The sequence below is a fragment of the Gorilla gorilla genome, chromosome 4 (genome assembly GCF_029281585.2).
Source record: "Gorilla gorilla gorilla isolate KB3781 chromosome 4, NHGRI_mGorGor1-v2.1_pri, whole genome shotgun sequence".
Lineage (NCBI taxonomy): Eukaryota > Metazoa > Chordata > Mammalia > Primates > Hominidae > Gorilla > Gorilla gorilla.
In genome coordinates, this window is record NC_073228.2 from 49127546 (window position 1) to 49196426 (window position 68881).

The 68881-nt window shown below is 56.3% G+C and overlaps 12 non-coding genes across 12 annotated transcripts; all 12 read right to left on the reverse strand.

Annotated features, from left to right (window-relative positions):
* Window positions 1–1501: 1501 nt before the first annotated feature.
* LOC129533996 (U2 spliceosomal RNA) lies at window positions 1502–1692 on the reverse strand. The gene has a single exon (XR_008680409.1). It is a non-coding gene; the product is annotated as a U2 spliceosomal RNA (small nuclear RNA).
* Window positions 1693–7585: 5893 nt separating this feature from the next.
* Window positions 7586–7776, reverse strand: LOC134758622 (U2 spliceosomal RNA). Its single transcript, XR_010134030.1, has one exon. It is a non-coding gene; the product is annotated as a U2 spliceosomal RNA (small nuclear RNA).
* Window positions 7777–13666: 5890 nt separating this feature from the next.
* LOC134758623 (U2 spliceosomal RNA) lies at window positions 13667–13857 on the reverse strand. The gene has a single exon (XR_010134031.1). It is a non-coding gene; the product is annotated as a U2 spliceosomal RNA (small nuclear RNA).
* A 5891-nt stretch (window positions 13858–19748) lies between these two features.
* LOC134758624 (U2 spliceosomal RNA) lies at window positions 19749–19939 on the reverse strand. Its single transcript, XR_010134032.1, has one exon. It is a non-coding gene; the product is annotated as a U2 spliceosomal RNA (small nuclear RNA).
* Window positions 19940–25827: 5888 nt separating this feature from the next.
* LOC134758625 (U2 spliceosomal RNA) lies at window positions 25828–26018 on the reverse strand. Its single transcript, XR_010134033.1, has one exon. It is a non-coding gene; the product is annotated as a U2 spliceosomal RNA (small nuclear RNA).
* Window positions 26019–31906: 5888 nt separating this feature from the next.
* LOC134758626 (U2 spliceosomal RNA) lies at window positions 31907–32097 on the reverse strand. The gene has a single exon (XR_010134034.1). It is a non-coding gene; the product is annotated as a U2 spliceosomal RNA (small nuclear RNA).
* A 5888-nt stretch (window positions 32098–37985) lies between these two features.
* Window positions 37986–38176, reverse strand: LOC134758627 (U2 spliceosomal RNA). The gene has a single exon (XR_010134035.1). It is a non-coding gene; the product is annotated as a U2 spliceosomal RNA (small nuclear RNA).
* Window positions 38177–44096: 5920 nt separating this feature from the next.
* Window positions 44097–44287, reverse strand: LOC134758628 (U2 spliceosomal RNA). The gene has a single exon (XR_010134036.1). It is a non-coding gene; the product is annotated as a U2 spliceosomal RNA (small nuclear RNA).
* A 5888-nt stretch (window positions 44288–50175) lies between these two features.
* LOC134758629 (U2 spliceosomal RNA) lies at window positions 50176–50366 on the reverse strand. The gene has a single exon (XR_010134037.1). It is a non-coding gene; the product is annotated as a U2 spliceosomal RNA (small nuclear RNA).
* Window positions 50367–56259: 5893 nt separating this feature from the next.
* Window positions 56260–56450, reverse strand: LOC134758630 (U2 spliceosomal RNA). The gene has a single exon (XR_010134038.1). It is a non-coding gene; the product is annotated as a U2 spliceosomal RNA (small nuclear RNA).
* Window positions 56451–62340: 5890 nt separating this feature from the next.
* On the reverse strand, window positions 62341–62531 carry LOC134758631 (U2 spliceosomal RNA). The gene has a single exon (XR_010134039.1). It is a non-coding gene; the product is annotated as a U2 spliceosomal RNA (small nuclear RNA).
* A 5890-nt stretch (window positions 62532–68421) lies between these two features.
* On the reverse strand, window positions 68422–68612 carry LOC134758632 (U2 spliceosomal RNA). Its single transcript, XR_010134040.1, has one exon. It is a non-coding gene; the product is annotated as a U2 spliceosomal RNA (small nuclear RNA).
* Between the last annotated feature and the right edge of the window lie 269 nt (window positions 68613–68881).

Here is a 68881-nt window from a genome sequence, read left to right on the forward strand (position 1 = left end):
TTGTCTGTGTTGGTTGGTTGGTTGGTTTTTGTTTGTTTGTTTCGAGACGGGGCTCCGGCTCTGCCGCCGGGGCTGCAGGGCAATGGCGCGATCTCACCTCACTGCGGCCTTCTGGGCTCAAGCGATCCTCCCACTGTGCCCGGCCTGAAGACAGCCTTTAGAGAAAGAAGCAGGGGGAGTTCTTCCGAGGACAGACAAGATTTCTGGAGTTTGGAAAGGGTGAGAGACTGGGTCAGCGAAAGGAACATTCCGATCTTTATGTTGGGATGCAACGTATAGATACAGGGATGAGACCCAAAAGAGCCGGCAGAGATTTGTCATCGTGGTCGCAAGGCAACTGCCGGTGGCTGATCCCGTAAAGGATACACATACCTAGAGCGGAGCCTAAAGATGCATCAAGCATGACGGGTGGAGCCACGATGCTTGGACTCGAGCTCTGCTCCTGTGCGTTCCGTGATAAATGGCTTATACTACCTGCACCTCAGTTTTTCCCGGGCAAAAAAGGAAGCTTGCTGCCGGTGCGTTGGCACCTGCCTTGAAGTGCCAGCTACTCAGCGGGCTGAAGAGGAAGAAGTGCCTACTAGGAAGACACGTGGACACGTATGTTTACTGCAGCACTATTTACAATAGCAAAGACTTGGAACCAACTCGAATGCCCATGAATGATAGGCTGGATAAAGAAAGTGTGGCACGTATACACCATGGAATTACTAGGCAGCCATAAAAAAGGATGAGTTCATGTCCTCTGCGGGAACGTGGATGAAGCTGGAAGGCCTCATTCTCAGCAAACTCACACAGAAAGCGAAAACCAAACACCGCATGTTCTCGCTCCTAAGTGGGAGTTGAACAGTGAGAACACATGGGACACAGGGAGGGGAACATCACACGCCGGGCCCTGACGGGGCGTGGGGGGCAAGGGGAGAGAGAGCATTAGGCCAAATAGCCAACGCACGCGGGGCTTCAAACCTAGACGACTGGTGGCTAGGTGCAGCAAAGCACCGTGGCACACGTGTACCTATGTTCCAAACCTGCACGTCCTGCACATGTACCCCAGAACTTGGGAGGGGGTGGGGGAAACCAAAAGAGCCGGGGAGAGGCGGGGCGGGAGAGAGAGAGAGAGAGAGACAGAGAGACAGAGAGACAGAGAGATAGACAGACAGAGACAGACAGATAGAGAGATAGAGAGAGGAGAAGGAAGTTCAATTCCGGGTGGATCCCATTCCTTTTAAAGGTCGCCACCCACTCGACTGCCAAGCCGAGATCCTAAGGACCTCCCCAAAGGAGTAGGTCGTGGCCTTCCCGAAGCGCAGTAGTCACGGTGGAAACGGAAGCGTGCCGCATAAGCCTACCGTCTACCGCCCGCAGATCAGGAACCTCGCGGTACTTCAGGGAAACAGTTAAGTCGAGCCGGCGCGTCACAGGCACTCGGCGTGCAAGCCGCCCCGCAGGTGCTACCGTCTCTTACCTCCCTCTACTTTTAGGAGACGCGTTGTATCCCCGGAGGGGGTGCACCGTTCCTGGAGGTACTGCAATACCAGGTCGATGCGTGGAGTGGACGGAGCAAGCTCCTATTCCATCTCCCTGCTCCAAAAATCCATTTAATATATTGTCCTCGGATAGAGGACGTATCAGATATTAAACTGATAAGAACAGATACTACACTTGATCTTAGCCAAAAGGCCGAGAAGCGATGCGGTCGCCTTCGCGCCCGCCGTCACCATCCCACTCTCATCCACATTCAAGTCGCGGTGAGAGCCCCAGCCTCGCTCCTTGCCCCATTCCCTCTGTCTCGTCCACAGCGCTATTGACGCCCTTACACTCTCGGGCTGATTTCTCATTCTCCGCCTTTGAAAAGGGAAATCTTACACCCGTGCTTCTTCCGGCGTTCCCGGGCTTTCATTTCGAATTTGCATGCCCCGCCCTTTCACAGAGGGCGTGGCCTCCGCCGTTGACTCCGCCCCCGGGGCCGCCTCTGCCTGGGGGAGCCGGGGCTCCGCTGGGGGCGACTTCCTTGTTCGTACGGAGCCAGCGGAAAGACAGAACCGGAAGGGACTGGGGGCGAAGGCGACGGGGGTCTGTGGAAGAGACCTGTCGGCGGAGAGCGGTCCACGTTTTCCTGGAGAAAGACGAGGCCCCAGGGCAGGAGCGCGGGCTGCGCTGGGCCTTTACTTCGCCGCCCGCGGGCGGGGAGACCGGCCCCGTACCCGAGGGGACGAGGGGCCCATGCCCAGTCAGGGAAGCCGAAGGCCTGGAGGGGCTTCCGGGAGCAGGGGCTGGAGTTCCTCTGCCAGGCAGGAGGCTGGCACCAGACACCCGGCAGAGGGAGGCGGCGAGGGCCCAGCAAGGATTCTCCCCAGCCCCTGTGCCTGCGTCTCCTGCGGCTTCTGTGCGCGGACCGTGTCCTGTGCTGTGTAGGGAAAGCTGCCTCTCTGCTCGGGACGTGGATTCCTTTCCCCTCCTCCTCGCCTGGCTACCTCTGACGCAGGTCGTCAGGACTCCGCTTGGGTGTCACCCGTCCAGGAAGCCTCCCTTAGTCAAGGGCCCTCGGCACCCGCCCCGTATGTGACTAGCAGCCCTCCTGTGTATTTCATCGCGCCCCCGTTGTTTATATCAGCTATTCCACTCACCACCCTTCTGGGCAACCCTTTATCTCCCGCTCTGAGATCCCATCGCTGAGGGCTGGGACCCCTCCTCAGTGCTTATCCCTGTTTCCCCGCGCGAGTCTGGCGCCTGGCGTGTGGAAGGCGCTCAGTAAACGTTTGTGGAGCGAAGAAACGACGCAAAGGTGATGAGCACGACAGACCGTGATGAGCACGACGCAGTTAGGAGGCTGTTGGCCCGGCGCGGGGGAAAAGGGGGAAGGTCGGGCTCGGGGTGGCAGGACCCCAGAGGGCAGGGGTGACTGCCGGGGTGCTCTTGGGGCAAGGTGGGCGTCAAGGCCCCCAGCAAGGTTGGGATAAAGTTTCTCTCCGAGGCACAGACTGCCGCCTGCGGGCTCAGCATTTACCTCTCCCTTCCTCCTTCCTAACGCAACGTCAGCGGAGGGCTGAGGGCTTTACTGCGCATTACCTGGAAAACTTATTTCACTCCACGGCCCTAAGAGGTGGGCCTTATTATTAGCCACGGCCAGGGTTAGGGTGAGGCCACCGCTCCAGGGCAGAATTTCAGGGGGAGCCCACCCCCCGCCCGCCCTAAATCATTCAGCAATCAACATAAATTATAGTTCAACGCAATATATCTTATCTTGTGGGCCGCAAGCCACCCAGGTGCCCAGGCAAGAGCCTGAAGGCACAAGCTGTTCCAGTATAGTAAAGAAAATAATTAGAATAAGAAAAGTTTTACTAGAGATAGGAAACGGATAGGATTATATCTGACTATTATTAATCATTAGTTTGTAGCATTACTCTTTGTTCTATTACCATAATAATCTCTGTTCTATTATGATTACCTTGGGGGAAACCAGGCCACACAGAGTTAGGAGCTGAAGGGCCACAGTGAGAGGTGACCAGAAGACAAGAGCGTGAGCCCTCATTCACGCCCAGAGAAGGGCCGCTGGAGGGCTCCTTGGCCTAGCGGTAATGCCAGTGCCTGGGAAGGCCCTGGTTACTTAGCAGGCCTTGGTCTAGCGGTGGCCCCAGTGCCTGGGAAGGCACCCGTTACTTAGCAGACCGAGAAAGGGAATCTCCCTCTCTCCAGGGGAGACAGAGAACGCTCTGCTCCACCACCTCTTGTGGGAGGTCTGACATTAGCCAGGCCGGCCCGCAGTCATCCGGAGGCTTCAACGTCTCCCTGTGATGCTGTGCTTCAGTGGTCACGCTCCTTGTTCACTTTCATGTTCCGCCTGTACCCCTGGCTCCCCCTTTTAAGTCCTTAGAAGACAGCAGTAGCAGAATTAGTAGAAGTACCACAGTCTTCGATCTTTCTGATAAGTGCATGGAAGAAACGCTGACGTTTGCTGTCCTCCCTCTCCACCTCGGCTACCACAAAGGGAAAGGCCCCCTGTCCAGTGGACACGTGACTCGCGTGACCTATCGATCATTGGAGATGACTGGCACTCCTTACCCTGCCCCCTTGCCTTGACTACAATAAATAGCAGCGCCTCCAGGCATTCGGGGCCACTACCTGTCTGCCTCCACGCTTTGGTGGCAGTGGTCCCCCGGGCCCAGCTGTCTTTCTTCCTATCTCTTTGTCTTCTGTCTTTATCTCTACGATCTCTCGTCTCCGCGCACACACACGAAGAGAAAACCCACAGACCCGGTAGGGGTGGACCCTACATTATCTCAGCTACAAGGTAATCAAGATATTCATGTGGACTACTGAGTCTTTCGGTGCCCCCTTGCTGTTTTATTTTTGTCCTGCGGCCGAGTGTTTCCCTCACTTCACGCCAACCCAATCTCCGCCGCCCTGTCTTGTCATCCCCATTCTACAGCCCAGCACGGTGTAGTATGGCAGCCGCTAGCCACAGGTATCTAGGGAGCCCTGGAAATGTGGTCAGTTCTAATGGAGCTGTGCTATACACATGAGATTTTGATGGCAGTGGGAGTAAAATTCTCCCAATTTTTTTCTTTTTTTTTTTTTTTTTTCAGACGGAGGTTCCGCTCTTGTTACCCAGCCTGGAGTCCAATGGCGCGATCTAGGCTCTCTGCAACCTCCGCCTCCCGGGTTCAAGCGATTCCCCTGCCTCAGCCTCCCGAGCAGCTGGGACTACGGGCATGTGCCACCACGCCCGGCTAAGTTTGTATTTTTAGTACAGACGGGGTTTCTCCATGTTGGTCAGGCTGGTCTCCAACTCCCGACCTCCGGTGATCTGCCCAGCTGCCGCCTCCCAAAGTGTTGCTTGCGATTACAGGCTTGAGCCACCGCTCACCCAGGCTTTTTTTCTTTTTTCTTTTTTTTTTTTTTTGAGAGACAAACTCTTGCTCTGTCGCCCAGGCTGGAGTGCAGTGGCGCGATGTCGGCTCACTGCAGCCTCTACCTCCCGGGTTCCAGCGATTCTCCTGCCTCGGCCTCCTGGGTAGCTGGGATTACAGGCGTAGGCCACCACGCCCGGCTAATTTTTGTATTTTTAGGGGGTTTCGCCATGTCGGCCAGGCTGGTCTGGAGCTCCTGACCTCAGGCGATCCGCCCGCCTCGGCCTCCCAAAGCGCTGCGATTACAGGCGTAAGCCACCGCGCCGGGCTCTTTCATCCTGTCTTTATTTTCTGAGATAGAGTCTCGCTCGGACGCTCAGGTTGGACTGCAATGGCGTGATCTCGGCTCGCTGAAACTTCCGCCTCCCGGGTTCAAGCGATTCTCCTGTCTCAGCCTCCCGAGTAGCTGGGATTATTGACGCGCAGCACCACGCCCGGCTAATTTTTGTGGTTTTTGTATCTTCTGTCTTCTGCTCTTTAGTACCGCATAGAGCCGCAGAAGACTAGTGAGTCGAACAAACAGCCCCTCTTGCAGCAGTTGTTGATCACGGGGCTGCCCCCGGTACTCATCCTGTGTCTCTCGTCCAAATCCCCGCTCCTCCTCAGCTATCACCTCTGCCGATGCTGGTGGTTTCCCTGGGTACCGGGAACCAAACTCTCATTCCCCAGGGGCCTAAGCCCCCCGTGGCCAGGCCCTTCTCAAGTCAGGGTTCCTGCACATTCACAGTTACGGGTGGCCCTGGGAGTAACACCTGGCACCCAAACAGATCACCAGAGTCCACACATAGTCCACCTGCCCTCCCTGCGTAAGATCAGCTCTCCCTCCTCCCGACGATAGATCAGGGTCAATGATCCCTGCCAAGATGGCGACTGCTCCAGCCTGCTGGTCCAACCTGTCCAGCCACAGCTGTTGCTCGAAGGCTTCAAGTTCAATGGGACCCTCTCCCGCTTTCTACAAACTGGTTCCTTTATTTTTATGTTTATTTATTTGGGACGGGGTCTGGCTCTGTCACCCAGGCTGGAGTGCAGTGGTGCAATCACTGCTCACTGCAGCATCCACCTCCCAGCGTCCACCCATCCTCCTGGCCTCAGCCTCTGGAACAGCTGGGGTACAGATACGCCCCAGCCCGAACAGGTTTTCACTAGGTTGCCTGGGCTCTTTCTTTCTTTGTCTGTGTTGGTTGGTTGGTTGGTTTTTGTTTGTTTGTTTCGAGACGGGGCTCCGGCTCTGCCGCCGGGGCTGCAGGGCAATGGCGCGATCTCACCTCACTGCGGCCTTCTGGGCTCAAGCGATCCTCCCACTGTGCCCGGCCTGAAGACAGCCTTTAGAGAAAGAAGCAGGGGGAGTTCTTCCGAGGACAGACAAGATTTCTGGAGTTTGGAAAGGGTGAGAGACTGGGTCAGCGAAAGGAACATTCCGATCTTTATGTTGGGATGCAACGTATAGATACAGGGATGAGACCCAAAAGAGCCGGCAGAGATTTGTCATCGTGGTCGCAAGGCAACTGCCGGTGGCTGATCCCGTAAAGGATACACATACCTAGAGCGGAGCCTAAAGATGCATCAAGCATGACGGGTGGAGCCACGATGCTTGGACTCGAGCTCTGCTCCTGTGCGTTCCGTGATAAATGGCTTATACTACCTGCACCTCAGTTTTTCCCGGGCAAAAAAGGAAGCTTGCTGCCGGTGCGTTGGCACCTGCCTTGAAGTGCCAGCTACTCAGCGGGCTGAAGAGGAAGAAGTGCCTACTAGGAAGACACGTGGACACGTATGTTTACTGCAGCACTATTTACAATAGCAAAGACTTGGAACCAACTCGAATGCCCATGAATGATAGGCTGGATAAAGAAAGTGTGGCACGTATACACCATGGAATTACTAGGCAGCCATAAAAAAGGATGAGTTCATGTCCTCTGCGGGAACGTGGATGAAGCTGGAAGGCCTCATTCTCAGCAAACTCACACAGAAAGCGAAAACCAAACACCGCATGTTCTCGCTCCTAAGTGGGAGTTGAACAGTGAGAACACATGGGACACAGGGAGGGGAACATCACACGCCGGGCCCTGACGGGGCGTGGGGGGCAAGGGGAGAGAGAGCATTAGGCCAAATAGCCAACGCACGCGGGGCTTCAAACCTAGACGACTGGTGGCTAGGTGCAGCAAAGCACCGTGGCACACGTGTACCTATGTTCCAAACCTGCACGTCCTGCACATGTACCCCAGAACTTGGGAGGGGATGGGGGAAACCAAAAGAGCCGGGGAGAGGCGGGGCGGGAGAGAGAGAGACAGAGAGACAGAGAGAGAGAGAGAGAGAGAGAGATAGACAGACAGACAGAGACAGACAGATAGAGAGATAGAGAGAGGAGAAGGAAGTTCAATTCCGGGTGGATCCCATTCCTTTTAAAGGTCGCCACCCACTCGACTGCCAAGCCGAGATCCTAAGGACCTCCCCAAAGGAGTAGGTCGTGGCCTTCCCGAAGCGCAGTAGTCACGGTGGAAACGGAAGCGTGCCGCATAAGCCTACCGTCTACCGCCCGCAGATCAGGAACCTCGCGGTACTTCAGGGAAACAGTTAAGTCGAGCCGGCGCGTCACAGGCACTCGGCGTGCAAGCCGCCCCGCAGGTGCTACCGTCTCTTACCTCCCTCTACTTTTAGGAGACGCGTTGTATCCCCGGAGGGGGTGCACCGTTCCTGGAGGTACTGCAATACCAGGTCGATGCGTGGAGTGGACGGAGCAAGCTCCTATTCCATCTCCCTGCTCCAAAAATCCATTTAATATATTGTCCTCGGATAGAGGACGTATCAGATATTAAACTGATAAGAACAGATACTACACTTGATCTTAGCCAAAAGGCCGAGAAGCGATGCGGTCGCCTTCGCGCCCGCCGTCACCATCCCACTCTCATCCACATTCAAGTCGCGGTGAGAGCCCCAGCCTCGCTCCTTGCCCCATTCCCTCTGTCTCGTCCACAGCGCTATTGACGCCCTTACACTCTCGGGCTGATTTCTCATTCTCCGCCTTTGAAAAGGGAAATCTTACACCCGTGCTTCTTCCGGCGTTCCCGGGCTTTCATTTCGAATTTGCATGCCCCGCCCTTTCACAGAGGGCGTGGCCTCCGCCGTTGACTCCGCCCCCGGGGCCGCCTCTGCCTGGGGGAGCCGGGGCTCCGCTGGGGGCGACTTCCTTGTTCGTACGGAGCCAGCGGAAAGACAGAACCGGAAGGGACTGGGGGCGAAGGCGACGGGGGTCTGTGGAAGAGACCTGTCGGCGGAGAGCGGTCCACGTTTTCCTGGAGAAAGACGAGGCCCCAGGGCAGGAGCGCGGGCTGCGCTGGGCCTTTACTTCGCCGCCCGCGGGCGGGGAGACCGGCCCCGTACCCGAGGGGACGAGGGGCCCATGCCCAGTCAGGGAAGCCGAAGGCCTGGAGGGGCTTCCGGGAGCAGGGGCTGGAGTTCCTCTGCCAGGCAGGAGGCTGGCACCAGACACCCGGCAGAGGGAGGCGGCGAGGGCCCAGCAAGGATTCTCCCCAGCCCCTGTGCCTGCGTCTCCTGCGGCTTCTGTGCGCGGACCGTGTCCTGTGCTGTGTAGGGAAAGCTGCCTCTCTGCTCGGGACGTGGATTCCTTTCCCCTCCTCCTCGCCTGGCTACCTCTGACGCAGGTCGTCAGGACTCCGCTTGGGTGTCACCCGTCCAGGAAGCCTCCCTTAGTCAAGGGCCCTCGGCACCCGCCCCGTATGTGACTAGCAGCCCTCCTGTGTATTTCATCGCGCCCCCGTTGTTTATATCAGCTATTCCACTCACCACCCTTCTGGGCAACCCTTTATCTCCCGCTCTGAGATCCCATCGCTGAGGGCTGGGACCCCTCCTCAGTGCTTATCCCTGTTTCCCCGCGCGAGTCTGGCGCCTGGCGTGTGGAAGGCGCTCAGTAAACGTTTGTGGAGCGAAGAAACGACGCAAAGGTGATGAGCACGACAGACCGTGATGAGCACGACGCAGTTAGGAGGCTGTTGGCCCGGCGCGGGGGAAAAGGGGGAAGGTCGGGCTCGGGGTGGCAGGACCCCAGAGGGCAGGGGTGACTGCCGGGGTGCTCTTGGGGCAAGGTGGGCGTCAAGGCCCCCAGCAAGGTTGGGATAAAGTTTCTCTCCGAGGCACAGACTGCCGCCTGCGGGCTCAGCATTTACCTCTCCCTTCCTCCTTCCTAACGCAACGTCAGCGGAGGGCTGAGGGCTTTACTGCGCATTACCTGGAAAACTTATTTCACTCCACGGCCCTAAGAGGTGGGCCTTATTATTAGCCACGGCCAGGGTTAGGGTGAGGCCACCGCTCCAGGGCAGAATTTCAGGGGGAGCCCACCCCCCCCCGCCCTAAATCATTCAGCAATCAACATAAATTATAGTTCAACGCAATATATCTTATCTTGTGGGCCGCAAGCCACCCAGGTGCCCAGGCAAGAGCCTGAAGGCACAAGCTGTTCCAGTATAGTAAAGAAAATAATTAGAATAAGAAAAGTTTTACTAGAGATAGGAAACGGATAGGATTATATCTGACTATTATTAATCATTAGTTTGTAGCATTACTCTTTGTTCTATTACCATAATAATCTCTGTTCTATTATGATTACCTTGGGGGAAACCAGGCCACACAGAGTTAGGAGCTGAAGGGCCACAGTGAGAGGTGACCAGAAGACAAGAGCGTGAGCCCTCATTCACGCCCAGAGAAGGGCCGCTGGAGGGCTCCTTGGCCTAGCGGTAATGCCAGTGCCTGGGAAGGCCCTGGTTACTTAGCAGGCCTTGGTCTAGCGGTGGCCCCAGTGCCTGGGAAGGCACCCGTTACTTAGCAGACCGAGAAAGGGAATCTCCCTCTCTCCAGGGGAGACAGAGAACGCTCTGCTCCACCACCTCTTGTGGGAGGTCTGACATTAGCCAGGCCGGCCCGCAGTCATCCGGAGGCTTCAACGTCTCCCTGTGATGCTGTGCTTCAGTGGTCACGCTCCTTGTTCACTTTCATGTTCCGCCTGTACCCCTGGCTCCCCCTTTTAAGTCCTTAGAAGACAGCAGTAGCAGAATTAGTAGAAGTACCACAGTCTTCGATCTTTCTGATAAGTGCATGGAAGAAACGCTGACGTTTGCTGTCCTCCCTCTCCACCTCGGCTACCACAAAGGGAAAGGCCCCCTGTCCAGTGGACACGTGACTCGCGTGACCTATCGATCATTGGAGATGACTGGCACTCCTTACCCTGCCCCCTTGCCTTGACTACAATAAATAGCAGCGCCTCCAGGCATTCGGGGCCACTACCTGTCTGCCTCCACGCTTTGGTGGCAGTGGTCCCCCGGGCCCAGCTGTCTTTCTTCCTATCTCTTTGTCTTCTGTCTTTATCTCTACGATCTCTCGTCTCCGCGCACACACACGAAGAGAAAACCCACAGACCCGGTAGGGGTGGACCCTACATTATCTCAGCTACAAGGTAATCAAGATATTCATGTGGACTACTGAGTCTTTCGGTGCCCCCTTGCTGTTTTATTTTTGTCCTGCGGCCGAGTGTTTCCCTCACTTCACGCCAACCCAATCTCCGCCGCCCTGTCTTGTCATCCCCATTCTACAGCCCAGCACGGTGTAGTATGGCAGCCGCTAGCCACAGGTATCTAGGGAGCCCTGGAAATGTGGTCAGTTCTAATGGAGCTGTGCTATACACATGAGATTTTGATGGCAGTGGGAGTAAAATTCTCCCAATTTTTTTCTTTTTTTTTTTTTTTTTTCAGACGGAGGTTCCGCTCTTGTTACCCAGCCTGGAGTCCAATGGCGCGATCTAGGCTCTCTGCAACCTCCGCCTCCCGGGTTCAAGCGATTCCCCTGCCTCAGCCTCCCGAGCAGCTGGGACTACGGGCATGTGCCACCACGCCCGGCTAAGTTTGTATTTTTAGTACAGACGGGGTTTCTCCATGTTGGTCAGGCTGGTCTCCAACTCCCGACCTCCGGTGATCTGCCCAGCTGCCGCCTCCCAAAGTGTTGCTTGCGATTACAGGCTTGAGCCACCGCTCACCCAGGCTTTTTTTCTTTTTTCTTTTTTTTTTTTTTTGAGAGACAAACTCTTGCTCTGTCGCCCAGGCTGGAGTGCAGTGGCGCGATGTCGGCTCACTGCAGCCTCTACCTCCCGGGTTCCAGCGATTCTCCTGCCTCGGCCTCCTGGGTAGCTGGGATTACAGGCGTAGGCCACCACGCCCGGCTAATTTTTGTATTTTTAGGGGGTTTCGCCATGTCGGCCAGGCTGGTCTGGAGCTCCTGACCTCAGGCGATCCGCCCGCCTCGGCCTCCCAAAGCGCTGCGATTACAGGCGTAAGCCACCGCGCCGGGCTCTTTCATCCTGTCTTTATTTTCTGAGATAGAGTCTCGCTCGGACGCTCAGGTTGGACTGCAATGGCGTGATCTCGGCTCGCTGAAACTTCCGCCTCCCGGGTTCAAGCGATTCTCCTGTCTCAGCCTCCCGAGTAGCTGGGATTATTGACGCGCAGCACCACGCCCGGCTAATTTTTGTGGTTTTTGTATCTTCTGTCTTCTGCTCTTTAGTACCGCATAGAGCCGCAGAAGACTAGTGAGTCGAACAAACAGCCCCTCTTGCAGCAGTTGTTGATCACGGGGCTGCCCCCGGTACTCATCCTGTGTCTCTCGTCCAAATCCCCGCTCCTCCTCAGCTATCACCTCTGCCGATGCTGGTGGTTTCCCTGGGTACCGGGAACCAAACTCTCATTCCCCAGGGGCCTAAGCCCCCCGTGGCCAGGCCCTTCTCAAGTCAGGGTTCCTGCACATTCACAGTTACGGGTGGCCCTGGGAGTAACACCTGGCACCCAAACAGATCACCAGAGTCCACACATAGTCCACCTGCCCTCCCTGCGTAAGATCAGCTCTCCCTCCTCCCGACGATAGATCAGGGTCAATGATCCCTGCCAAGATGGCGACTGCTCCAGCCTGCTGGTCCAACCTGTCCAGCCACAGCTGTTGCTCGAAGGCTTCAAGTTCAATGGGACCCTCTCCCGCTTTCTACAAACTGGTTCCTTTATTTTTATGTTTATTTATTTGGGACGGGGTCTGGCTCTGTCACCCAGGCTGGAGTGCAGTGGTGCAATCACTGCTCACTGCAGCATCCACCTCCCAGCGTCCACCCATCCTCCTGGCCTCAGCCTCTGGAACAGCTGGGGTACAGATACGCCCCAGCCCGAACAGGTTTTCACTAGGTTGCCTGGGCTCTTTCTTTCTTTGTCTGTGTTGGTTGGTTGGTTGGTTTTTGTTTGTTTGTTTCGAGACGGGGCTCCGGCTCTGCCGCCGGGGCTGCAGGGCAATGGCGCGATCTCACCTCACTGCGGCCTTCTGGGCTCAAGCGATCCTCCCACTGTGCCCGGCCTGAAGACAGCCTTTAGAGAAAGAAGCAGGGGGAGTTCTTCCGAGGACAGACAAGATTTCTGGAGTTTGGAAAGGGTGAGAGACTGGGTCAGCGAAAGGAACATTCCGATCTTTATGTTGGGATGCAACGTATAGATACAGGGATGAGACCCAAAAGAGCCGGCAGAGATTTGTCATCGTGGTCGCAAGGCAACTGCCGGTGGCTGATCCCGTAAAGGATACACATACCTAGAGCGGAGCCTAAAGATGCATCAAGCATGACGGGTGGAGCCACGATGCTTGGACTCGAGCTCTGCTCCTGTGCGTTCCGTGATAAATGGCTTATACTACCTGCACCTCAGTTTTTCCCGGGCAAAAAAGGAAGCTTGCTGCCGGTGCGTTGGCACCTGCCTTGAAGTGCCAGCTACTCAGCGGGCTGAAGAGGAAGAAGTGCCTACTAGGAAGACACGTGGACACGTATGTTTACTGCAGCACTATTTACAATAGCAAAGACTTGGAACCAACTCGAATGCCCATGAATGATAGGCTGGATAAAGAAAGTGTGGCACGTATACACCATGGAATTACTAGGCAGCCATAAAAAAGGATGAGTTCATGTCCTCTGCGGGAACGTGGATGAAGCTGGAAGGCCTCATTCTCAGCAAACTCACACAGAAAGCGAAAACCAAACACCGCATGTTCTCGCTCCTAAGTGGGAGTTGAACAGTGAGAACACATGGGACACAGGGAGGGGAACATCACACGCCGGGCCCTGACGGGGCGTGGGGGGCAAGGGGAGAGAGAGCATTAGGCCAAATAGCCAACGCACGCGGGGCTTCAAACCTAGACGACTGGTGGCTAGGTGCAGCAAAGCACCGTGGCACACGTGTACCTATGTTCCAAACCTGCACGTCCTGCACATGTACCCCAGAACTTGGGAGGGGGTGGGGGAAACCAAAAGAGCCGGGGAGAGGCGGGGCGGGAGAGAGAGAGACAGAGAGACAGAGAGAGAGAGAGAGAGAGAGATAGACAGACAGACAGAGACAGACAGATAGAGAGATAGAGAGAGGAGAAGGAAGTTCAATTCCGGGTGGATCCCATTCCTTTTAAAGGTCGCCACCCACTCGACTGCCAAGCCGAGATCCTAAGGACCTCCCCAAAGGAGTAGGTCGTGGCCTTCCCGAAGCGCAGTAGTCACGGTGGAAACGGAAGCGTGCCGCATAAGCCTACCGTCTACCGCCCGCAGATCAGGAACCTCGCGGTACTTCAGGGAAACAGTTAAGTCGAGCCGGCGCGTCACAGGCACTCGGCGTGCAAGCCGCCCCGCAGGTGCTACCGTCTCTTACCTCCCTCTACTTTTAGGAGACGCGTTGTATCCCCGGAGGGGGTGCACCGTTCCTGGAGGTACTGCAATACCAGGTCGATGCGTGGAGTGGACGGAGCAAGCTCCTATTCCATCTCCCTGCTCCAAAAATCCATTTAATATATTGTCCTCGGATAGAGGACGTATCAGATATTAAACTGATAAGAACAGATACTACACTTGATCTTAGCCAAAAGGCCGAGAAGCGATGCGGTCGCCTTCGCGCCCGCCGTCACCATCCCACTCTCATCCACATTCAAGTCGCGGTGAGAGCCCCAGCCTCGCTCCTTGCCCCATTCCCTCTGTCTCGTCCACAGCGCTATTGACGCCCTTACACTCTCGGGCTGATTTCTCATTCTCCGCCTTTGAAAAGGGAAATCTTACACCCGTGCTTCTTCCGGCGTTCCCGGGCTTTCATTTCGAATTTGCATGCCCCGCCCTTTCACAGAGGGCGTGGCCTCCGCCGTTGACTCCGCCCCCGGGGCCGCCTCTGCCTGGGGGAGCCGGGGCTCCGCTGGGGGCGACTTCCTTGTTCGTACGGAGCCAGCGGAAAGACAGAACCGGAAGGGACTGGGGGCGAAGGCGACGGGGGTCTGTGGAAGAGACCTGTCGGCGGAGAGCGGTCCACGTTTTCCTGGAGAAAGACGAGGCCCCAGGGCAGGAGCGCGGGCTGCGCTGGGCCTTTACTTCGCCGCCCGCGGGCGGGGAGACCGGCCCCGTACCCGAGGGGACGAGGGGCCCATGCCCAGTCAGGGAAGCCGAAGGCCTGGAGGGGCTTCCGGGAGCAGGGGCTGGAGTTCCTCTGCCAGGCAGGAGGCTGGCACCAGACACCCGGCAGAGGGAGGCGGCGAGGGCCCAGCAAGGATTCTCCCCAGCCCCTGTGCCTGCGTCTCCTGCGGCTTCTGTGCGCGGACCGTGTCCTGTGCTGTGTAGGGAAAGCTGCCTCTCTGCTCGGGACGTGGATTCCTTTCCCCTCCTCCTCGCCTGGCTACCTCTGACGCAGGTCGTCAGGACTCCGCTTGGGTGTCACCCGTCCAGGAAGCCTCCCTTAGTCAAGGGCCCTCGGCACCCGCCCCGTATGTGACTAGCAGCCCTCCTGTGTATTTCATCGCGCCCCCGTTGTTTATATCAGCTATTCCACTCACCACCCTTCTGGGCAACCCTTTATCTCCCGCTCTGAGATCCCATCGCTGAGGGCTGGGACCCCTCCTCAGTGCTTATCCCTGTTTCCCCGCGCGAGTCTGGCGCCTGGCGTGTGGAAGGCGCTCAGTAAACGTTTGTGGAGCGAAGAAACGACGCAAAGGTGATGAGCACGACAGACCGTGATGAGCACGACGCAGTTAGGAGGCTGTTGGCCCGGCGCGGGGGAAAAGGGGGAAGGTCGGGCTCGGGGTGGCAGGACCCCAGAGGGCAGGGGTGACTGCCGGGGTGCTCTTGGGGCAAGGTGGGCGTCAAGGCCCCCAGCAAGGTTGGGATAAAGTTTCTCTCCGAGGCACAGACTGCCGCCTGCGGGCTCAGCATTTACCTCTCCCTTCCTCCTTCCTAACGCAACGTCAGCGGAGGGCTGAGGGCTTTACTGCGCATTACCTGGAAAACTTATTTCACTCCACGGCCCTAAGAGGTGGGCCTTATTATTAGCCACGGCCAGGGTTAGGGTGAGGCCACCGCTCCAGGGCAGAATTTCAGGGGGAGCCCACCCCCCGCCCGCCCTAAATCATTCAGCAATCAACATAAATTATAGTTCAACGCAATATATCTTATCTTGTGGGCCGCAAGCCACCCAGGTGCCCAGGCAAGAGCCTGAAGGCACAAGCTGTTCCAGTATAGTAAAGAAAATAATTAGAATAAGAAAAGTTTTACTAGAGATAGGAAACGGATAGGATTATATCTGACTATTATTAATCATTAGTTTGTAGCATTACTCTTTGTTCTATTACCATAATAATCTCTGTTCTATTATGATTACCTTGGGGGAAACCAGGCCACACAGAGTTAGGAGCTGAAGGGCCACAGTGAGAGGTGACCAGAAGACAAGAGCGTGAGCCCTCATTCACGCCCAGAGAAGGGCCGCTGGAGGGCTCCTTGGCCTAGCGGTAATGCCAGTGCCTGGGAAGGCCCTGGTTACTTAGCAGGCCTTGGTCTAGCGGTGGCCCCAGTGCCTGGGAAGGCACCCGTTACTTAGCAGACCGAGAAAGGGAATCTCCCTCTCTCCAGGGGAGACAGAGAACGCTCTGCTCCACCACCTCTTGTGGGAGGTCTGACATTAGCCAGGCCGGCCCGCAGTCATCCGGAGGCTTCAACGTCTCCCTGTGATGCTGTGCTTCAGTGGTCACGCTCCTTGTTCACTTTCATGTTCCGCCTGTACCCCTGGCTCCCCCTTTTAAGTCCTTAGAAGACAGCAGTAGCAGAATTAGTAGAAGTACCACAGTCTTCGATCTTTCTGATAAGTGCATGGAAGAAACGCTGACGTTTGCTGTCCTCCCTCTCCACCTCGGCTACCACAAAGGGAAAGGCCCCCTGTCCAGTGGACACGTGACTCGCGTGACCTATCGATCATTGGAGATGACTGGCACTCCTTACCCTGCCCCCTTGCCTTGACTACAATAAATAGCAGCGCCTCCAGGCATTCGGGGCCACTACCTGTCTGCCTCCACGCTTTGGTGGCAGTGGTCCCCCGGGCCCAGCTGTCTTTCTTCCTATCTCTTTGTCTTCTGTCTTTATCTCTACGATCTCTCGTCTCCGCGCACACACACGAAGAGAAAACCCACAGACCCGGTAGGGGTGGACCCTACATTATCTCAGCTACAAGGTAATCAAGATATTCATGTGGACTACTGAGTCTTTCGGTGCCCCCTTGCTGTTTTATTTTTGTCCTGCGGCCGAGTGTTTCCCTCACTTCACGCCAACCCAATCTCCGCCGCCCTGTCTTGTCATCCCCATTCTACAGCCCAGCACGGTGTAGTATGGCAGCCGCTAGCCACAGGTATCTAGGGAGCCCTGGAAATGTGGTCAGTTCTAATGGAGCTGTGCTATACACATGAGATTTTGATGGCAGTGGGAGTAAAATTCTCCCAATTTTTTTCTTTTTTTTTTTTTTTTTTCAGACGGAGGTTCCGCTCTTGTTACCCAGCCTGGAGTCCAATGGCGCGATCTAGGCTCTCTGCAACCTCCGCCTCCCGGGTTCAAGCGATTCCCCTGCCTCAGCCTCCCGAGCAGCTGGGACTACGGGCATGTGCCACCACGCCCGGCTAAGTTTGTATTTTTAGTACAGACGGGGTTTCTCCATGTTGGTCAGGCTGGTCTCCAACTCCCGACCTCCGGTGATCTGCCCAGCTGCCGCCTCCCAAAGTGTTGCTTGCGATTACAGGCTTGAGCCACCGCTCACCCAGGCTTTTTTTCTTTTTTCTTTTTTTTTTTTTTTGAGAGACAAACTCTTGCTCTGTCGCCCAGGCTGGAGTGCAGTGGCGCGATGTCGGCTCACTGCAGCCTCTACCTCCCGGGTTCCAGCGATTCTCCTGCCTCGGCCTCCTGGGTAGCTGGGATTACAGGCGTAGGCCACCACGCCCGGCTAATTTTTGTATTTTTAGGGGGTTTCGCCATGTCGGCCAGGCTGGTCTGGAGCTCCTGACCTCAGGCGATCCGCCCGCCTCGGCCTCCCAAAGCGCTGCGATTACAGGCGTAAGCCACCGCGCCGGGCTCTTTCATCCTGTCTTTATTTTCTGAGATAGAGTCTCGCTCGGACGCTCAGGTTGGACTGCAATGGCGTGATCTCGGCTCGCTGAAACTTCCGCCTCCCGGGTTCAAGCGATTCTCCTGTCTCAGCCTCCCGAGTAGCTGGGATTATTGACGCGCAGCACCACGCCCGGCTAATTTTTGTGGTTTTTGTATCTTCTGTCTTCTGCTCTTTAGTACCGCATAGAGCCGCAGAAGACTAGTGAGTCGAACAAACAGCCCCTCTTGCAGCAGTTGTTGATCACGGGGCTGCCCCCGGTACTCATCCTGTGTCTCTCGTCCAAATCCCCGCTCCTCCTCAGCTATCACCTCTGCCGATGCTGGTGGTTTCCCTGGGTACCGGGAACCAAACTCTCATTCCCCAGGGGCCTAAGCCCCCCGTGGCCAGGCCCTTCTCAAGTCAGGGTTCCTGCACATTCACAGTTACGGGTGGCCCTGGGAGTAACACCTGGCACCCAAACAGATCACCAGAGTCCACACATAGTCCACCTGCCCTCCCTGCGTAAGATCAGCTCTCCCTCCTCCCGACGATAGATCAGGGTCAATGATCCCTGCCAAGATGGCGACTGCTCCAGCCTGCTGGTCCAACCTGTCCAGCCACAGCTGTTGCTCGAAGGCTTCAAGTTCAATGGGACCCTCTCCCGCTTTCTACAAACTGGTTCCTTTATTTTTATGTTTATTTATTTGGGACGGGGTCTGGCTCTGTCACCCAGGCTGGAGTGCAGTGGTGCAATCACTGCTCACTGCAGCATCCACCTCCCAGCGTCCACCCATCCTCCTGGCCTCAGCCTCTGGAACAGCTGGGGTACAGATACGCCCCAGCCCGAACAGGTTTTCACTAGGTTGCCTGGGCTCTTTCTTTCTTTGTCTGTGTTGGTTGGTTGGTTGGTTTTTGTTTGTTTGTTTCGAGACGGGGCTCCGGCTCTGCCGCCGGGGCTGCAGGGCAATGGCGCGATCTCACCTCACTGCGGCCTTCTGGGCTCAAGCGATCCTCCCACTGTGCCCGGCCTGAAGACAGCCTTTAGAGAAAGAAGCAGGGGGAGTTCTTCCGAGGACAGACAAGATTTCTGGAGTTTGGAAAGGGTGAGAGACTGGGTCAGCGAAAGGAACATTCCGATCTTTATGTTGGGATGCAACGTATAGATACAGGGATGAGACCCAAAAGAGCCGGCAGAGATTTGTCATCGTGGTCGCAAGGCAACTGCCGGTGGCTGATCCCGTAAAGGATACACATACCTAGAGCGGAGCCTAAAGATGCATCAAGCATGACGGGTGGAGCCACGATGCTTGGACTCGAGCTCTGCTCCTGTGCGTTCCGTGATAAATGGCTTATACTACCTGCACCTCAGTTTTTCCCGGGCAAAAAAGGAAGCTTGCTGCCGGTGCGTTGGCACCTGCCTTGAAGTGCCAGCTACTCAGCGGGCTGAAGAGGAAGAAGTGCCTACTAGGAAGACACGTGGACACGTATGTTTACTGCAGCACTATTTACAATAGCAAAGACTTGGAACCAACTCGAATGCCCATGAATGATAGGCTGGATAAAGAAAGTGTGGCACGTATACACCATGGAATTACTAGGCAGCCATAAAAAAGGATGAGTTCATGTCCTCTGCGGGAACGTGGATGAAGCTGGAAGGCCTCATTCTCAGCAAACTCACACAGAAAGCGAAAACCAAACACCGCATGTTCTCGCTCCTAAGTGGGAGTTGAACAGTGAGAACACATGGGACACAGGGAGGGGAACATCACACGCCGGGCCCTGACGGGGCGTGGGGGGCAAGGGGAGAGAGAGCATTAGGCCAAATAGCCAACGCACGCGGGGCTTCAAACCTAGACGACTGGTGGCTAGGTGCAGCAAAGCACCGTGGCACACGTGTACCTATGTTCCAAACCTGCACGTCCTGCACATGTACCCCAGAACTTGGGAGGGGGTGGGGGAAACCAAAAGAGCCGGGGAGAGGCGGGGCGGGAGAGAGAGAGACAGAGAGACAGAGAGAGAGAGAGAGAGAGAGATAGACAGACAGACAGAGACAGACAGATAGAGAGATAGAGAGAGGAGAAGGAAGTTCAATTCCGGGTGGATCCCATTCCTTTTAAAGGTCGCCACCCACTCGACTGCCAAGCCGAGATCCTAAGGACCTCCCCAAAGGAGTAGGTCGTGGCCTTCCCGAAGCGCAGTAGTCACGGTGGAAACGGAAGCGTGCCGCATAAGCCTACCGTCTACCGCCCGCAGATCAGGAACCTCGCGGTACTTCAGGGAAACAGTTAAGTCGAGCCGGCGCGTCACAGGCACTCGGCGTGCAAGCCGCCCCGCAGGTGCTACCGTCTCTTACCTCCCTCTACTTTTAGGAGACGCGTTGTATCCCCGGAGGGGGTGCACCGTTCCTGGAGGTACTGCAATACCAGGTCGATGCGTGGAGTGGACGGAGCAAGCTCCTATTCCATCTCCCTGCTCCAAAAATCCATTTAATATATTGTCCTCGGATAGAGGACGTATCAGATATTAAACTGATAAGAACAGATACTACACTTGATCTTAGCCAAAAGGCCGAGAAGCGATGCGGTCGCCTTCGCGCCCGCCGTCACCGTCCCACTCTCATCCACATTCAAGTCGCGGTGAGAGCCCCAGCCTCGCTCCTTGCCCCATTCCCTCTGTCTCGTCCACAGCGCTATTGACGCCCTTACACTCTCGGGCTGATTTCTCATTCTCCGCCTTTGAAAAGGGAAATCTTACACCCGTGCTTCTTCCGGCGTTCCCGGGCTTTCATTTCGAATTTGCATGCCCCGCCCTTTCACAGAGGGCGTGGCCTCCGCCGTTGACTCCGCCCCCGGGGCCGCCTCTGCCTGGGGGAGCCGGGGCTCCGCTGGGGGCGACTTCCTTGTTCGTACGGAGCCAGCGGAAAGACAGAACCGGAAGGGACTGGGGGCGAAGGCGACGGGGGTCTGTGGAAGAGACCTGTCGGCGGAGAGCGGTCCACGTTTTCCTGGAGAAAGACGAGGCCCCAGGGCAGGAGCGCGGGCTGCGCTGGGCCTTTACTTCGCCGCCCGCGGGCGGGGAGACCGGCCCCGTACCCGAGGGGACGAGGGGCCCATGCCCAGTCAGGGAAGCCGAAGGCCTGGAGGGGCTTCCGGGAGCAGGGGCTGGAGTTCCTCTGCCAGGCAGGAGGCTGGCACCAGACACCCGGCAGAGGGAGGCGGCGAGGGCCCAGCAAGGATTCTCCCCAGCCCCTGTGCCTGCGTCTCCTGCGGCTTCTGTGCGCGGACCGTGTCCTGTGCTGTGTAGGGAAAGCTGCCTCTCTGCTCGGGACGTGGATTCCTTTCCCCTCCTCCTCGCCTGGCTACCTCTGACGCAGGTCGTCAGGACTCCGCTTGGGTGTCACCCGTCCAGGAAGCCTCCCTTAGTCAAGGGCCCTCGGCACCCGCCCCGTATGTGACTAGCAGCCCTCCTGTGTATTTCATCGCGCCCCCGTTGTTTATATCAGCTATTCCACTCACCACCCTTCTGGGCAACCCTTTATCTCCCGCTCTGAGATCCCATCGCTGAGGGCTGGGACCCCTCCTCAGTGCTTATCCCTGTTTCCCCGCGCGAGTCTGGCGCCTGGCGTGTGGAAGGCGCTCAGTAAACGTTTGTGGAGCGAAGAAACGACGCAAAGGTGATGAGCACGACAGACCGTGATGAGCACGACGCAGTTAGGAGGCTGTTGGCCCGGCGCGGGGGAAAAGGGGGAAGGTCGGGCTCGGGGTGGCAGGACCCCAGAGGGCAGGGGTGACTGCCGGGGTGCTCTTGGGGCAAGGTGGGCGTCAAGGCCCCCAGCAAGGTTGGGATAAAGTTTCTCTCCGAGGCACAGACTGCCGCCTGCGGGCTCAGCATTTACCTCTCCCTTCCTCCTTCCTAACGCAACGTCAGCGGAGGGCTGAGGGCTTTACTGCGCATTACCTGGAAAACTTATTTCACTCCACGGCCCTAAGAGGTGGGCCTTATTATTAGCCACGGCCAGGGTTAGGGTGAGGCCACCGCTCCAGGGCAGAATTTCAGGGGGAGCCCACCCCCCCCCGCCCTAAATCATTCAGCAATCAACATAAATTATAGTTCAACGCAATATATCTTATCTTGTGGGCCGCAAGCCACCCAGGTGCCCAGGCAAGAGCCTGAAGGCACAAGCTGTTCCAGTATAGTAAAGAAAATAATTAGAATAAGAAAAGTTTTACTAGAGATAGGAAACGGATAGGATTATATCTGACTATTATTAATCATTAGTTTGTAGCATTACTCTTTGTTCTATTACCATAATAATCTCTGTTCTATTATGATTACCTTGGGGGAAACCAGGCCACACAGAGTTAGGAGCTGAAGGGCCACAGTGAGAGGTGACCAGAAGACAAGAGCGTGAGCCCTCATTCACGCCCAGAGAAGGGCCGCTGGAGGGCTCCTTGGCCTAGCGGTAATGCCAGTGCCTGGGAAGGCCCTGGTTACTTAGCAGGCCTTGGTCTAGCGGTGGCCCCAGTGCCTGGGAAGGCACCCGTTACTTAGCAGACCGAGAAAGGGAATCTCCCTCTCTCCAGGGGAGACAGAGAACGCTCTGCTCCACCACCTCTTGTGGGAGGTCTGACATTAGCCAGGCCGGCCCGCAGTCATCCGGAGGCTTCAACGTCTCCCTGTGATGCTGTGCTTCAGTGGTCACGCTCCTTGTTCACTTTCATGTTCCGCCTGTACCCCTGGCTCCCCCTTTTAAGTCCTTAGAAGACAGCAGTAGCAGAATTAGTAGAAGTACCACAGTCTTCGATCTTTCTGATAAGTGCATGGAAGAAACGCTGACGTTTGCTGTCCTCCCTCTCCACCTCGGCTACCACAAAGGGAAAGGCCCCCTGTCCAGTGGACACGTGACTCGCGTGACCTATCGATCATTGGAGATGACTGGCACTCCTTACCCTGCCCCCTTGCCTTGACTACAATAAATAGCAGCGCCTCCAGGCATTCGGGGCCACTACCTGTCTGCCTCCACGCTTTGGTGGCAGTGGTCCCCCGGGCCCAGCTGTCTTTCTTCCTATCTCTTTGTCTTCTGTCTTTATCTCTACGATCTCTCGTCTCCGCGCACACACACGAAGAGAAAACCCACAGACCCGGTAGGGGTGGACCCTACATTATCTCAGCTACAAGGTAATCAAGATATTCATGTGGACTACTGAGTCTTTCGGTGCCCCCTTGCTGTTTTATTTTTGTCCTGCGGCCGAGTGTTTCCCTCACTTCACGCCAACCCAATCTCCGCCGCCCTGTCTTGTCATCCCCATTCTACAGCCCAGCACGGTGTAGTATGGCAGCCGCTAGCCACAGGTATCTAGGGAGCCCTGGAAATGTGGTCAGTTCTAATGGAGCTGTGCTATACACATGAGATTTTGATGGCAGTGGGAGTAAAATTCTCCCAATTTTTTTCTTTTTTTTTTTTTTTTCAGACGGAGGTTCCGCTCTTGTTACCCAGCCTGGAGTCCAATGGCGCGATCTAGGCTCTCTGCAACCTCCGCCTCCCGGGTTCAAGCGATTCCCCTGCCTCAGCCTCCCGAGCAGCTGGGACTACGGGCATGTGCCACCACGCCCGGCTAAGTTTGTATTTTTAGTACAGACGGGGTTTCTCCATGTTGGTCAGGCTGGTCTCCAACTCCCGACCTCCGGTGATCTGCCCAGCTGCCGCCTCCCAAAGTGTTGCTTGCGATTACAGGCTTGAGCCACCGCTCACCCAGGCTTTTTTTCTTTTTTCTTTTTTTTTTTTTTTGAGAGACAAACTCTTGCTCTGTCGCCCAGGCTGGAGTGCAGTGGCGCGATGTCGGCTCACTGCAGCCTCTACCTCCCGGGTTCCAGCGATTCTCCTGCCTCGGCCTCCTGGGTAGCTGGGATTACAGGCGTAGGCCACCACGCCCGGCTAATTTTTGTATTTTTAGGGGGTTTCGCCATGTCGGCCAGGCTGGTCTGGAGCTCCTGACCTCAGGCGATCCGCCCGCCTCGGCCTCCCAAAGCGCTGCGATTACAGGCGTAAGCCACCGCGCCGGGCTCTTTCATCCTGTCTTTATTTTCTGAGATAGAGTCTCGCTCGGACGCTCAGGTTGGACTGCAATGGCGTGATCTCGGCTCGCTGAAACTTCCGCCTCCCGGGTTCAAGCGATTCTCCTGTCTCAGCCTCCCGAGTAGCTGGGATTATTGACGCGCAGCACCACGCCCGGCTAATTTTTGTGGTTTTTGTATCTTCTGTCTTCTGCTCTTTAGTACCGCATAGAGCCGCAGAAGACTAGTGAGTCGAACAAACAGCCCCTCTTGCAGCAGTTGTTGATCACGGGGCTGCCCCCGGTACTCATCCTGTGTCTCTCGTCCAAATCCCCGCTCCTCCTCAGCTATCACCTCTGCCGATGCTGGTGGTTTCCCTGGGTACCGGGAACCAAACTCTCATTCCCCAGGGGCCTAAGCCCCCCGTGGCCAGGCCCTTCTCAAGTCAGGGTTCCTGCACATTCACAGTTACGGGTGGCCCTGGGAGTAACACCTGGCACCCAAACAGATCACCAGAGTCCACACATAGTCCACCTGCCCTCCCTGCGTAAGATCAGCTCTCCCTCCTCCCGACGATAGATCAGGGTCAATGATCCCTGCCAAGATGGCGACTGCTCCAGCCTGCTGGTCCAACCTGTCCAGCCACAGCTGTTGCTCGAAGGCTTCAAGTTCAATGGGACCCTCTCCCGCTTTCTACAAACTGGTTCCTTTATTTTTATGTTTATTTATTTGGGACGGGGTCTGGCTCTGTCACCCAGGCTGGAGTGCAGTGGTGCAATCACTGCTCACTGCAGCATCCACCTCCCAGCGTCCACCCATCCTCCTGGCCTCAGCCTCTGGAACAGCTGGGGTACAGATACGCCCCAGCCCGAACAGGTTTTCACTAGGTTGCCTGGGCTCTTTCTTTCTTTGTCTGTGTTGGTTGGTTGGTTGGTTTTTGTTTGTTTGTTTCGAGACGGGGCTCCGGCTCTGCCGCCGGGGCTGCAGGGCAATGGCGCGATCTCACCTCACTGCGGCCTTCTGGGCTCAAGCGATCCTCCCACTGTGCCCGGCCTGAAGACAGCCTTTAGAGAAAGAAGCAGGGGGAGTTCTTCCGAGGACAGACAAGATTTCTGGAGTTTGGAAAGGGTGAGAGACTGGGTCAGCGAAAGGAACATTCCGATCTTTATGTTGGGATGCAACGTATAGATACAGGGATGAGACCCAAAAGAGCCGGCAGAGATTTGTCATCGTGGTCGCAAGGCAACTGCCGGTGGCTGATCCCGTAAAGGATACACATACCTAGAGCGGAGCCTAAAGATGCATCAAGCATGACGGGTGGAGCCACGATGCTTGGACTCGAGCTCTGCTCCTGTGCGTTCCGTGATAAATGGCTTATACTACCTGCACCTCAGTTTTTCCCGGGCAAAAAAGGAAGCTTGCTGCCGGTGCGTTGGCACCTGCCTTGAAGTGCCAGCTACTCAGCGGGCTGAAGAGGAAGAAGTGCCTACTAGGAAGACACGTGGACACGTATGTTTACTGCAGCACTATTTACAATAGCAAAGACTTGGAACCAACTCGAATGCCCATGAATGATAGGCTGGATAAAGAAAGTGTGGCACGTATACACCATGGAATTACTAGGCAGCCATAAAAAAGGATGAGTTCATGTCCTCTGCGGGAACGTGGATGAAGCTGGAAGGCCTCATTCTCAGCAAACTCACACAGAAAGCGAAAACCAAACACCGCATGTTCTCGCTCCTAAGTGGGAGTTGAACAGTGAGAACACATGGGACACAGGGAGGGGAACATCACACGCCGGGCCCTGACGGGGCGTGGGGGGCAAGGGGAGAGAGAGCATTAGGCCAAATAGCCAACGCACGCGGGGCTTCAAACCTAGACGACTGGTGGCTAGGTGCAGCAAAGCACCGTGGCACACGTGTACCTATGTTCCAAACCTGCACGTCCTGCACATGTACCCCAGAACTTGGGAGGGGGTGGGGGAAACCAAAAGAGCCGGGGAGAGGCGGGGCGGGAGAGAGAGAGACAGAGAGACAGAGAGAGAGAGAGAGAGAGAGATAGACAGACAGACAGAGACAGACAGATAGAGAGATAGAGAGAGGAGAAGGAAGTTCAATTCCGGGTGGATCCCATTCCTTTTAAAGGTCGCCACCCACTCGACTGCCAAGCCGAGATCCTAAGGACCTCCCCAAAGGAGTAGGTCGTGGCCTTCCCGAAGCGCAGTAGTCACGGTGGAAACGGAAGCGTGCCGCATAAGCCTACCGTCTACCGCCCGCAGATCAGGAACCTCGCGGTACTTCAGGGAAACAGTTAAGTCGAGCCGGCGCGTCACAGGCACTCGGCGTGCAAGCCGCCCCGCAGGTGCTACCGTCTCTTACCTCCCTCTACTTTTAGGAGACGCGTTGTATCCCCGGAGGGGGTGCACCGTTCCTGGAGGTACTGCAATACCAGGTCGATGCGTGGAGTGGACGGAGCAAGCTCCTATTCCATCTCCCTGCTCCAAAAATCCATTTAATATATTGTCCTCGGATAGAGGACGTATCAGATATTAAACTGATAAGAACAGATACTACACTTGATCTTAGCCAAAAGGCCGAGAAGCGATGCGGTCGCCTTCGCGCCCGCCGTCACCGTCCCACTCTCATCCACATTCAAGTCGCGGTGAGAGCCCCAGCCTCGCTCCTTGCCCCATTCCCTCTGTCTCGTCCACAGCGCTATTGACGCCCTTACACTCTCGGGCTGATTTCTCATTCTCCGCCTTTGAAAAGGGAAATCTTACACCCGTGCTTCTTCCGGCGTTCCCGGGCTTTCATTTCGAATTTGCATGCCCCGCCCTTTCACAGAGGGCGTGGCCTCCGCCGTTGACTCCGCCCCCGGGGCCGCCTCTGCCTGGGGGAGCCGGGGCTCCGCTGGGGGCGACTTCCTTGTTCGTACGGAGCCAGCGGAAAGACAGAACCGGAAGGGACTGGGGGCGAAGGCGACGGGGGTCTGTGGAAGAGACCTGTCGGCGGAGAGCGGTCCACGTTTTCCTGGAGAAAGACGAGGCCCCAGGGCAGGAGCGCGGGCTGCGCTGGGCCTTTACTTCGCCGCCCGCGGGCGGGGAGACCGGCCCCGTACCCGAGGGGACGAGGGGCCCATGCCCAGTCAGGGAAGCCGAAGGCCTGGAGGGGCTTCCGGGAGCAGGGGCTGGAGTTCCTCTGCCAGGCAGGAGGCTGGCACCAGACACCCGGCAGAGGGAGGCGGCGAGGGCCCAGCAAGGATTCTCCCCAGCCCCTGTGCCTGCGTCTCCTGCGGCTTCTGTGCGCGGACCGTGTCCTGTGCTGTGTAGGGAAAGCTGCCTCTCTGCTCGGGACGTGGATTCCTTTCCCCTCCTCCTCGCCTGGCTACCTCTGACGCAGGTCGTCAGGACTCCGCTTGGGTGTCACCCGTCCAGGAAGCCTCCCTTAGTCAAGGGCCCTCGGCACCCGCCCCGTATGTGACTAGCAGCCCTCCTGTGTATTTCATCGCGCCCCCGTTGTTTATATCAGCTATTCCACTCACCACCCTTCTGGGCAACCCTTTATCTCCCGCTCTGAGATCCCATCGCTGAGGGCTGGGACCCCTCCTCAGTGCTTATCCCTGTTTCCCCGCGCGAGTCTGGCGCCTGGCGTGTGGAAGGCGCTCAGTAAACGTTTGTGGAGCGAAGAAACGACGCAAAGGTGATGAGCACGACAGACCGTGATGAGCACGACGCAGTTAGGAGGCTGTTGGCCCGGCGCGGGGGAAAAGGGGGAAGGTCGGGCTCGGGGTGGCAGGACCCCAGAGGGCAGGGGTGACTGCCGGGGTGCTCTTGGGGCAAGGTGGGCGTCAAGGCCCCCAGCAAGGTTGGGATAAAGTTTCTCTCCGAGGCACAGACTGCCGCCTGCGGGCTCAGCATTTACCTCTCCCTTCCTCCTTCCTAACGCAACGTCAGCGGAGGGCTGAGGGCTTTACTGCGCATTACCTGGAAAACTTATTTCACTCCACGGCCCTAAGAGGTGGGCCTTATTATTAGCCACGGCCAGGGTTAGGGTGAGGCCACCGCTCCAGGGCAGAATTTCAGGGGGAGCCCACCCCCCCCCGCCCTAAATCATTCAGCAATCAACATAAATTATAGTTCAACGCAATATATCTTATCTTGTGGGCCGCAAGCCACCCAGGTGCCCAGGCAAGAGCCTGAAGGCACAAGCTGTTCCAGTATAGTAAAGAAAATAATTAGAATAAGAAAAGTTTTACTAGAGATAGGAAACGGATAGGATTATATCTGACTATTATTAATCATTAGTTTGTAGCATTACTCTTTGTTCTATTACCATAATAATCTCTGTTCTATTATGATTACCTTGGGGGAAACCAGGCCACACAGAGTTAGGAGCTGAAGGGCCACAGTGAGAGGTGACCAGAAGACAAGAGCGTGAGCCCTCATTCACGCCCAGAGAAGGGCCGCTGGAGGGCTCCTTGGCCTAGCGGTAATGCCAGTGCCTGGGAAGGCCCTGGTTACTTAGCAGGCCTTGGTCTAGCGGTGGCCCCAGTGCCTGGGAAGGCACCCGTTACTTAGCAGACCGAGAAAGGGAATCTCCCTCTCTCCAGGGGAGACAGAGAACGCTCTGCTCCACCACCTCTTGTGGGAGGTCTGACATTAGCCAGGCCGGCCCGCAGTCATCCGGAGGCTTCAACGTCTCCCTGTGATGCTGTGCTTCAGTGGTCACGCTCCTTGTTCACTTTCATGTTCCGCCTGTACCCCTGGCTCCCCCTTTTAAGTCCTTAGAAGACAGCAGTAGCAGAATTAGTAGAAGTACCACAGTCTTCGATCTTTCTGATAAGTGCATGGAAGAAACGCTGACGTTTGCTGTCCTCCCTCTCCACCTCGGCTACCACAAAGGGAAAGGCCCCCTGTCCAGTGGACACGTGACTCGCGTGACCTATCGATCATTGGAGATGACTGGCACTCCTTACCCTGCCCCCTTGCCTTGACTACAATAAATAGCAGCGCCTCCAGGCATTCGGGGCCACTACCTGTCTGCCTCCACGCTTTGGTGGCAGTGGTCCCCCGGGCCCAGCTGTCTTTCTTCCTATCTCTTTGTCTTCTGTCTTTATCTCTACGATCTCTCGTCTCCGCGCACACACACGAAGAGAAAACCCACAGACCCGGTAGGGGTGGACCCTACATTATCTCAGCTACAAGGTAATCAAGATATTCATGTGGACTACTGAGTCTTTCGGTGCCCCCTTGCTGTTTTATTTTTGTCCTGCGGCCGAGTGTTTCCCTCACTTCACGCCAACCCAATCTCCGCCGCCCTGTCTTGTCATCCCCATTCTACAGCCCAGCACGGTGTAGTATGGCAGCCGCTAGCCACAGGTATCTAGGGAGCCCTGGAAATGTGGTCAGTTCTAATGGAGCTGTGCTATACACATGAGATTTTGATGGCAGTGGGAGTAAAATTCTCCCAATTTTTTTCTTTTTTTTTTTTTTTTCAGACGGAGGTTCCGCTCTTGTTACCCAGCCTGGAGTCCAATGGCGCGATCTAGGCTCTCTGCAACCTCCGCCTCCCGGGTTCAAGCGATTCCCCTGCCTCAGCCTCCCGAGCAGCTGGGACTACGGGCATGTGCCACCACGCCCGGCTAAGTTTGTATTTTTAGTACAGACGGGGTTTCTCCATGTTGGTCAGGCTGGTCTCCAACTCCCGACCTCCGGTGATCTGCCCAGCTGCCGCCTCCCAAAGTGTTGCTTGCGATTACAGGCTTGAGCCACCGCTCACCCAGGCTTTTTTTCTTTTTTCTTTTTTTTTTTTTTTGAGAGACAAACTCTTGCTCTGTCGCCCAGGCTGGAGTGCAGTGGCGCGATGTCGGCTCACTGCAGCCTCTACCTCCCGGGTTCCAGCGATTCTCCTGCCTCGGCCTCCTGGGTAGCTGGGATTACAGGCGTAGGCCACCACGCCCGGCTAATTTTTGTATTTTTAGGGGGTTTCGCCATGTCGGCCAGGCTGGTCTGGAGCTCCTGACCTCAGGCGATCCGCCCGCCTCGGCCTCCCAAAGCGCTGCGATTACAGGCGTAAGCCACCGCGCCGGGCTCTTTCATCCTGTCTTTATTTTCTGAGATAGAGTCTCGCTCGGACGCTCAGGTTGGACTGCAATGGCGTGATCTCGGCTCGCTGAAACTTCCGCCTCCCGGGTTCAAGCGATTCTCCTGTCTCAGCCTCCCGAGTAGCTGGGATTATTGACGCGCAGCACCACGCCCGGCTAATTTTTGTGGTTTTTGTATCTTCTGTCTTCTGCTCTTTAGTACCGCATAGAGCCGCAGAAGACTAGTGAGTCGAACAAACAGCCCCTCTTGCAGCAGTTGTTGATCACGGGGCTGCCCCCGGTACTCATCCTGTGTCTCTCGTCCAAATCCCCGCTCCTCCTCAGCTATCACCTCTGCCGATGCTGGTGGTTTCCCTGGGTACCGGGAACCAAACTCTCATTCCCCAGGGGCCTAAGCCCCCCGTGGCCAGGCCCTTCTCAAGTCAGGGTTCCTGCACATTCACAGTTACGGGTGGCCCTGGGAGTAACACCTGGCACCCAAACAGATCACCAGAGTCCACACATAGTCCACCTGCCCTCCCTGCGTAAGATCAGCTCTCCCTCCTCCCGACGATAGATCAGGGTCAATGATCCCTGCCAAGATGGCGACTGCTCCAGCCTGCTGGTCCAACCTGTCCAGCCACAGCTGTTGCTCGAAGGCTTCAAGTTCAATGGGACCCTCTCCCGCTTTCTACAAACTGGTTCCTTTATTTTTATGTTTATTTATTTGGGACGGGGTCTGGCTCTGTCACCCAGGCTGGAGTGCAGTGGTGCAATCACTGCTCACTGCAGCATCCACCTCCCAGCGTCCACCCATCCTCCTGGCCTCAGCCTCTGGAACAGCTGGGGTACAGATACGCCCCAGCCCGAACAGGTTTTCACTAGGTTGCCTGGGCTCTTTCTTTCTTTGTCTGTGTTGGTTGGTTGGTTGGTTTTTGTTTGTTTGTTTCGAGACGGGGCTCCGGCTCTGCCGCCGGGGCTGCAGGGCAATGGCGCGATCTCACCTCACTGCGGCCTTCTGGGCTCAAGCGATCCTCCCACTGTGCCCGGCCTGAAGACAGCCTTTAGAGAAAGAAGCAGGGGGAGTTCTTCCGAGGACAGACAAGATTTCTGGAGTTTGGAAAGGGTGAGAGACTGGGTCAGCGAAAGGAACATTCCGATCTTTATGTTGGGATGCAACGTATAGATACAGGGATGAGACCCAAAAGAGCCGGCAGAGATTTGTCATCGTGGTCGCAAGGCAACTGCCGGTGGCTGATCCCGTAAAGGATACACATACCTAGAGCGGAGCCTAAAGATGCATCAAGCATGACGGGTGGAGCCACGATGCTTGGACTCGAGCTCTGCTCCTGTGCGTTCCGTGATAAATGGCTTATACTACCTGCACCTCAGTTTTTCCCGGGCAAAAAAGGAAGCTTGCTGCCGGTGCGTTGGCACCTGCCTTGAAGTGCCAGCTACTCAGCGGGCTGAAGAGGAAGAAGTGCCTACTAGGAAGACACGTGGACACGTATGTTTACTGCAGCACTATTTACAATAGCAAAGACTTGGAACCAACTCGAATGCCCATGAATGATAGGCTGGATAAAGAAAGTGTGGCACGTATACACCATGGAATTACTAGGCAGCCATAAAAAAGGATGAGTTCATGTCCTCTGCGGGAACGTGGATGAAGCTGGAAGGCCTCATTCTCAGCAAACTCACACAGAAAGCGAAAACCAAACACCGCATGTTCTCGCTCCTAAGTGGGAGTTGAACAGTGAGAACACATGGGACACAGGGAGGGGAACATCACACGCCGGGCCCTGACGGGGCGTGGGGGGCAAGGGGAGAGAGAGCATTAGGCCAAATAGCCAACGCACGCGGGGCTTCAAACCTAGACGACTGGTGGCTAGGTGCAGCAAAGCACCGTGGCACACGTGTACCTATGTTCCAAACCTGCACGTCCTGCACATGTACCCCAGAACTTGGGAGGGGGTGGGGGAAACCAAAAGAGCCGGGGAGAGGCGGGGCGGGAGAGAGAGAGACAGAGAGACAGAGAGAGAGAGAGAGAGAGAGATAGACAGACAGACAGAGACAGACAGATAGAGAGATAGAGAGAGGAGAAGGAAGTTCAATTCCGGGTGGATCCCATTCCTTTTAAAGGTCGCCACCCACTCGACTGCCAAGCCGAGATCCTAAGGACCTCCCCAAAGGAGTAGGTCGTGGCCTTCCCGAAGCGCAGTAGTCACGGTGGAAACGGAAGCGTGCCGCATAAGCCTACCGTCTACCGCCCGCAGATCAGGAACCTCGCGGTACTTCAGGGAAACAGTTAAGTCGAGCCGGCGCGTCACAGGCACTCGGCGTGCAAGCCGCCCCGCAGGTGCTACCGTCTCTTACCTCCCTCTACTTTTAGGAGACGCGTTGTATCCCCGGAGGGGGTGCACCGTTCCTGGAGGTACTGCAATACCAGGTCGATGCGTGGAGTGGACGGAGCAAGCTCCTATTCCATCTCCCTGCTCCAAAAATCCATTTAATATATTGTCCTCGGATAGAGGACGTATCAGATATTAAACTGATAAGAACAGATACTACACTTGATCTTAGCCAAAAGGCCGAGAAGCGATGCGGTCGCCTTCGCGCCCGCCGTCACCATCCCACTCTCATCCACATTCAAGTCGCGGTGAGAGCCCCAGCCTCGCTCCTTGCCCCATTCCCTCTGTCTCGTCCACAGCGCTATTGACGCCCTTACACTCTCGGGCTGATTTCTCATTCTCCGCCTTTGAAAAGGGAAATCTTACACCCGTGCTTCTTCCGGCGTTCCCGGGCTTTCATTTCGAATTTGCATGCCCCGCCCTTTCACAGAGGGCGTGGCCTCCGCCGTTGACTCCGCCCCCGGGGCCGCCTCTGCCTGGGGGAGCCGGGGCTCCGCTGGGGGCGACTTCCTTGTTCGTACGGAGCCAGCGGAAAGACAGAACCGGAAGGGACTGGGGGCGAAGGCGACGGGGGTCTGTGGAAGAGACCTGTCGGCGGAGAGCGGTCCACGTTTTCCTGGAGAAAGACGAGGCCCCAGGGCAGGAGCGCGGGCTGCGCTGGGCCTTTACTTCGCCGCCCGCGGGCGGGGAGACCGGCCCCGTACCCGAGGGGACGAGGGGCCCATGCCCAGTCAGGGAAGCCGAAGGCCTGGAGGGGCTTCCGGGAGCAGGGGCTGGAGTTCCTCTGCCAGGCAGGAGGCTGGCACCAGACACCCGGCAGAGGGAGGCGGCGAGGGCCCAGCAAGGATTCTCCCCAGCCCCTGTGCCTGCGTCTCCTGCGGCTTCTGTGCGCGGACCGTGTCCTGTGCTGTGTAGGGAAAGCTGCCTCTCTGCTCGGGACGTGGATTCCTTTCCCCTCCTCCTCGCCTGGCTACCTCTGACGCAGGTCGTCAGGACTCCGCTTGGGTGTCACCCGTCCAGGAAGCCTCCCTTAGTCAAGGGCCCTCGGCACCCGCCCCGTATGTGACTAGCAGCCCTCCTGTGTATTTCATCGCGCCCCCGTTGTTTATATCAGCTATTCCACTCACCACCCTTCTGGGCAACCCTTTATCTCCCGCTCTGAGATCCCATCGCTGAGGGCTGGGACCCCTCCTCAGTGCTTATCCCTGTTTCCCCGCGCGAGTCTGGCGCCTGGCGTGTGGAAGGCGCTCAGTAAACGTTTGTGGAGCGAAGAAACGACGCAAAGGTGATGAGCACGACAGACCGTGATGAGCACGACGCAGTTAGGAGGCTGTTGGCCCGGCGCGGGGGAAAAGGGGGAAGGTCGGGCTCGGGGTGGCAGGACCCCAGAGGGCAGGGGTGACTGCCGGGGTGCTCTTGGGGCAAGGTGGGCGTCAAGGCCCCCAGCAAGGTTGGGATAAAGTTTCTCTCCGAGGCACAGACTGCCGCCTGCGGGCTCAGCATTTACCTCTCCCTTCCTCCTTCCTAACGCAACGTCAGCGGAGGGCTGAGGGCTTTACTGCGCATTACCTGGAAAACTTATTTCACTCCACGGCCCTAAGAGGTGGGCCTTATTATTAGCCACGGCCAGGGTTAGGGTGAGGCCACCGCTCCAGGGCAGAATTTCAGGGGGAGCCCACCCCCCCCCGCCCTAAATCATTCAGCAATCAACATAAATTATAGTTCAACGCAATATATCTTATCTTGTGGGCCGCAAGCCACCCAGGTGCCCAGGCAAGAGCCTGAAGGCACAAGCTGTTCCAGTATAGTAAAGAAAATAATTAGAATAAGAAAAGTTTTACTAGAGATAGGAAACGGATAGGATTATATCTGACTATTATTAATCATTAGTTTGTAGCATTACTCTTTGTTCTATTACCATAATAATCTCTGTTCTATTATGATTACCTTGGGGGAAACCAGGCCACACAGAGTTAGGAGCTGAAGGGCCACAGTGAGAGGTGACCAGAAGACAAGAGCGTGAGCCCTCATTCACGCCCAGAGAAGGGCCGCTGGAGGGCTCCTTGGCCTAGCGGTAATGCCAGTGCCTGGGAAGGCCCTGGTTACTTAGCAGGCCTTGGTCTAGCGGTGGCCCCAGTGCCTGGGAAGGCACCCGTTACTTAGCAGACCGAGAAAGGGAATCTCCCTCTCTCCAGGGGAGACAGAGAACGCTCTGCTCCACCACCTCTTGTGGGAGGTCTGACATTAGCCAGGCCGGCCCGCAGTCATCCGGAGGCTTCAACGTCTCCCTGTGATGCTGTGCTTCAGTGGTCACGCTCCTTGTTCACTTTCATGTTCCGCCTGTACCCCTGGCTCCCCCTTTTAAGTCCTTAGAAGACAGCAGTAGCAGAATTAGTAGAAGTACCACAGTCTTCGATCTTTCTGATAAGTGCATGGAAGAAACGCTGACGTTTGCTGTCCTCCCTCTCCACCTCGGCTACCACAAAGGGAAAGGCCCCCTGTCCAGTGGACACGTGACTCGCGTGACCTATCGATCATTGGAGATGACTGGCACTCCTTACCCTGCCCCCTTGCCTTGACTACAATAAATAGCAGCGCCTCCAGGCATTCGGGGCCACTACCTGTCTGCCTCCACGCTTTGGTGGCAGTGGTCCCCCGGGCCCAGCTGTCTTTCTTCCTATCTCTTTGTCTTCTGTCTTTATCTCTACGATCTCTCGTCTCCGCGCACACACACGAAGAGAAAACCCACAGACCCGGTAGGGGTGGACCCTACATTATCTCAGCTACAAGGTAATCAAGATATTCATGTGGACTACTGAGTCTTTCGGTGCCCCCTTGCTGTTTTATTTTTGTCCTGCGGCCGAGTGTTTCCCTCACTTCACGCCAACCCAATCTCCGCCGCCCTGTCTTGTCATCCCCATTCTACAGCCCAGCACGGTGTAGTATGGCAGCCGCTAGCCACAGGTATCTAGGGAGCCCTGGAAATGTGGTCAGTTCTAATGGAGCTGTGCTATACACATGAGATTTTGATGGCAGTGGGAGTAAAATTCTCCCAATTTTTTTCTTTTTTTTTTTTTTTTCAGACGGAGGTTCCGCTCTTGTTACCCAGCCTGGAGTCCAATGGCGCGATCTAGGCTCTCTGCAACCTCCGCCTCCCGGGTTCAAGCGATTCCCCTGCCTCAGCCTCCCGAGCAGCTGGGACTACGGGCATGTGCCACCACGCCCGGCTAAGTTTGTATTTTTAGTACAGACGGGGTTTCTCCATGTTGGTCAGGCTGGTCTCCAACTCCCGACCTCCGGTGATCTGCCCAGCTGCCGCCTCCCAAAGTGTTGCTTGCGATTACAGGCTTGAGCCACCGCTCACCCAGGCTTTTTTTCTTTTTTCTTTTTTTTTTTTTTTGAGAGACAAACTCTTGCTCTGTCGCCCAGGCTGGAGTGCAGTGGCACGATGTCGGCTCACTGCAGCCTCTACCTCCCGGGTTCCAGCGATTCTCCTGCCTCGGCCTCCTGGGTAGCTGGGATTACAGGCGTAGGCCACCACGCCCGGCTAATTTTTGTATTTTTAGGGGGTTTCGCCATGTCGGCCAGGCTGGTCTGGAGCTCCTGACCTCAGGCGATCCGCCCGCCTCGGCCTCCCAAAGCGCTGCGATTACAGGCGTAAGCCACCGCGCCGGGCTCTTTCATCCTGTCTTTATTTTCTGAGATAGAGTCTCGCTCGGACGCTCAGGTTGGACTGCAATGGCGTGATCTCGGCTCGCTGAAACTTCCGCCTCCCGGGTTCAAGCGATTCTCCTGTCTCAGCCTCCCGAGTAGCTGGGATTATTGACGCGCAGCACCACGCCCGGCTAATTTTTGTGGTTTTTGTATCTTCTGTCTTCTGCTCTTTAGTACCGCATAGAGCCGCAGAAGACTAGTGAGTCGAACAAACAGCCCCTCTTGCAGCAGTTGTTGATCACGGGGCTGCCCCCGGTACTCATCCTGTGTCTCTCGTCCAAATCCCCGCTCCTCCTCAGCTATCACCTCTGCCGATGCTGGTGGTTTCCCTGGGTACCGGGAACCAAACTCTCATTCCCCAGGGGCCTAAGCCCCCCGTGGCCAGGCCCTTCTCAAGTCAGGGTTCCTGCACATTCACAGTTACGGGTGGCCCTGGGAGTAACACCTGGCACCCAAACAGATCACCAGAGTCCACACATAGTCCACCTGCCCTCCCTGCGTAAGATCAGCTCTCCCTCCTCCCGACGATAGATCAGGGTCAATGATCCCTGCCAAGATGGCGACTGCTCCAGCCTGCTGGTCCAACCTGTCCAGCCACAGCTGTTGCTCGAAGGCTTCAAGTTCAATGGGACCCTCTCCCGCTTTCTACAAACTGGTTCCTTTATTTTTATGTTTATTTATTTGGGACGGGGTCTGGCTCTGTCACCCAGGCTGGAGTGCAGTGGTGCAATCACTGCTCACTGCAGCATCCACCTCCCAGCGTCCACCCATCCTCCTGGCCTCAGCCTCTGGAACAGCTGGGGTACAGATACGCCCCAGCCCGAACAGGTTTTCACTAGGTTGCCTGGGCTCTTTCTTTCTTTGTCTGTGTTGGTTGGTTGGTTGGTTTTTGTTTGTTTGTTTCGAGACGGGGCTCCGGCTCTGCCGCCGGGGCTGCAGGGCAATGGCGCGATCTCACCTCACTGCGGCCTTCTGGGCTCAAGCGATCCTCCCACTGTGCCCGGCCTGAAGACAGCCTTTAGAGAAAGAAGCAGGGGGAGTTCTTCCGAGGACAGACAAGATTTCTGGAGTTTGGAAAGGGTGAGAGACTGGGTCAGCGAAAGGAACATTCCGATCTTTATGTTGGGATGCAACGTATAGATACAGGGATGAGACCCAAAAGAGCCGGCAGAGATTTGTCATCGTGGTCGCAAGGCAACTGCCGGTGGCTGATCCCGTAAAGGATACACATACCTAGAGCGGAGCCTAAAGATGCATCAAGCATGACGGGTGGAGCCACGATGCTTGGACTCGAGCTCTGCTCCTGTGCGTTCCGTGATAAATGGCTTATACTACCTGCACCTCAGTTTTTCCCGGGCAAAAAAGGAAGCTTGCTGCCGGTGCGTTGGCACCTGCCTTGAAGTGCCAGCTACTCAGCGGGCTGAAGAGGAAGAAGTGCCTACTAGGAAGACACGTGGACACGTATGTTTACTGCAGCACTATTTACAATAGCAAAGACTTGGAACCAACTCGAATGCCCATGAATGATAGGCTGGATAAAGAAAGTGTGGCACGTATACACCATGGAATTACTAGGCAGCCATAAAAAAGGATGAGTTCATGTCCTCTGCGGGAACGTGGATGAAGCTGGAAGGCCTCATTCTCAGCAAACTCACACAGAAAGCGAAAACCAAACACCGCATGTTCTCGCTCCTAAGTGGGAGTTGAACAGTGAGAACACATGGGACACAGGGAGGGGAACATCACACGCCGGGCCCTGACGGGGCGTGGGGGGCAAGGGGAGAGAGAGCATTAGGCCAAATAGCCAACGCACGCGGGGCTTCAAACCTAGACGACTGGTGGCTAGGTGCAGCAAAGCACCGTGGCACACGTGTACCTATGTTCCAAACCTGCACGTCCTGCACATGTACCCCAGAACTTGGGAGGGGGTGGGGGAAACCAAAAGAGCCGGGGAGAGGCGGGGCGGGAGAGAGAGAGACAGAGAGACAGAGAGAGAGAGAGAGAGAGAGATAGACAGACAGACAGAGACAGACAGATAGAGAGATAGAGAGAGGAGAAGGAAGTTCAATTCCGGGTGGATCCCATTCCTTTTAAAGGTCGCCACCCACTCGACTGCCAAGCCGAGATCCTAAGGACCTCCCCAAAGGAGTAGGTCGTGGCCTTCCCGAAGCGCAGTAGTCACGGTGGAAACGGAAGCGTGCCGCATAAGCCTACCGTCTACCGCCCGCAGATCAGGAACCTCGCGGTACTTCAGGGAAACAGTTAAGTCGAGCCGGCGCGTCACAGGCACTCGGCGTGCAAGCCGCCCCGCAGGTGCTACCGTCTCTTACCTCCCTCTACTTTTAGGAGACGCGTTGTATCCCCGGAGGGGGTGCACCGTTCCTGGAGGTACTGCAATACCAGGTCGATGCGTGGAGTGGACGGAGCAAGCTCCTATTCCATCTCCCTGCTCCAAAAATCCATTTAATATATTGTCCTCGGATAGAGGACGTATCAGATATTAAACTGATAAGAACAGATACTACACTTGATCTTAGCCAAAAGGCCGAGAAGCGATGCGGTCGCCTTCGCGCCCGCCGTCACCGTCCCACTCTCATCCACATTCAAGTCGCGGTGAGAGCCCCAGCCTCGCTCCTTGCCCCATTCCCTCTGTCTCGTCCACAGCGCTATTGACGCCCTTACACTCTCGGGCTGATTTCTCATTCTCCGCCTTTGAAAAGGGAAATCTTACACCCGTGCTTCTTCCGGCGTTCCCGGGCTTTCATTTCGAATTTGCATGCCCCGCCCTTTCACAGAGGGCGTGGCCTCCGCCGTTGACTCCGCCCCCGGGGCCGCCTCTGCCTGGGGGAGCCGGGGCTCCGCTGGGGGCGACTTCCTTGTTCGTACGGAGCCAGCGGAAAGACAGAACCGGAAGGGACTGGGGGCGAAGGCGACGGGGGTCTGTGGAAGAGACCTGTCGGCGGAGAGCGGTCCACGTTTTCCTGGAGAAAGACGAGGCCCCAGGGCAGGAGCGCGGGCTGCGCTGGGCCTTTACTTCGCCGCCCGCGGGCGGGGAGACCGGCCCCGTACCCGAGGGGACGAGGGGCCCATGCCCAGTCAGGGAAGCCGAAGGCCTGGAGGGGCTTCCGGGAGCAGGGGCTGGAGTTCCTCTGCCAGGCAGGAGGCTGGCACCAGACACCCGGCAGAGGGAGGCGGCGAGGGCCCAGCAAGGATTCTCCCCAGCCCCTGTGCCTGCGTCTCCTGCGGCTTCTGTGCGCGGACCGTGTCCTGTGCTGTGTAGGGAAAGCTGCCTCTCTGCTCGGGACGTGGATTCCTTTCCCCTCCTCCTCGCCTGGCTACCTCTGACGCAGGTCGTCAGGACTCCGCTTGGGTGTCACCCGTCCAGGAAGCCTCCCTTAGTCAAGGGCCCTCGGCACCCGCCCCGTATGTGACTAGCAGCCCTCCTGTGTATTTCATCGCGCCCCCGTTGTTTATATCAGCTATTCCACTCACCACCCTTCTGGGCAACCCTTTATCTCCCGCTCTGAGATCCCATCGCTGAGGGCTGGGACCCCTCCTCAGTGCTTATCCCTGTTTCCCCGCGCGAGTCTGGCGCCTGGCGTGTGGAAGGCGCTCAGTAAACGTTTGTGGAGCGAAGAAACGACGCAAAGGTGATGAGCACGACAGACCGTGATGAGCACGACGCAGTTAGGAGGCTGTTGGCCCGGCGCGGGGGAAAAGGGGGAAGGTCGGGCTCGGGGTGGCAGGACCCCAGAGGGCAGGGGTGACTGCCGGGGTGCTCTTGGGGCAAGGTGGGCGTCAAGGCCCCCAGCAAGGTTGGGATAAAGTTTCTCTCCGAGGCACAGACTGCCGCCTGCGGGCTCAGCATTTACCTCTCCCTTCCTCCTTCCTAACGCAACGTCAGCGGAGGGCTGAGGGCTTTACTGCGCATTACCTGGAAAACTTATTTCACTCCACGGCCCTAAGAGGTGGGCCTTATTATTAGCCACGGCCAGGGTTAGGGTGAGGCCACCGCTCCAGGGCAGAATTTCAGGGGGCGCCCACCCCCCCCCCCGCCCTAAATCATTCAGCAATCAACATAAATTATAGTTCAACGCAATACATCTTATCTTGTGGGCCGCAAGCCACCCAGGTGCCCAGGCAAGAGCCTGAAGGCACAAGCTGTTCCAGTATAGTAAAGAAAATAATTAGAATAAGAAAAGTTTTACTAGAGATAGGAAACGGATAGGATTATATCTGACTATTATTAATCATTAGTTTGTAGCATTACTCTTTGTTCTATTACCATAATAATCTCTGTTCTGTTATGATTACCTTGGGGGAAACCAGGCCACACAGAGTTAGGAGCTGAAGGGCCACAGTGAGAGGTGACCAGAAGACAAGAGCGTGAGCCCTCATTCACGCCCAGAGAAGGGCCGCTGGAGGGCTCCTTGGCCTAGCGGTAATGCCAGTGCCTGGGAAGGCCCTGGTTACTTAGCAGGCCTTGGTCTAGCGGTGGCCCCAGTGCCTGGGAAGGCACCCGTTACTTAGCAGACCGAGAAAGGGAATCTCCCTCTCTCCAGGGGAGACAGAGAACGCTCTGCTCCACCACCTCTTGTGGGAGGTCTGACATTAGCCAGGCCGGCCCGCAGTCATCCGGAGGCTTCAACGTCTCCCTGTGATGCTGTGCTTCAGTGGTCACGCTCCTTGTTCACTTTCATGTTCCGCCTGTACCCCTGGCTCCCCCTTTTAAGTCCTTAGAAGACAGCAGTAGCAGAATTAGTAGAAGTACCACAGTCTTCGATCTTTCTGATAAGTGCATGGAAGAAACGCTGACGTTTGCTGTCCTCCCTCTCCACCTCGGCTACCACAAAGGGAAAGGCCCCCTGTCCAGTGGACACGTGACTCGCGTGACCTATCGATCATTGGAGATGACTGGCACTCCTTACCCTGCCCCCTTGCCTTGACTACAATAAATAGCAGCGCCTCCAGGCATTCGGGGCCACTACCTGTCTGCCTCCACGCTTTGGTGGCAGTGGTCCCCCGGGCCCAGCTGTCTTTCTTCCTATCTCTTTGTCTTCTGTCTTTATCTCTACGATCTCTCGTCTCCGCGCACACACACGAAGAGAAAACCCACAGACCCGGTAGGGGTGGACCCTACATTATCTCAGCTACAAGGTAATCAAGATATTCATGTGGACTACTGAGTCTTTCGGTGCCCCCTTGCTGTTTTATTTTTGTCCTGCGGCCGAGTGTTTCCCTCACTTCACGCCAACCCAATCTCCGCCGCCCTGTCTTGTCATCCCCATTCTACAGCCCAGCACGGTGTAGTATGGCAGCCGCTAGCCACAGGTATCTAGGGAGCCCTGGAAATGTGGTCAGTTCTAATGGAGCTGTGCTATACACATGAGATTTTGATGGCAGTGGGAGTAAAATTCTCCCAATTTTTTTCTTTTTTTTTTTTTTTTCAGACGGAGGTTCCGCTCTTGTTACCCAGCCTGGAGTCCAATGGCGCGATCTAGGCTCTCTGCAACCTCCGCCTCCCGGGTTCAAGCGATTCCCCTGCCTCAGCCTCCCGAGCAGCTGGGACTACGGGCATGTGCCACCACGCCCGGCTAAGTTTGTATTTTTAGTACAGACGGGGTTTCTCCATGTTGGTCAGGCTGGTCTCCAACTCCCGACCTCCGGTGATCTGCCCAGCTGCCGCCTCCCAAAGTGTTGCTTGCGATTACAGGCTTGAGCCACCGCTCACCCAGGCTTTTTTTCTTTTTTCTTTTTTTTTTTTTTTGAGAGACAAACTCTTGCTCTGTCGCCCAGGCTGGAGTGCAGTGGCGCGATGTCGGCTCACTGCAGCCTCTACCTCCCGGGTTCCAGCGATTCTCCTGCCTCGGCCTCCTGGGTAGCTGGGATTACAGGCGTAGGCCACCACGCCCGGCTAATTTTTGTATTTTTAGGGGGTTTCGTCATGTCGGCCAGGCTGGTCTGGAGCTCCTGACCTCAGGCGATCCGCCCGCCTCGGCCTCCCAAAGCGCTGCGATTACAGGCGTAAGCCACCGCGCCGGGCTCTTTCATCCTGTCTTTATTTTCTGAGATAGAGTCTCGCTCGGACGCTCAGGTTGGACTGCAATGGCGTGATCTCGGCTCGCTGAAACTTCCGCCTCCCGGGTTCAAGCGATTCTCCTGTCTCAGCCTCCCGAGTAGCTGGGATTATTGACGCGCAGCACCACGCCCGGCTAATTTTTGTGGTTTTTGTATCTTCTGTCTTCTGCTCTTTAGTACCGCATAGAGCCGCAGAAGACTAGTGAGTCGAACAAACAGCCCCTCTTGCAGCAGTTGTTGATCACGGGGCTGCCCCCGGTACTCATCCTGTGTCTCTCGTCCAAATCCCCGCTCCTCCTCAGCTATCACCTCTGCCGATGCTGGTGGTTTCCCTGGGTACCGGGAACCAAACTCTCATTCCCCAGGGGCCTAAGCCCCCCGTGGCCAGGCCCTTCTCAAGTCAGGGTTCCTGCACATTCACAGTTACGGGTGGCCCTGGGAGTAACACCTGGCACCCAAACAGATCACCAGAGTCCACACATAGTCCACCTGCCCTCCCTGCGTAAGATCAGCTCTCCCTCCTCCCGACGATAGATCAGGGTCAATGATCCCTGCCAAGATGGCGACTGCTCCAGCCTGCTGGTCCAACCTGTCCAGCCACAGCTGTTGCTCGAAGGCTTCAAGTTCAATGGGACCCTCTCCCGCTTTCTACAAACTGGTTCCTTTATTTTTATGTTTATTTATTTGGGACGGGGTCTGGCTCTGTCACCCAGGCTGGAGTGCAGTGGTGCAATCACTGCTCACTGCAGCATCCACCTCCCAGCGTCCACCCATCCTCCTGGCCTCAGCCTCTGGAACAGCTGGGGTACAGATACGCCCCAGCCCGAACAGGTTTTCACTAGGTTGCCTGGGCTCTTTCTTTCTTTGTCTGTGTTGGTTGGTTGGTTGGTTTTTGTTTGTTTGTTTCGAGACGGGGCTCCGGCTCTGCCGCCGGGGCTGCAGGGCAATGGCGCGATCTCACCTCACTGCGGCCTTCTGGGCTCAAGCGATCCTCCCACTGTGCCCGGCCTGAAGACAGCCTTTAGAGAAAGAAGCAGGGGGAGTTCTTCCGAGGACAGACAAGATTTCTGGAGTTTGGAAAGGGTGAGAGACTGGGTCAGCGAAAGGAACATTCCGATCTTTATGTTGGGATGCAACGTATAGATACAGGGATGAGACCCAAAAGAGCCGGCAGAGATTTGTCATCGTGGTCGCAAGGCAACTGCCGGTGGCTGATCCCGTAAAGGATACACATACCTAGAGCGGAGCCTAAAGATGCATCAAGCATGACGGGTGGAGCCACGATGCTTGGACTCGAGCTCTGCTCCTGTGCGTTCCGTGATAAATGGCTTATACTACCTGCACCTCAGTTTTTCCCGGGCAAAAAAGGAAGCTTGCTGCCGGTGCGTTGGCACCTGCCTTGAAGTGCCAGCTACTCAGCGGGCTGAAGAGGAAGAAGTGCCTACTAGGAAGACACGTGGACACGTATGTTTACTGCAGCACTATTTACAATAGCAAAGACTTGGAACCAACTCGAATGCCCATGAATGATAGGCTGGATAAAGAAAGTGTGGCACGTATACACCATGGAATTACTAGGCAGCCATAAAAAAGGATGAGTTCATGTCCTCTGCGGGAACGTGGATGAAGCTGGAAGGCCTCATTCTCAGCAAACTCACACAGAAAGCGAAAACCAAACACCGCATGTTCTCGCTCCTAAGTGGGAGTTGAACAGTGAGAACACATGGGACACAGGGAGGGGAACATCACACGCCGGGCCCTGACGGGGCGTGGGGGGCAAGGGGAGAGAGAGCATTAGGCCAAATAGCCAACGCACGCGGGGCTTCAAACCTAGACGACTGGTGGCTAGGTGCAGCAAAGCACCGTGGCACACGTGTACCTATGTTCCAAACCTGCACGTCCTGCACATGTACCCCAGAACTTGGGAGGGGGTGGGGGAAACCAAAAGAGCCGGGGAGAGGCGGGGCGGGAGAGAGAGAGAGAGAGAGACAGAGAGACAGAGAGACAGAGAGAGAGAGAGAGATAGACAGACAGACAGACAGACAGAGACAGACAGACAGACAGACAGATAGAGAGATAGAGAGAGGAGAAGGAAGTTCAATTCCGGGTGGATCCCATTCCTTTTAAAGGTCGCCACCCACTCGACTGCCAAGCCGAGATCCTAAGGACCTCCCCAAAGGAGTAGGTCGTGGCCTTCCCGAAGCGCAGTAGTCACGGTGGAAACGGAAGCGTGCCGCATAAGCCTACCGTCTACCGCCCGCAGATCAGGAACCTCGCGGTACTTCAGGGAAACAGTTAAGTCGAGCCGGCGCGTCACAGGCACTCGGCGTGCAAGCCGCCCCGCAGGTGCTACCGTCTCTTACCTCCCTCTACTTTTAGGAGACGCGTTGTATCCCCGGAGGGGGTGCACCGTTCCTGGAGGTACTGCAATACCAGGTCGATGCGTGGAGTGGACGGAGCAAGCTCCTATTCCATCTCCCTGCTCCAAAAATCCATTTAATATATTGTCCTCGGATAGAGGACGTATCAGATATTAAACTGATAAGAACAGATACTACACTTGATCTTAGCCAAAAGGCCGAGAAGCGATGCGGTCGCCTTCGCGCCCGCCGTCACCGTCCCACTCTCATCCACATTCAAGTCGCGGTGAGAGCCCCAGCCTCGCTCCTTGCCCCATTCCCTCTGTCTCGTCCACAGCGCTATTGACGCCCTTACACTCTCGGGCTGATTTCTCATTCTCCGCCTTTGAAAAGGGAAATCTTACACCCGTGCTTCTTCCGGCGTTCCCGGGCTTTCATTTCGAATTTGCATGCCCCGCCCTTTCACAGAGGGCGTGGCCTCCGCCGTTGACTCCGCCCCCGGGGCCGCCTCTGCCTGGGGGAGCCGGGGCTCCGCTGGGGGCGACTTCCTTGTTCGTACGGAGCCAGCGGAAAGACAGAACCGGAAGGGACTGGGGGCGAAGGCGACGGGGGTCTGTGGAAGAGACCTGTCGGCGGAGAGCGGTCCACGTTTTCCTGGAGAAAGACGAGGCCCCAGGGCAGGAGCGCGGGCTGCGCTGGGCCTTTACTTCGCCGCCCGCGGGCGGGGAGACCGGCCCCGTACCCGAGGGGACGAGGGGCCCATGCCCAGTCAGGGAAGCCGAAGGCCTGGAGGGGCTTCCGGGAGCAGGGGCTGGAGTTCCTCTGCCAGGCAGGAGGCTGGCACCAGACACCCGGCAGAGGGAGGCGGCGAGGGCCCAGCAAGGATTCTCCCCAGCCCCTGTGCCTGCGTCTCCTGCGGCTTCTGTGCGCGGACCGTGTCCTGTGCTGTGTAGGGAAAGCTGCCTCTCTGCTCGGGACGTGGATTCCTTTCCCCTCCTCCTCGCCTGGCTACCTCTGACGCAGGTCGTCAGGACTCCGCTTGGGTGTCACCCGTCCAGGAAGCCTCCCTTAGTCAAGGGCCCTCGGCACCCGCCCCGTATGTGACTAGCAGCCCTCCTGTGTATTTCATCGCGCCCCCGTTGTTTATATCAGCTATTCCACTCACCACCCTTCTGGGCAACCCTTTATCTCCCGCTCTGAGATCCCATCGCTGAGGGCTGGGACCCCTCCTCAGTGCTTATCCCTGTTTCCCCGCGCGAGTCTGGCGCCTGGCGTGTGGAAGGCGCTCAGTAAACGTTTGTGGAGCGAAGAAACGACGCAAAGGTGATGAGCACGACAGACCGTGATGAGCACGACGCAGTTAGGAGGCTGTTGGCCCGGCGCGGGGGAAAAGGGGGAAGGTCGGGCTCGGGGTGGCAGGACCCCAGAGGGCAGGGGTGACTGCCGGGGTGCTCTTGGGGCAAGGTGGGCGTCAAGGCCCCCAGCAAGGTTGGGATAAAGTTTCTCTCCGAGGCACAGACTGCCGCCTGCGGGCTCAGCATTTACCTCTCCCTTCCTCCTTCCTAACGCAACGTCAGCGGAGGGCTGAGGGCTTTACTGCGCATTACCTGGAAAACTTATTTCACTCCACGGCCCTAAGAGGTGGGCCTTATTATTAGCCACGGCCAGGGTTAGGGTGAGGCCACCGCTCCAGGGCAGAATTTCAGGGGGAGCCCACCCCCCCCCGCCCTAAATCATTCAGCAATCAACATAAATTATAGTTCAACGCAATATATCTTATCTTGTGGGCCGCAAGCCACCCAGGTGCCCAGGCAAGAGCCTGAAGGCACAAGCTGTTCCAGTATAGTAAAGAAAATAATTAGAATAAGAAAAGTTTTACTAGAGATAGGAAACGGATAGGATTATATCTGACTATTATTAATCATTAGTTTGTAGCATTACTCTTTGTTCTATTACCATAATAATCTCTGTTCTATTATGATTACCTTGGGGGAAACCAGGCCACACAGAGTTAGGAGCTGAAGGGCCACAGTGAGAGGTGACCAGAAGACAAGAGCGTGAGCCCTCATTCACGCCCAGAGAAGGGCCGCTGGAGGGCTCCTTGGCCTAGCGGTAATGCCAGTGCCTGGGAAGGCCCTGGTTACTTAGCAGGCCTTGGTCTAGCGGTGGCCCCAGTGCCTGGGAAGGCACCCGTTACTTAGCAGACCGAGAAAGGGAATCTCCCTCTCTCCAGGGGAGACAGAGAACGCTCTGCTCCACCACCTCTTGTGGGAGGTCTGACATTAGCCAGGCCGGCCCGCAGTCATCCGGAGGCTTCAACGTCTCCCTGTGATGCTGTGCTTCAGTGGTCACGCTCCTTGTTCACTTTCATGTTCCGCCTGTACCCCTGGCTCCCCCTTTTAAGTCCTTAGAAGACAGCAGTAGCAGAATTAGTAGAAGTACCACAGTCTTCGATCTTTCTGATAAGTGCATGGAAGAAACGCTGACGTTTGCTGTCCTCCCTCTCCACCTCGGCTACCACAAAGGGAAAGGCCCCCTGTCCAGTGGACACGTGACTCGCGTGACCTATCGATCATTGGAGATGACTGGCACTCCTTACCCTGCCCCCTTGCCTTGACTACAATAAATAGCAGCGCCTCCAGGCATTCGGGGCCACTACCTGTCTGCCTCCACGCTTTGGTGGCAGTGGTCCCCCGGGCCCAGCTGTCTTTCTTCCTATCTCTTTGTCTTCTGTCTTTATCTCTACGATCTCTCGTCTCCGCGCACACACACGAAGAGAAAACCCACAGACCCGGTAGGGGTGGACCCTACATTATCTCAGCTACAAGGTAATCAAGATATTCATGTGGACTACTGAGTCTTTCGGTGCCCCCTTGCTGTTTTATTTTTGTCCTGCGGCCGAGTGTTTCCCTCACTTCACGCCAACCCAATCTCCGCCGCCCTGTCTTGTCATCCCCATTCTACAGCCCAGCACGGTGTAGTATGGCAGCCGCTAGCCACAGGTATCTAGGGAGCCCTGGAAATGTGGTCAGTTCTAATGGAGCTGTGCTATACACATGAGATTTTGATGGCAGTGGGAGTAAAATTCTCCCAATTTTTTTCTTTTTTTTTTTTTTTTCAGACGGAGGTTCCGCTCTTGTTACCCAGCCTGGAGTCCAATGGCGCGATCTAGGCTCTCTGCAACCTCCGCCTCCCGGGTTCAAGCGATTCCCCTGCCTCAGCCTCCCGAGCAGCTGGGACTACGGGCATGTGCCACCACGCCCGGCTAAGTTTGTATTTTTAGTACAGACGGGGTTTCTCCATGTTGGTCAGGCTGGTCTCCAACTCCCGACCTCCGGTGATCTGCCCAGCTGCCGCCTCCCAAAGTGTTGCTTGCGATTACAGGCTTGAGCCACCGCTCACCCAGGCTTTTTTTCTTTTTTCTTTTTTTTTTTTTTTGAGAGACAAACTCTTGCTCTGTCGCCCAGGCTGGAGTGCAGTGGCGCGATGTCGGCTCACTGCAGCCTCTACCTCCCGGGTTCCAGCGATTCTCCTGCCTCGGCCTCCTGGGTAGCTGGGATTACAGGCGTAGGCCACCACGCCCGGCTAATTTTTGTATTTTTAGGGGGTTTCGCCATGTCGGCCAGGCTGGTCTGGAGCTCCTGACCTCAGGCGATCCGCCCGCCTCGGCCTCCCAAAGCGCTGCGATTACAGGCGTAAGCCACCGCGCCGGGCTCTTTCATCCTGTCTTTATTTTCTGAGATAGAGTCTCGCTCGGACGCTCAGGTTGGACTGCAATGGCGTGATCTCGGCTCGCTGAAACTTCCGCCTCCCGGGTTCAAGCGATTCTCCTGTCTCAGCCTCCCGAGTAGCTGGGATTATTGACGCGCAGCACCACGCCCGGCTAATTTTTGTGGTTTTTGTATCTTCTGTCTTCTGCTCTTTAGTACCGCATAGAGCCGCAGAAGACTAGTGAGTCGAACAAACAGCCCCTCTTGCAGCAGTTGTTGATCACGGGGCTGCCCCCGGTACTCATCCTGTGTCTCTCGTCCAAATCCCCGCTCCTCCTCAGCTATCACCTCTGCCGATGCTGGTGGTTTCCCTGGGTACCGGGAACCAAACTCTCATTCCCCAGGGGCCTAAGCCCCCCGTGGCCAGGCCCTTCTCAAGTCAGGGTTCCTGCACATTCACAGTTACGGGTGGCCCTGGGAGTAACACCTGGCACCCAAACAGATCACCAGAGTCCACACATAGTCCACCTGCCCTCCCTGCGTAAGATCAGCTCTCCCTCCTCCCGACGATAGATCAGGGTCAATGATCCCTGCCAAGATGGCGACTGCTCCAGCCTGCTGGTCCAACCTGTCCAGCCACAGCTGTTGCTCGAAGGCTTCAAGTTCAATGGGACCCTCTCCCGCTTTCTACAAACTGGTTCCTTTATTTTTATGTTTATTTATTTGGGACGGGGTCTGGCTCTGTCACCCAGGCTGGAGTGCAGTGGTGCAATCACTGCTCACTGCAGCATCCACCTCCCAGCGTCCACCCATCCTCCTGGCCTCAGCCTCTGGAACAGCTGGGGTACAGATACGCCCCAGCCCGAACAGGTTTTCACTAGGTTGCCTGGGCTCTTTCTTTCTTTGTCTGTGTTGGTTGGTTGGTTGGTTTTTGTTTGTTTGTTTCGAGACGGGGCTCCGGCTCTGCCGCCGGGGCTGCAGGGCAATGGCGCGATCTCACCTCACTGCGGCCTTCTGGGCTCAAGCGATCCTCCCACTGTGCCCGGCCTGAAGACAGCCTTTAGAGAAAGAAGCAGGGGGAGTTCTTCCGAGGACAGACAAGATTTCTGGAGTTTGGAAAGGGTGAGAGACTGGGTCAGCGAAAGGAACATTCCGATCTTTATGTTGGGATGCAACGTATAGATACAGGGATGAGACCCAAAAGAGCCGGCAGAGATTTGTCATCGTGGTCGCAAGGCAACTGCCGGTGGCTGATCCCGTAAAGGATACACATACCTAGAGCGGAGCCTAAAGATGCATCAAGCATGACGGGTGGAGCCACGATGCTTGGACTCGAGCTCTGCTCCTGTGCGTTCCGTGATAAATGGCTTATACTACCTGCACCTCAGTTTTTCCCGGGCAAAAAAGGAAGCTTGCTGCCGGTGCGTTGGCACCTGCCTTGAAGTGCCAGCTACTCAGCGGGCTGAAGAGGAAGAAGTGCCTACTAGGAAGACACGTGGACACGTATGTTTACTGCAGCACTATTTACAATAGCAAAGACTTGGAACCAACTCGAATGCCCATGAATGATAGGCTGGATAAAGAAAGTGTGGCACGTATACACCATGGAATTACTAGGCAGCCATAAAAAAGGATGAGTTCATGTCCTCTGCGGGAACGTGGATGAAGCTGGAAGGCCTCATTCTCAGCAAACTCACACAGAAAGCGAAAACCAAACACCGCATGTTCTCGCTCCTAAGTGGGAGTTGAACAGTGAGAACACATGGGACACAGGGAGGGGAACATCACACGCCGGGCCCTGACGGGGCGTGGGGGGCAAGGGGAGAGAGAGCATTAGGCCAAATAGCCAACGCACGCGGGGCTTCAAACCTAGACGACTGGTGGCTAGGTGCAGCAAAGCACCGTGGCACACGTGTACCTATGTTCCAAACCTGCACGTCCTGCACATGTACCCCAGAACTTGGGAGGGGGTGGGGGAAACCAAAAGAGCCGGGGAGAGGCGGGGCGGGAGAGAGAGAGACAGAGAGACAGAGAGAGAGAGAGAGAGAGAGATAGACAGACAGACAGAGACAGACAGATAGAGAGATAGAGAGAGGAGAAGGAAGTTCAATTCCGGGTGGATCCCATTCCTTTTAAAGGTCGCCACCCACTCGACTGCCAAGCCGAGATCCTAAGGACCTCCCCAAAGGAGTAGGTCGTGGCCTTCCCGAAGCGCAGTAGTCACGGTGGAAACGGAAGCGTGCCGCATAAGCCTACCGTCTACCGCCCGCAGATCAGGAACCTCGCGGTACTTCAGGGAAACAGTTAAGTCGAGCCGGCGCGTCACAGGCACTCGGCGTGCAAGCCGCCCCGCAGGTGCTACCGTCTCTTACCTCCCTCTACTTTTAGGAGACGCGTTGTATCCCCGGAGGGGGTGCACCGTTCCTGGAGGTACTGCAATACCAGGTCGATGCGTGGAGTGGACGGAGCAAGCTCCTATTCCATCTCCCTGCTCCAAAAATCCATTTAATATATTGTCCTCGGATAGAGGACGTATCAGATATTAAACTGATAAGAACAGATACTACACTTGATCTTAGCCAAAAGGCCGAGAAGCGATGCGGTCGCCTTCGCGCCCGCCGTCACCATCCCACTCTCATCCACATTCAAGTCGCGGTGAGAGCCCCAGCCTCGCTCCTTGCCCCATTCCCTCTGTCTCGTCCACAGCGCTATTGACGCCCTTACACTCTCGGGCTGATTTCTCATTCTCCGCCTTTGAAAAGGGAAATCTTACACCCGTGCTTCTTCCGGCGTTCCCGGGCTTTCATTTCGAATTTGCATGCCCCGCCCTTTCACAGAGGGCGTGGCCTCCGCCGTTGACTCCGCCCCCGGGGCCGCCTCTGCCTGGGGGAGCCGGGGCTCCGCTGGGGGCGACTTCCTTGTTCGTACGGAGCCAGCGGAAAGACAGAACCGGAAGGGACTGGGGGCGAAGGCGACGGGGGTCTGTGGAAGAGACCTGTCGGCGGAGAGCGGTCCACGTTTTCCTGGAGAAAGACGAGGCCCCAGGGCAGGAGCGCGGGCTGCGCTGGGCCTTTACTTCGCCGCCCGCGGGCGGGGAGACCGGCCCCGTACCCGAGGGGACGAGGGGCCCATGCCCAGTCAGGGAAGCCGAAGGCCTGGAGGGGCTTCCGGGAGCAGGGGCTGGAGTTCCTCTGCCAGGCAGGAGGCTGGCACCAGACACCCGGCAGAGGGAGGCGGCGAGGGCCCAGCAAGGATTCTCCCCAGCCCCTGTGCCTGCGTCTCCTGCGGCTTCTGTGCGCGGACCGTGTCCTGTGCTGTGTAGGGAAAGCTGCCTCTCTGCTCGGGACGTGGATTCCTTTCCCCTCCTCCTCGCCTGGCTACCTCTGACGCAGGTCGTCAGGACTCCGCTTGGGTGTCACCCGTCCAGGAAGCCTCCCTTAGTCAAGGGCCCTCGGCACCCGCCCCGTATGTGACTAGCAGCCCTCCTGTGTATTTCATCGCGCCCCCGTTGTTTATATCAGCTATTCCACTCACCACCCTTCTGGGCAACCCTTTATCTCCCGCTCTGAGATCCCATCGCTGAGGGCTGGGACCCCTCCTCAGTGCTTATCCCTGTTTCCCCGCGCGAGTCTGGCGCCTGGCGTGTGGAAGGCGCTCAGTAAACGTTTGTGGAGCGAAGAAACGACGCAAAGGTGATGAGCACGACAGACCGTGATGAGCACGACGCAGTTAGGAGGCTGTTGGCCCGGCGCGGGGGAAAAGGGGGAAGGTCGGGCTCGGGGTGGCAGGACCCCAGAGGGCAGGGGTGACTGCCGGGGTGCTCTTGGGGCAAGGTGGGCGTCAAGGCCCCCAGCAAGGTTGGGATAAAGTTTCTCTCCGAGGCACAGACTGCCGCCTGCGGGCTCAGCATTTACCTCTCCCTTCCTCCTTCCTAACGCAACGTCAGCGGAGGGCTGAGGGCTTTACTGCGCATTACCTGGAAAACTTATTTCACTCCACGGCCCTAAGAGGTGGGCCTTATTATTAGCCACGGCCAGGGTTAGGGTGAGGCCACCGCTCCAGGGCAGAATTTCAGGGGGAGCCCACCCCCCGCCCGCCCTAAATCATTCAGCAATCAACATAAATTATAGTTCAACGCAATATATCTTATCTTGTGGGCCGCAAGCCACCCAGGTGCCCAGGCAAGAGCCTGAAGGCACAAGCTGTTCCAGTATAGTAAAGAAAATAATTAGAATAAGAAAAGTTTTACTAGAGATAGGAAACGGATAGGATTATATCTGACTATTATTAATCATTAGTTTGTAGCATTACTCTTTGTTCTATTACCATAATAATCTCTGTTCTATTATGATTACCTTGGGGGAAACCAGGCCACACAGAGTTAGGAGCTGAAGGGCCACAGTGAGAGGTGACCAGAAGACAAGAGCGTGAGCCCTCATTCACGCCCAGAGAAGGGCCGCTGGAGGGCTCCTTGGCCTAGCGGTAATGCCAGTGCCTGGGAAGGCCCTGGTTACTTAGCAGGCCTTGGTCTAGCGGTGGCCCCAGTGCCTGGGAAGGCACCCGTTACTTAGCAGACCGAGAAAGGGAATCTCCCTCTCTCCAGGGGAGACAGAGAACGCTCTGCTCCACCACCTCTTGTGGGAGGTCTGACATTAGCCAGGCCGGCCCGCAGTCATCCGGAGGCTTCAACGTCTCCCTGTGATGCTGTGCTTCAGTGGTCACGCTCCTTGTTCACTTTCATGTTCCGCCTGTACCCCTGGCTCCCCCTTTTAAGTCCTTAGAAGACAGCAGTAGCAGAATTAGTAGAAGTACCACAGTCTTCGATCTTTCTGATAAGTGCATGGAAGAAACGCTGACGTTTGCTGTCCTCCCTCTCCACCTCGGCTACCACAAAGGGAAAGGCCCCCTGTCCAGTGGACACGTGACTCGCGTGACCTATCGATCATTGGAGATGACTGGCACTCCTTACCCTGCCCCCTTGCCTTGACTACAATAAATAGCAGCGCCTCCAGGCATTCGGGGCCACTACCTGTCTGCCTCCACGCTTTGGTGGCAGTGGTCCCCCGGGCCCAGCTGTCTTTCTTCCTATCTCTTTGTCTTCTGTCTTTATCTCTACGATCTCTCGTCTCCGCGCACACACACGAAGAGAAAACCCACAGACCCGGTAGGGGTGGACCCTACATTATCTCAGCTACAAGGTAATCAAGATATTCATGTGGACTACTGAGTCTTTCGGTGCCCCCTTGCTGTTTTATTTTTGTCCTGCGGCCGAGTGTTTCCCTCACTTCACGCCAACCCAATCTCCGCCGCCCTGTCTTGTCATCCCCATTCTACAGCCCAGCACGGTGTAGTATGGCAGCCGCTAGCCACAGGTATCTAGGGAGCCCTGGAAATGTGGTCAGTTCTAATGGAGCTGTGCTATACACATGAGATTTTGATGGCAGTGGGAGTAAAATTCTCCCAATTTTTTTCTTTTTTTTTTTTTTTTTTCAGACGGAGGTTCCGCTCTTGTTACCCAGCCTGGAGTCCAATGGCGCGATCTAGGCTCTCTGCAACCTCCGCCTCCCGGGTTCAAGCGATTCCCCTGCCTCAGCCTCCCGAGCAGCTGGGACTACGGGCATGTGCCACCACGCCCGGCTAAGTTTGTATTTTTAGTACAGACGGGGTTTCTCCATGTTGGTCAGGCTGGTCTCCAACTCCCGACCTCCGGTGATCTGCCCAGCTGCCGCCTCCCAAAGTGTTGCTTGCGATTACAGGCTTGAGCCACCGCTCACCCAGGCTTTTTTTCTTTTTTCTTTTTTTTTTTTTTTGAGAGACAAACTCTTGCTCTGTCGCCCAGGCTGGAGTGCAGTGGCGCGATGTCGGCTCACTGCAGCCTCTACCTCCCGGGTTCCAGCGATTCTCCTGCCTCGGCCTCCTGGGTAGCTGGGATTACAGGCGTAGGCCACCACGCCCGGCTAATTTTTGTATTTTTAGGGGGTTTCGCCATGTCGGCCAGGCTGGTCTGGAGCTCCTGACCTCAGGCGATCCGCCCGCCTCGGCCTCCCAAAGCGCTGCGATTACAGGCGTAAGCCACCGCGCCGGGCTCTTTCATCCTGTCTTTATTTTCTGAGATAGAGTCTCGCTCGGACGCTCAGGTTGGACTGCAATGGCGTGATCTCGGCTCGCTGAAACTTCCGCCTCCCGGGTTCAAGCGATTCTCCTGTCTCAGCCTCCCGAGTAGCTGGGATTATTGACGCGCAGCACCACGCCCGGCTAATTTTTGTGGTTTTTGTATCTTCTGTCTTCTGCTCTTTAGTACCGCATAGAGCCGCAGAAGACTAGTGAGTCGAACAAACAGCCCCTCTTGCAGCAGTTGTTGATCACGGGGCTGCCCCCGGTACTCATCCTGTGTCTCTCGTCCAAATCCCCGCTCCTCCTCAGCTATCACCTCTGCCGATGCTGGTGGTTTCCCTGGGTACCGGGAACCAAACTCTCATTCCCCAGGGGCCTAAGCCCCCCGTGGCCAGGCCCTTCTCAAGTCAGGGTTCCTGCACATTCACAGTTACGGGTGGCCCTGGGAGTAACACCTGGCACCCAAACAGATCACCAGAGTCCACACATAGTCCACCTGCCCTCCCTGCGTAAGATCAGCTCTCCCTCCTCCCGACGATAGATCAGGGTCAATGATCCCTGCCAAGATGGCGACTGCTCCAGCCTGCTGGTCCAACCTGTCCAGCCACAGCTGTTGCTCGAAGGCTTCAAGTTCAATGGGACCCTCTCCCGCTTTCTACAAACTGGTTCCTTTATTTTTATGTTTATTTATTTGGGACGGGGTCTGGCTCTGTCACCCAGGCTGGAGTGCAGTGGTGCAATCACTGCTCACTGCAGCATCCACCTCCCAGCGTCCACCCATCCTCCTGGCCTCAGCCTCTGGAACAGCTGGGGTACAGATACGCCCCAGCCCGAACAGGTTTTCACTAGGTTGCCTGGGCTCTTTCTTTCTTTGTCTGTGTTGGTTGGTTGGTTGGTTTTTGTTTGTTTGTTTCGAGACGGGGCTCCGGCTCTGCCGCCGGGGCTGCAGGGCAATGGCGCGATCTCACCTCACTGCGGCCTTCTGGGCTCAAGCGATCCTCCCACTGTGCCCGGCCTGAAGACAGCCTTTAGAGAAAGAAGCAGGGGGAGTTCTTCCGAGGACAGACAAGATTTCTGGAGTTTGGAAAGGGTGAGAGACTGGGTCAGCGAAAGGAACATTCCGATCTTTATGTTGGGATGCAACGTATAGATACAGGGATGAGACCCAAAAGAGCCGGCAGAGATTTGTCATCGTGGTCGCAAGGCAACTGCCGGTGGCTGATCCCGTAAAGGATACACATACCTAGAGCGGAGCCTAAAGATGCATCAAGCATGACGGGTGGAGCCACGATGCTTGGACTCGAGCTCTGCTCCTGTGCGTTCCGTGATAAATGGCTTATACTACCTGCACCTCAGTTTTTCCCGGGCAAAAAAGGAAGCTTGCTGCCGGTGCGTTGGCACCTGCCTTGAAGTGCCAGCTACTCAGCGGGCTGAAGAGGAAGAAGTGCCTACTAGGAAGACACGTGGACACGTATGTTTACTGCAGCACTATTTACAATAGCAAAGACTTGGAACCAACTCGAATGCCCATGAATGATAGGCTGGATAAAGAAAGTGTGGCACGTATACACCATGGAATTACTAGGCAGCCATAAAAAAGGATGAGTTCATGTCCTCTGCGGGAACGTGGATGAAGCTGGAAGGCCTCATTCTCAGCAAACTCACACAGAAAGCGAAAACCAAACACCGCATGTTCTCGCTCCTAAGTGGGAGTTGAACAGTGAGAACACATGGGACACAGGGAGGGGAACATCACACGCCGGGCCCTGACGGGGCGTGGGGGGCAAGGGGAGAGAGAGCATTAGGCCAAATAGCCAACGCACGCGGGGCTTCAAACCTAGACGACTGGTGGCTAGGTGCAGCAAAGCACCGTGGCACACGTGTACCTATGTTCCAAACCTGCACGTCCTGCACATGTACCCCAGAACTTGGGAGGGGGTGGGGGAAACCAAAAGAGCCGGGGAGAGGCGGGGCGGGAGAGAGAGAGACAGAGAGACAGAGAGAGAGAGAGAGAGAGAGAGATAGACAGACAGACAGAGACAGACAGATAGAGAGATAGAGAGAGGAGAAGGAAGTTCAATTCCGGGTGGATCCCATTCCTTTTAAAGGTCGCCACCCACTCGACTGCCAAGCCGAGATCCTAAGGACCTCCCCAAAGGAGTAGGTCGTGGCCTTCCCGAAGCGCAGTAGTCACGGTGGAAACGGAAGCGTGCCGCATAAGCCTACCGTCTACCGCCCGCAGATCAGGAACCTCGCGGTACTTCAGGGAAACAGTTAAGTCGAGCCGGCGCGTCACAGGCACTCGGCGTGCAAGCCGCCCCGCAGGTGCTACCGTCTCTTACCTCCCTCTACTTTTAGGAGACGCGTTGTATCCCCGGAGGGGGTGCACCGTTCCTGGAGGTACTGCAATACCAGGTCGATGCGTGGAGTGGACGGAGCAAGCTCCTATTCCATCTCCCTGCTCCAAAAATCCATTTAATATATTGTCCTCGGATAGAGGACGTATCAGATATTAAACTGATAAGAACAGATACTACACTTGATCTTAGCCAAAAGGCCGAGAAGCGATGCGGTCGCCTTCGCGCCCGCCGTCACCATCCCACTCTCATCCACATTCAAGTCGCGGTGAGAGCCCCAGCCTCGCTCCTTGCCCCATTCCCTCTGTCTCGTCCACAGCGCTATTGACGCCCTTACACTCTCGGGCTGATTTCTCATTCTCCGCCTTTGAAAAGGGAAATCTTACACCCGTGCTTCTTCCGGCGTTCCCGGGCTTTCATTTCGAATTTGCATGCCCCGCCCTTTCACAGAGGGCGTGGCCTCCGCCGTTGACTCCGCCCCCGGGGCCGCCTCTGCCTGGGGGAGCCGGGGCTCCGCTGGGGGCGACTTCCTTGTTCGTACGGAGCCAGCGGAAAGACAGAACCGGAAGGGACTGGGGGCGAAGGCGACGGGGGTCTGTGGAAGAGACCTGTCGGCGGAGAGCGGTCCACGTTTTCCTGGAGAAAGACGAGGCCCCAGGGCAGGAGCGCGGGCTGCGCTGGGCCTTTACTTCGCCGCCCGCGGGCGGGGAGACCGGCCCCGTACCCGAGGGGACGAGGGGCCCATGCCCAGTCAGGGAAGCCGAAGGCCTGGAGGGGCTTCCGGGAGCAGGGGCTGGAGTTCCTCTGCCAGGCAGGAGGCTGGCACCAGACACCCGGCAGAGGGAGGCGGCGAGGGCCCAGCAAGGATTCTCCCCAGCCCCTGTGCCTGCGTCTCCTGCGGCTTCTGTGCGCGGACCGTGTCCTGTGCTGTGTAGGGAAAGCTGCCTCTCTGCTCGGGACGTGGATTCCTTTCCCCTCCTCCTCGCCTGGCTACCTCTGACGCAGGTCGTCAGGACTCCGCTTGGGTGTCACCCGTCCAGGAAGCCTCCCTTAGTCAAGGGCCCTCGGCACCCGCCCCGTATGTGACTAGCAGCCCTCCTGTGTATTTCATCGCGCCCCCGTTGTTTATATCAGCTATTCCACTCACCACCCTTCTGGGCAACCCTTTATCTCCCGCTCTGAGATCCCATCGCTGAGGGCTGGGACCCCTCCTCAGTGCTTATCCCTGTTTCCCCGCGCGAGTCTGGCGCCTGGCGTGTGGAAGGCGCTCAGTAAACGTTTGTGGAGCGAAGAAACGACGCAAAGGTGATGAGCACGACAGACCGTGATGAGCACGACGCAGTTAGGAGGCTGTTGGCCCGGCGCGGGGGAAAAGGGGGAAGGTCGGGCTCGGGGTGGCAGGACCCCAGAGGGCAGGGGTGACTGCCGGGGTGCTCTTGGGGCAAGGTGGGCGTCAAGGCCCCCAGCAAGGTTGGGATAAAGTTTCTCTCCGAGGCACAGACTGCCGCCTGCGGGCTCAGCATTTACCTCTCCCTTCCTCCTTCCTAACGCAACGTCAGCGGAGGGCTGAGGGCTTTACTGCGCATTACCTGGAAAACTTATTTCACTCCACGGCCCTAAGAGGTGGGCCTTATTATTAGCCACGGCCAGGGTTAGGGTGAGGCCACCGCTCCAGGGCAGAATTTCAGGGGGAGCCCACCCCCCCCCGCCCTAAATCATTCAGCAATCAACATAAATTATAGTTCAACGCAATATATCTTATCTTGTGGGCCGCAAGCCACCCAGGTGCCCAGGCAAGAGCCTGAAGGCACAAGCTGTTCCAGTATAGTAAAGAAAATAATTAGAATAAGAAAAGTTTTACTAGAGATAGGAAACGGATAGGATTATATCTGACTATTATTAATCATTAGTTTGTAGCATTACTCTTTGTTCTATTACCATAATAATCTCTGTTCTATTATGATTACCTTGGGGGAAACCAGGCCACACAGAGTTAGGAGCTGAAGGGCCACAGTGAGAGGTGACCAGAAGACAAGAGCGTGAGCCCTCATTCACGCCCAGAGAAGGGCCGCTGGAGGGCTCCTTGGCCTAGCGGTAATGCCAGTGCCTGGGAAGGCCCTGGTTACTTAGCAGGCCTTGGTCTAGCGGTGGCCCCAGTGCCTGGGAAGGCACCCGTTACTTAGCAGACCGAGAAAGGGAATCTCCCTCTCTCCAGGGGAGACAGAGAACGCTCTGCTCCACCACCTCTTGTGGGAGGTCTGACATTAGCCAGGCCGGCCCGCAGTCATCCGGAGGCTTCAACGTCTCCCTGTGATGCTGTGCTTCAGTGGTCACGCTCCTTGTTCACTTTCATGTTCCGCCTGTACCCCTGGCTCCCCCTTTTAAGTCCTTAGAAGACAGCAGTAGCAGAATTAGTAGAAGTACCACAGTCTTCGATCTTTCTGATAAGTGCATGGAAGAAACGCTGACGTTTGCTGTCCTCCCTCTCCACCTCGGCTACCACAAAGGGAAAGGCCCCCTGTCCAGTGGACACGTGACTCGCGTGACCTATCGATCATTGGAGATGACTGGCACTCCTTACCCTGCCCCCTTGCCTTGACTACAATAAATAGCAGCGCCTCCAGGCATTCGGGGCCACTACCTGTCTGCCTCCACGCTTTGGTGGCAGTGGTCCCCCGGGCCCAGCTGTCTTTCTTCCTATCTCTTTGTCTTCTGTCTTTATCTCTACGATCTCTCGTCTCCGCGCACACACACGAAGAGAAAACCCACAGACCCGGTAGGGGTGGACCCTACATTATCTCAGCTACAAGGTAATCAAGATATTCATGTGGACTACTGAGTCTTTCGGTGCCCCCTTGCTGTTTTATTTTTGTCCTGCGGCCGAGTGTTTCCCTCACTTCACGCCAACCCAATCTCCGCCGCCCTGTCTTGTCATCCCCATTCTACAGCCCAGCACGGTGTAGTATGGCAGCCGCTAGCCACAGGTATCTAGGGAGCCCTGGAAATGTGGTCAGTTCTAATGGAGCTGTGCTATACACATGAGATTTTGATGGCAGTGGGAGTAAAATTCTCCCAATTTTTTTCTTTTTTTTTTTTTTTTTTCAGACGGAGGTTCCGCTCTTGTTACCCAGCCTGGAGTCCAATGGCGCGATCTAGGCTCTCTGCAACCTCCGCCTCCCGGGTTCAAGCGATTCCCCTGCCTCAGCCTCCCGAGCAGCTGGGACTACGGGCATGTGCCACCACGCCCGGCTAAGTTTGTATTTTTAGTACAGACGGGGTTTCTCCATGTTGGTCAGGCTGGTCTCCAACTCCCGACCTCCGGTGATCTGCCCAGCTGCCGCCTCCCAAAGTGTTGCTTGCGATTACAGGCTTGAGCCACCGCTCACCCAGGCTTTTTTTCTTTTTTCTTTTTTTTTTTTTTTGAGAGACAAACTCTTGCTCTGTCGCCCAGGCTGGAGTGCAGTGGCGCGATGTCGGCTCACTGCAGCCTCTACCTCCCGGGTTCCAGCGATTCTCCTGCCTCGGCCTCCTGGGTAGCTGGGATTACAGGCGTAGGCCACCACGCCCGGCTAATTTTTGTATTTTTAGGGGGTTTCGCCATGTCGGCCAGGCTGGTCTGGAGCTCCTGACCTCAGGCGATCCGCCCGCCTCGGCCTCCCAAAGCGCTGCGATTACAGGCGTAAGCCACCGCGCCGGGCTCTTTCATCCTGTCTTTATTTTCTGAGATAGAGTCTCGCTCGGACGCTCAGGTTGGACTGCAATGGCGTGATCTCGGCTCGCTGAAACTTCCGCCTCCCGGGTTCAAGCGATTCTCCTGTCTCAGCCTCCCGAGTAGCTGGGATTATTGACGCGCAGCACCACGCCCGGCTAATTTTTGTGGTTTTTGTATCTTCTGTCTTCTGCTCTTTAGTACCGCATAGAGCCGCAGAAGACTAGTGAGTCGAACAAACAGCCCCTCTTGCAGCAGTTGTTGATCACGGGGCTGCCCCCGGTACTCATCCTGTGTCTCTCGTCCAAATCCCCGCTCCTCCTCAGCTATCACCTCTGCCGATGCTGGTGGTTTCCCTGGGTACCGGGAACCAAACTCTCATTCCCCAGGGGCCTAAGCCCCCCGTGGCCAGGCCCTTCTCAAGTCAGGGTTCCTGCACATTCACAGTTACGGGTGGCCCTGGGAGTAACACCTGGCACCCAAACAGATCACCAGAGTCCACACATAGTCCACCTGCCCTCCCTGCGTAAGATCAGCTCTCCCTCCTCCCGACGATAGATCAGGGTCAATGATCCCTGCCAAGATGGCGACTGCTCCAGCCTGCTGGTCCAACCTGTCCAGCCACAGCTGTTGCTCGAAGGCTTCAAGTTCAATGGGACCCTCTCCCGCTTTCTACAAACTGGTTCCTTTATTTTTATGTTTATTTATTTGGGACGGGGTCTGGCTCTGTCACCCAGGCTGGAGTGCAGTGGTGCAATCACTGCTCACTGCAGCATCCACCTCCCAGCGTCCACCCATCCTCCTGGCCTCAGCCTCTGGAACAGCTGGGGTACAGATACGCCCCAGCCCGAACAGGTTTTCACTAGGTTGCCTGGGCTCTTTCTTTCTTTGTCTGTGTTGGTTGGTTGGTTGGTTTTTGTTTGTTTGTTTCGAGACGGGGCTCCGGCTCTGCCGCCGGGGCTGCAGGGCAATGGCGCGATCTCACCTCACTGCGGCCTTCTGGGCTCAAGCGATCCTCCCACTGTGCCCGGCCTGAAGACAGCCTTTAGAGAAAGAAGCAGGGGGAGTTCTTCCGAGGACAGACAAGATTTCTGGAGTTTGGAAAGGGTGAGAGACTGGGTCAGCGAAAGGAACATTCCGATCTTTATGTTGGGATGCAACGTATAGATACAGGGATGAGACCCAAAAGAGCCGGCAGAGATTTGTCATCGTGGTCGCAAGGCAACTGCCGGTGGCTGATCCCGTAAAGGATACACATACCTAGAGCGGAGCCTAAAGATGCATCAAGCATGACGGGTGGAGCCACGATGCTTGGACTCGAGCTCTGCTCCTGTGCGTTCCGTGATAAATGGCTTATACTACCTGCACCTCAGTTTTTCCCGGGCAAAAAAGGAAGCTTGCTGCCGGTGCGTTGGCACCTGCCTTGAAGTGCCAGCTACTCAGCGGGCTGAAGAGGAAGAAGTGCCTACTAGGAAGACACGTGGACACGTATGTTTACTGCAGCACTATTTACAATAGCAAAGACTTGGAACCAACTCGAATGCCCATGAATGATAGGCTGGATAAAGAAAGTGTGGCACGTATACACCATGGAATTACTAGGCAGCCATAAAAAAGGATGAGTTCATGTCCTCTGCGGGAACGTGGATGAAGCTGGAAGGCCTCATTCTCAGCAAACTCACACAGAAAGCGAAAACCAAACACCGCATGTTCTCGCTCCTAAGTGGGAGTTGAACAGTGAGAACACATGGGACACAGGGAGGGGAACATCACACGCCGGGCCCTGACGGGGCGTGGGGGGCAAGGGGAGAGAGAGCATTAGGCCAAATAGCCAACGCACGCGGGGCTTCAAACCTAGACGACTGGTGGCTAGGTGCAGCAAAGCACCGTGGCACACGTGTACCTATGTTCCAAACCTGCACGTCCTGCACATGTACCCCAGAACTTGGGAGGGGGTGGGGGAAACCAAAAGAGCCGGGGAGAGGCGGGGCGGGAGAGAGAGAGACAGAGAGACAGAGAGAGAGAGAGAGAGAGAGATAGACAGACAGACAGAGACAGACAGATAGAGAGATAGAGAGAGGAGAAGGAAGTTCAATTCCGGGTGGATCCCATTCCTTTTAAAGGTCGCCACCCACTCGACTGCCAAGCCGAGATCCTAAGGACCTCCCCAAAGGAGTAGGTCGTGGCCTTCCCGAAGCGCAGTAGTCACGGTGGAAACGGAAGCGTGCCGCATAAGCCTACCGTCTACCGCCCGCAGATCAGGAACCTCGCGGTACTTCAGGGAAACAGTTAAGTCGAGCCGGCGCGTCACAGGCACTCGGCGTGCAAGCCGCCCCGCAGGTGCTACCGTCTCTTACCTCCCTCTACTTTTAGGAGACGCGTTGTATCCCCGGAGGGGGTGCACCGTTCCTGGAGGTACTGCAATACCAGGTCGATGCGTGGAGTGGACGGAGCAAGCTCCTATTCCATCTCCCTGCTCCAAAAATCCATTTAATATATTGTCCTCGGATAGAGGACGTATCAGATATTAAACTGATAAGAACAGATACTACACTTGATCTTAGCCAAAAGGCCGAGAAGCGATGCGGTCGCCTTCGCGCCCGCCGTCACCATCCCACTCTCATCCACATTCAAGTCGCGGTGAGAGCCCCAGCCTCGCTCCTTGCCCCATTCCCTCTGTCTCGTCCACAGCGCTATTGACGCCCTTACACTCTCGGGCTGATTTCTCATTCTCCGCCTTTGAAAAGGGAAATCTTACACCCGTGCTTCTTCCGGCGTTCCCGGGCTTTCATTTCGAATTTGCATGCCCCGCCCTTTCACAGAGGGCGTGGCCTCCGCCGTTGACTCCGCCCCCGGGGCCGCCTCTGCCTGGGGGAGCCGGGGCTCCGCTGGGGGCGACTTCCTTGTTCGTACGGAGCCAGCGGAAAGACAGAACCGGAAGGGACTGGGGGCGAAGGCGACGGGGGTCTGTGGAAGAGACCTGTCGGCGGAGAGCGGTCCACGTTTTCCTGGAGAAAGACGAGGCCCCAGGGCAGGAGCGCGGGCTGCGCTGGGCCTTTACTTCGCCGCCCGCGGGCGGGGAGACCGGCCCCGTACCCGAGGGGACGAGGGGCCCATGCCCAGTCAGGGAAGCCGAAGGCCTGGAGGGGCTTCCGGGAGCAGGGGCTGGAGTTCCTCTGCCAGGCAGGAGGCTGGCACCAGACACCCGGCAGAGGGAGGCGGCGAGGGCCCAGCAAGGATTCTCCCCAGCCCCTGTGCCTGCGTCTCCTGCGGCTTCTGTGCGCGGACCGTGTCCTGTGCTGTGTAGGGAAAGCTGCCTCTCTGCTCGGGACGTGGATTCCTTTCCCCTCCTCCTCGCCTGGCTACCTCTGACGCAGGTCGTCAGGACTCCGCTTGGGTGTCACCCGTCCAGGAAGCCTCCCTTAGTCAAGGGCCCTCGGCACCCGCCCCGTATGTGACTAGCAGCCCTCCTGTGTATTTCATCGCGCCCCCGTTGTTTATATCAGCTATTCCACTCACCACCCTTCTGGGCAACCCTTTATCTCCCGCTCTGAGATCCCATCGCTGAGGGCTGGGACCCCTCCTCAGTGCTTATCCCTGTTTCCCCGCGCGAGTCTGGCGCCTGGCGTGTGGAAGGCGCTCAGTAAACGTTTGTGGAGCGAAGAAACGACGCAAAGGTGATGAGCACGACAGACCGTGATGAGCACGACGCAGTTAGGAGGCTGTTGGCCCGGCGCGGGGGAAAAGGGGGAAGGTCGGGCTCGGGGTGGCAGGACCCCAGAGGGCAGGGGTGACTGCCGGGGTGCTCTTGGGGCAAGGTGGGCGTCAAGGCCCCCAGCAAGGTTGGGATAAAGTTTCTCTCCGAGGCACAGACTGCCGCCTGCGGGCTCAGCATTTACCTCTCCCTTCCTCCTTCCTAACGCAACGTCAGCGGAGGGCTGAGGGCTTTACTGCGCATTACCTGGAAAACTTATTTCACTCCACGGCCCTAAGAGGTGGGCCTTATTATTAGCCACGGCCAGGGTTAGGGTGAGGCCACCGCTCCAGGGCAGAATTTCAGGGGGAGCCCACCCCCCCCCGCCCTAAATCATTCAGCAATCAACATAAATTATAGTTCAACGCAATATATCTTATCTTGTGGGCCGCAAGCCACCCAGGTGCCCAGGCAAGAGCCTGAAGGCACAAGCTGTTCCAGTATAGTAAAGAAAATAATTAGAATAAGAAAAGTTTTACTAGAGATAGGAAACGGATAGGATTATATCTGACTATTATTAATCATTAGTTTGTAGCATTACTCTTTGTTCTATTACCATAATAATCTCTGTTCTATTATGATTACCTTGGGGGAAACCAGGCCACACAGAGTTAGGAGCTGAAGGGCCACAGTGAGAGGTGACCAGAAGACAAGAGCGTGAGCCCTCATTCACGCCCAGAGAAGGGCCGCTGGAGGGCTCCTTGGCCTAGCGGTAATGCCAGTGCCTGGGAAGGCCCTGGTTACTTAGCAGGCCTTGGTCTAGCGGTGGCCCCAGTGCCTGGGAAGGCACCCGTTACTTAGCAGACCGAGAAAGGGAATCTCCCTCTCTCCAGGGGAGACAGAGAACGCTCTGCTCCACCACCTCTTGTGGGAGGTCTGACATTAGCCAGGCCGGCCCGCAGTCATCCGGAGGCTTCAACGTCTCCCTGTGATGCTGTGCTTCAGTGGTCACGCTCCTTGTTCACTTTCATGTTCCGCCTGTACCCCTGGCTCCCCCTTTTAAGTCCTTAGAAGACAGCAGTAGCAGAATTAGTAGAAGTACCACAGTCTTCGATCTTTCTGATAAGTGCATGGAAGAAACGCTGACGTTTGCTGTCCTCCCTCTCCACCTCGGCTACCACAAAGGGAAAGGCCCCCTGTCCAGTGGACACGTGACTCGCGTGACCTATCGATCATTGGAGATGACTGGCACTCCTTACCCTGCCCCCTTGCCTTGACTACAATAAATAGCAGCGCCTCCAGGCATTCGGGGCCACTACCTGTCTGCCTCCACGCTTTGGTGGCAGTGGTCCCCCGGGCCCAGCTGTCTTTCTTCCTATCTCTTTGTCTTCTGTCTTTATCTCTACGATCTCTCGTCTCCGCGCACACACACGAAGAGAAAACCCACAGACCCGGTAGGGGTGGACCCTACATTATCTCAGCTACAAGGTAATCAAGATATTCATGTGGACTACTGAGTCTTTCGGTGCCCCCTTGCTGTTTTATTTTTGTCCTGCGGCCGAGTGTTTCCCTCACTTCACGCCAACCCAATCTCCGCCGCCCTGTCTTGTCATCCCCATTCTACAGCCCAGCACGGTGTAGTATGGCAGCCGCTAGCCACAGGTATCTAGGGAGCCCTGGAAATGTGGTCAGTTCTAATGGAGCTGTGCTATACACATGAGATTTTGATGGCAGTGGGAGTAAAATTCTCCCAATTTTTTTCTTTTTTTTTTTTTTTTTTCAGACGGAGGTTCCGCTCTTGTTACCCAGCCTGGAGTCCAATGGCGCGATCTAGGCTCTCTGCAACCTCCGCCTCCCGGGTTCAAGCGATTCCCCTGCCTCAGCCTCCCGAGCAGCTGGGACTACGGGCATGTGCCACCACGCCCGGCTAAGTTTGTATTTTTAGTACAGACGGGGTTTCTCCATGTTGGTCAGGCTGGTCTCCAACTCCCGACCTCCGGTGATCTGCCCAGCTGCCGCCTCCCAAAGTGTTGCTTGCGATTACAGGCTTGAGCCACCGCTCACCCAGGCTTTTTTTCTTTTTTCTTTTTTTTTTTTTTTGAGAGACAAACTCTTGCTCTGTCGCCCAGGCTGGAGTGCAGTGGCGCGATGTCGGCTCACTGCAGCCTCTACCTCCCGGGTTCCAGCGATTCTCCTGCCTCGGCCTCCTGGGTAGCTGGGATTACAGGCGTAGGCCACCACGCCCGGCTAATTTTTGTATTTTTAGGGGGTTTCGCCATGTCGGCCAGGCTGGTCTGGAGCTCCTGACCTCAGGCGATCCGCCCGCCTCGGCCTCCCAAAGCGCTGCGATTACAGGCGTAAGCCACCGCGCCGGGCTCTTTCATCCTGTCTTTATTTTCTGAGATAGAGTCTCGCTCGGACGCTCAGGTTGGACTGCAATGGCGTGATCTCGGCTCGCTGAAACTTCCGCCTCCCGGGTTCAAGCGATTCTCCTGTCTCAGCCTCCCGAGTAGCTGGGATTATTGACGCGCAGCACCACGCCCGGCTAATTTTTGTGGTTTTTGTATCTTCTGTCTTCTGCTCTTTAGTACCGCATAGAGCCGCAGAAGACTAGTGAGTCGAACAAACAGCCCCTCTTGCAGCAGTTGTTGATCACGGGGCTGCCCCCGGTACTCATCCTGTGTCTCTCGTCCAAATCCCCGCTCCTCCTCAGCTATCACCTCTGCCGATGCTGGTGGTTTCCCTGGGTACCGGGAACCAAACTCTCATTCCCCAGGGGCCTAAGCCCCCCGTGGCCAGGCCCTTCTCAAGTCAGGGTTCCTGCACATTCACAGTTACGGGTGGCCCTGGGAGTAACACCTGGCACCCAAACAGATCACCAGAGTCCACACATAGTCCACCTGCCCTCCCTGCGTAAGATCAGCTCTCCCTCCTCCCGACGATAGATCAGGGTCAATGATCCCTGCCAAGATGGCGACTGCTCCAGCCTGCTGGTCCAACCTGTCCAGCCACAGCTGTTGCTCGAAGGCTTCAAGTTCAATGGGACCCTCTCCCGCTTTCTACAAACTGGTTCCTTTATTTTTATGTTTATTTATTTGGGACGGGGTCTGGCTCTGTCACCCAGGCTGGAGTGCAGTGGTGCAATCACTGCTCACTGCAGCATCCACCTCCCAGCGTCCACCCATCCTCCTGGCCTCAGCCTCTGGAACAGCTGGGGTACAGATACGCCCCAGCCCGAACAGGTTTTCACTAGGTTGCCTGGGCTCTTTCTTTCTTTGTCTGTGTTGGTTGGTTGGTTGGTTTTTGTTTGTTTGTTTCGAGACGGGGCTCCGGCTCTGCCGCCGGGGCTGCAGGGCAATGGCGCGATCTCACCTCACTGCGGCCTTCTGGGCTCAAGCGATCCTCCCACTGTGCCCGGCCTGAAGACAGCCTTTAGAGAAAGAAGCAGGGGGAGTTCTTCCGAGGACAGACAAGATTTCTGGAGTTTGGAAAGGGTGAGAGACTGGGTCAGCGAAAGGAACATTCCGATCTTTATGTTGGGATGCAACGTATAGATACAGGGATGAGACCCAAAAGAGCCGGCAGAGATTTGTCATCGTGGTCGCAAGGCAACTGCCGGTGGCTGATCCCGTAAAGGATACACATACCTAGAGCGGAGCCTAAAGATGCATCAAGCATGACGGGTGGAGCCACGATGCTTGGACTCGAGCTCTGCTCCTGTGCGTTCCGTGATAAATGGCTTATACTACCTGCACCTCAGTTTTTCCCGGGCAAAAAAGGAAGCTTGCTGCCGGTGCGTTGGCACCTGCCTTGAAGTGCCAGCTACTCAGCGGGCTGAAGAGGAAGAAGTGCCTACTAGGAAGACACGTGGACACGTATGTTTACTGCAGCACTATTTACAATAGCAAAGACTTGGAACCAACTCGAATGCCCATGAATGATAGGCTGGATAAAGAAAGTGTGGCACGTATACACCATGGAATTACTAGGCAGCCATAAAAAAGGATGAGTTCATGTCCTCTGCGGGAACGTGGATGAAGCTGGAAGGCCTCATTCTCAGCAAACTCACACAGAAAGCGAAAACCAAACACCGCATGTTCTCGCTCCTAAGTGGGAGTTGAACAGTGAGAACACATGGGACACAGGGAGGGGAACATCACACGCCGGGCCCTGACGGGGCGTGGGGGGCAAGGGGAGAGAGAGCATTAGGCCAAATAGCCAACGCACGCGGGGCTTCAAACCTAGACGACTGGTGGCTAGGTGCAGCAAAGCACCGTGGCACACGTGTACCTATGTTCCAAACCTGCACGTCCTGCACATGTACCCCAGAACTTGGGAGGGGGTGGGGGAAACCAAAAGAGCCGGGGAGAGGCGGGGCGGGAGAGAGAGAGACAGAGAGACAGAGAGAGAGAGAGAGAGAGAGATAGACAGACAGACAGAGACAGACAGATAGAGAGATAGAGAGAGGAGAAGGAAGTTCAATTCCGGGTGGATCCCATTCCTTTTAAAGGTCGCCACCCACTCGACTGCCAAGCCGAGATCCTAAGGACCTCCCCAAAGGAGTAGGTCGTGGCCTTCCCGAAGCGCAGTAGTCACGGTGGAAACGGAAGCGTGCCGCATAAGCCTACCGTCTACCGCCCGCAGATCAGGAACCTCGCGGTACTTCAGGGAAACAGTTAAGTCGAGCCGGCGCGTCACAGGCACTCGGCGTGCAAGCCGCCCCGCAGGTGCTACCGTCTCTTACCTCCCTCTACTTTTAGGAGACGCGTTGTATCCCCGGAGGGGGTGCACCGTTCCTGGAGGTACTGCAATACCAGGTCGATGCGTGGAGTGGACGGAGCAAGCTCCTATTCCATCTCCCTGCTCCAAAAATCCATTTAATATATTGTCCTCGGATAGAGGACGTATCAGATATTAAACTGATAAGAACAGATACTACACTTGATCTTAGCCAAAAGGCCGAGAAGCGATGCGGTCGCCTTCGCGCCCGCCGTCACCATCCCACTCTCATCCACATTCAAGTCGCGGTGAGAGCCCCAGCCTCGCTCCTTGCCCCATTCCCTCTGTCTCGTCCACAGCGCTATTGACGCCCTTACACTCTCGGGCTGATTTCTCATTCTCCGCCTTTGAAAAGGGAAATCTTACACCCGTGCTTCTTCCGGCGTTCCCGGGCTTTCATTTCGAATTTGCATGCCCCGCCCTTTCACAGAGGGCGTGGCCTCCGCCGTTGACTCCGCCCC